Genomic DNA, 67248 nt, shown 5'->3' with positions numbered 1-67248 from the left:
ATGAAAGTACCCCAGTAAGCATTTACTGTATCATAAACAAAAGTTAAATAGATAAAATTTTCGGAAGGGATCTCTACTAGTGATAAGGAAGCCCGCATATCACAGACATTTCAAAAAGACCATTTTCCCGTTATTTAGATTATTAAATGGATGAAGAAATTGTTGGATTATTTTTTTTCCATAAAGGTCGTCCATTGATCTATCATCAACACACATTAAGGGTATATTAAAATACTTGTAGAAAACGATATTTTGCAAGACAGCAGGACAACCTCCACATTTGTAAGATATCACCATCCAGGCAGGATTCAAAATCCATAGCAGTGAAATTGTGTCAGCGTCCTTATGATTTACTCGTACATAAAAGAAGAACCAATGCAATATAGCGTTTGGTTTCATTATCAAATCTTAAGACTTTTTATTTGAACAAATGAAAACTAGGCCGTGTTAATTTTACTTTTAAGCACATTTTTTTCAATTCCCTGGTACAAGCATTTTAAAAGAGTATTTAGCTTTCACCAAAAACTTATTTAAATTGCTTAGGTAATCATCTCCCCTGTGTTCCTGCTCTTATTTAACATTTGTATATCTATGTAACTTGATTGCAAAATAAATCAAATGCTTATTAAAAACTGTGTTCAATTTTAAATAAGATGGTTATAAGGATCGACACATGCATAAATACATTTACAGTAACATTTTCTCTCTACACGCAATTATAACATCAAACATTGAAGGTGGTGTTTAAATGATATATCTTGTCAACATCATTGGATCAAACTTACTGTTATAGACATGTAAAAAATGTACTTATTTGTTATACAGGTTACTTTATATACTCTATATATTCGCATTCGTGACACAATATCTTTGAATAGTCAGCCCTTTCAACTTTAATCGTCTGTTCATAGTTTGCCTATTGTGGTTACTGTCATTGCGTTTGTTGCAAAGATGGTAAAACATGATAAATTGTTTAGGCTCATATTAGAAGTAGATTTTCCATTGAAACATTGACCAATGAAATTTTACAATCTCACCAGGAAGTATGGTATAAACAATATCATCTGTTTGTCTGGGGACACTTAATCATCTTCATGTCAAGTTTTCTTTTCAAACAAAAGGTTTGAAAGAAACCTTATTCAGCAGTTGTACAGTGCAAATAATAGATCTGCACTTATATACCTTTTTATAGGCACAGTTTAAAAACTAGATCACTCAAATGTATAACATTATGAAGAAAGAAGAATTGTTAAAGAGTTAATTTTAAAATTATTGTAATACATCTGAAAAGAATGTTAATCACAAATCAATTTATCTAAACATATATAGAATATTTATCATGTTGAAATGTTGTAGCTAATTCTTTAAATGCATCAGTATGATAAAAAAAGATAATCAGTTTAAACTTTCAAATTGGTAAGAAGAGAAGTTCGTATTTTCATCAAATGCATACAAAAACAACAACAGTTTTTTGTTATACATTTTTTGACGTTCATGTATCTGTCAAAACGTGTTAGAAAGCAATCAAGCAAAAGTGATCATTCTGATGGAATTTTTAAACATATATACAGTATAACATGTATAATTATAAGAATCAGTTGAGGATGGCCTGTATATAAAATATAAAAACGAACTTGCAAAATATAGAAATTAAAAACAAAACGTCTAACACCGGATAAAATTGATTGAACCAAATTAAATGATCTACCGATTTCAATGATATTATCATTTCTTCTGGATAAAAAGATGATATAGAAATTTGGCCCTTACAGTATAAAAGAAATGGATTTCTTTTTACAAGAAATGTAACTAAAATATATAAAAAAAATGGCATATTTCTGATTATATGTAGTCTGGATTACGAGTTTGCTATTTGTGTTTTTCCTTTTTCTGAGATAATTGTATACACCATAAATATTTTTGATATTGATTATGAGGTCATTATCATTGCAATACATGGCACATTCGTCTTTGAAAAAAGTTTTTGTGCTAGCTATTAATTTTTGGTGATGTTTCCATTCCATTCTGGGTGAAGTGCTGGGTAGGGTGAAATAGGTCTCGGCAAGTTAAAATGTATTTCTATGAGTTGTTTTGTCTTCCTTTTTGTCTTTCTTTGGTGTCATATTGATATATGAAAATATATCAACGGATATACTTCACTTACTATCTATATCTGATATTGACACCTTCTTTTAATGCTCCCTAGCGAATTATCACGTATATAGATGAGAAACTTGATACAAAAATGTTTCATGGATTGATTTGATATCTATCGGAACAATTGTTTCATGTTTTGTAGATTATAATTTTCTAAAATACGTAAAATTTAGTTATTTTTGCCTCATGAGTAATATTGTTTGCATTGTTAGTTTTTTAAAAGGCTCCAATCACGGTTTTACCTTTAACCCCATGAGCTTATTGTGAAAATGGCCGTTTTCATTGAAAAGTCTCCTGTTTCAAGTTCAAACTGCTATGAAACTATGAAAAATGCTTTAATACTGATGAAACTTGGAACGAATATTGATTGGGCCTGGGTCTCTATAACATCCTGCTCAAGCGTAAATTTCCTGTTACCATGGCAAGGAGAGACGTCTCAAAATTGCGAAAAATCACTGTTTTGCATTGTTTTTATCCCCAATCAAAACTGATTTCAAAGTGATGCAACGTCTCATGAAATGAGATAGAGTAAAAGGCTTCTCAGCGTTGGTTATTAGTTACCTTAAGATCGACCTGATACATGTACCATCTTCAGAATGTCAGATGTCCAAAATTTTCTTGGCGATGGGGAGGGGATTAATAACTCCACCCTTCAAACACCCCATACCCCGAGTTGTACCTTTTTGATGGGGGGCGGCGCCGAAAAAGTGGTCACTTTTTTTGGTCTAAATAGGGCATTTTTTCACTGTTTGAGGCCTAAAAAGGGGGGGGGGGGTCAACAAAAAGCCGTCAAAACACGTCTACATGAGGTAAAAGGTTAAGCATACGCATTACAAATGATATTTCAAATATTCTTTAATTGATATGTTGAGTAAAAAAAAATCTGTTATGCGTTTTAAAACAATTTAAATTGTACATTTTGTATGAAACCTTTCTGTAGATACTTTTATTGGTGATGTTCTTTTGAAATCTTTAAAAATAAAAAAACTTAAATGTATCAATAGCCTTCGTCAGTCTTGAGCGGTGGTGATGAAAAAATAAAATCTATATTAAATAATACTATTGCTCGGAGTTATTTGTGTTCGTTATTTATTTTGTCCATGGGCCCGGATTTTATCAAATACTCCCTTCGATTTACAGCTAAAAATAAATTCTGTTTCAATTACTCCTTTCGATTATTATATTTGTTCCCCCTTCGGTGATTCGCAGCATGTCATATTAATGAATATGAACCGGAAAGCAGTTCTGCTGTACATAAATAGCAATAAATGTTCTGATTTTGACACTTAGGTTATAAATTTGTTATTTCCCTTTTTAGTAGTACATGAAATTATAATTTGTAATATTTTGACACAGCATATCAAGTATACTATTAGTGATTGAATGTGTCAATATAAAGAAGCAAAAAAGTGTATTGATCTCTCAATAAATCAATTAACAATTGTTTTTTATATATTACCAATGTCAAGTAGCTTTTATGTATTTGACTCGCACGAACATGATGTTAGTGAATTTCCTCATACCTGCCTAAAATTCAAGTAAGAGTTCTATCAGTATTTAAAGAAACCATTTTTTTTAATTTGACATGAAAAAATGCATGTAATATTACTATATTATAATATAAGTCCCTTTTGTTACTATTTAATTTGTATATTTGTTACAATTATAATAATAAAAAACAGACTTTGATATGTTTATCGTCTTATGTCAAATAACATTTACAAGTCTGGTAAGTCTTGTTTTATTCTCAATCCTTACCAGGTAAGCATTAGTGAAATCATTTTTTCAAATTGTATATCTGGCCCCTCTTTTTAATTATGGGCAGTGCATAAGATAAGTATAATTATGCAAAAAAAAGGTTTACAAAACATTCGGAAAAAATTTACAATAGTACTTAATCTGAATATAACATGACCTGTGCGTATGAAAAATTTGGAAAGGTATCTATTATGAGCGCATTTTTTTTTGCGCGGAGCTTCTCAATTGCTGCATTGCAGCAACATTTGTACTTGCCTGTCTTTAGTGACAAGAAGTGAAGCTTTCAACACCTAAATCGTACATATATAAGTCACTGGATGTCACAACAACAGCAATGGACACATGCACTAATTGATTGAGAAAAAGATAATCTGACATAATCGGTGATCACTAATATGAAACACACGTTTTTTTTTAGATAAAAGAGCTACATTTTACGCTTTTAACTTATCGTCTTAAAATTTCGGATGAAAAGAAAAAGGAAGTTCTGCAAATCAAATCATTAGGATTGCAATTGCTATTACGAGTAATTTTGAAAATGTAGATATTGAATAATCGATTTATGTCTGTATTGTACACCTGGAACACATTTAATTGTTTTTATATACCGTTGATCTTAACGATCAAAATATTTGCAACTCTATTCTATTCAGCCAGTTTGAGTGAACAATTAGCTTCGCCAGGTACATATACTAAAAATACAGCAACCTCCGGGTGTTTGATGTTATCAATATGAATATATATAGTCAAGGTTCATTACCTTTAATTTCCCCTAGAGTATAATGTACACGTGAACTATTGCACGTTTGAGTAAACTAAAAGCACAGCGTTATACCTTAGACGAATGTTAATCTAGATCACTTGTAACAATTCATATTTTCATTTCATATCGAAATAAGGCTAATTATACTTTAAGAAGAGTAAAATTTAATTACAAATTTGACAACAAAATAAGTATGCAGCATAAGTGATTTAAACTTAAATTGTCGTAACATTGGCTGATTTTTTCAAAAAATAATCAAAGATAAATAAAAAAAAAAACAACTGATCCTATTTAAAATGAAAATTTTTGTTTTATTAAAATTCTTAAGAATATATAAGAATTAAATACTTAACTTCATATACAGTAAGAGTGTTTTTAAAAATGTACACTTTTCTTGTTATAAAAGTTTAAGCCCAAATTTGATGTTAAGAAAAGAAACAGGGGAAATCAATCAGATGATTTTCTGAGGTTACAAAAGAATGAGACAAATACTTTTTCCACTGGTTATTTATCTACTGTATTCATAACAATCAGTAAAGCTGTAATTTGCAATGTTTCGACAATTTTAAACTTATTATAAATGTATTTACCTTAAAGTTCCGGGTCGCTAGATAAAAACATCCAAATCTTTATGTTAAATCTTCAAATCCTATTTGCTGTCGGATGGTGAAATGTTTTTGTATGCATGGTTAAATACTAAATAACTATCGTAAAAATTTACATCGACATTTCATATATAAATATTAAGAAAACGATTGCACTCCAGCATCATTTTTTTTGTCTAAAATGAATAAGAATGAAAAGAAAAGTAGTTTAACTAAGAAATTTGTTAAGGTTTTTAAAGATGCAAACAAGAAAGGAGTTTCGCAAAAGGAGATTCGAAATATTTTTGGTACAAAATCGGAAAACGGATTTAAAAAAGTGGACTCTGGAACAGGGAAAGCAAAGGAAAATGACAAGGCGACAACTCCTAAAGAACCGGTTAAGGAAAATAAATGGATTTCAAGGAGATTTTCTTTCTTATATTCCAAATATAGCATGTACGCTTTAATTTACACATTTGGAATATTAAGTGCAGTGATTACATTGACAATTAAGGAAACAATTACCGATATGCTGGCAGACAAATGTATAATAGATCACAGTTTATATGCATCGGAAATGGCAAGGCCATTGGTACAGTGTGGCATGTGTAAGAATTTAGACAGCATCCCTGTAGAGCACGCCATCTCAGCTGAGGACTTTAACCGTAAATACGCTTATAGTTATGTTCCTGTGTTAATCAAAGATGCAACCAGCACTTGGTCAGCTATGTCAACCTTCTCTTACCAGTACTTTAAAGATCTGTATCAAGGTACAAGGGACTCTCTGAAAACTGTGGAGGAAGATTGTCTCTTTTTCCCATACAAAACCGACTTTGACACATTAAGCGATGTTTTCAATATGTCAGATAAGCGAGCAAACTTTGAAGAAGGGGAGGACCCATGGTATATTGGATGGTAAAATAATTTCACATAATCATGATTTGATTTGTGAGATAGATTATTTACTTAGTGTTTCAAGTTATTAAGGGTATTTTGATATAACTGCTTGAAATTCACAGACCAAATGTAATGTTAGTTAATATCATCAAGGATTTTCACAACAATTAAAAGCCGGAAACAATAACATAATCATAACGTCTATACGTGATATTTATTAACAACAAAGCCTTATATAGTTGATTGTGCAATATAGTATTCGTGTACGAATAGAAATCAATCCGGACAAAGCAAATGAATATTTATTAATATTACTGTGTTTACTTTAGAAAAAATCGATATTTCTACTTTTAGGAGCAATTGCCACAAGGAAGTCAGGGATAAGTTAAGGAAACATTACGAACGACCCTATTTTCTACCAAACAACTCAGAATCCAGCACCCTTGATTGGATCTTCATGGGAGGTTCTGGAAATGGAGCACCTGTTCATGTTTGTATTTTTGTCTTCATACGTGGATTTTTAATATTTATTTTCTTGGGTTTCAATATTTAATCATGGTTTAGCCGGTGTTGTTTGTATGTATTGATATCATAAAGAGTTTGTAACTTTGGTATTGACCATTATAAACAGAAAATAAATATAATGTTCACCTATCAATTGAGTTTTTGTTGTTTTCGTGGTGCCTAACTCTTTCTTATTTTACAAAATTTATGCACTCATTTTTGCTCACCATCTTTTAACTATGCTTCTTTTAAATCACTTAAAGAAGATCACATTCGTTTTACCTTGTTGTTTTCAATATGTTCATTTTTTTCAGAGACAAGTATATTTAAAATATAATTTATGTGTTTATGTATACTTTTCAGTTAGACTACGTAATGCGACCTTCCTGGCAAGCACAGATATCCGGCAAGAAGACGTGGTCACTGGTACCCACCCCTGAATGTGAAGCCGAGTGCAAGAGTTTCAATGTGACTGTCCATAAAGGAGACATATGTAAGATGTATAGTAATTAAAAAACAATTTTGCACAAGTATTACCAAACCTCAAGTATTTCTCTTAATGATGAGTGTGAAAGCAGAATATTACGATGCTTGTCTTAGATTTAATATAGCACAGGATCGAACTCAGGATCTCCCACGTATATATAAAATCATAAAATACTCGTATGTAGACTAAAGTTGTGTTCCATTTCCATTTTCCAGTATTATGCATATTAAGAGTTTTGTTTGGTCTAGCTAACAGAGACTGCATTGTAAACTACTTAAAAAGTCAAGTTGTTTTCTAGAATTGATTTGAAAGTATATAATATGAGCCGTGTCACAACAAAACCAACATAATGGGTTTGCGACCAGCATGGATCCAGACCAGCCTGCGCCTCCGCGCAGTCTGATCAGGATCCATGCTGTTCGCTTACCGACCCTATAACAAGTAAAGAAACTAATAGCGAACAGCATGGATCCTGATCAGACTGCGCGGATGCGCAGGCTGGTCTGGATCCATGCTGGTCGCAAACCCATTATGTTGGTTTTGTCATGACGCGGCTCATATGTCATAGAAATTTCAAAAAAGTACATTTGTGTTTCATTTCAGTTGTGGTAGACACTAACGTATGGTACCACTCTACTTTCATCCATCCTGGAGAAATAAGTATTACTATTGGATCGGAATATGACTAATTCAACAAACATGTATGCCAGATGGATCAGAACTAACAAACAGTGGTAAACAGTTTGATAAACTGAAAAATGTCAAAGGAAGAGAAAACTTATCTTTGTTGTTGATACATTTCATAATTGGTGGTAAAGTTATTTATCAAAAAAGGCTGTGTTTGAAATTTTTGTTTGTTGAAATGGAATTCTTCTTCACACCAATTAAATTTCTGTGTAATTTTCATCACGCTTTTCTTTTGTATTTTACATTTATTGTGTGTACATGTATTTCTTAAATATGCAGAAATACGAGGAGTGAGAAGATACGTGGACTTTGTATATAAAATAGAAACCGGTTTTCATTGAAGATTCACAATACAGTACAAATAATCATCTGTTACATATTCTCGGAAAAAAATATAAAAATAATAGTGCAAATATCAAATCTATGACATATTAATAATATCTGCATATTCTATCATATTTTAAAATGGTTTACCTCAATAAATGAATTTTTCATGAAAAATTAATTTCATTTCAACCATTAATAATTTCTTTTAATACGTCATGTATGTTTACACTCCTCAAACAAATCCCCATGAGCATGCGCACAAAGCTTTAGTTGATGTACACATGTTCTAAACAGTTCCATATTTGATTCTTGTAGCTTCTACGATATCACGGATATTCATTTGGCGACGGTCTTTTTACCAATGTCACTAACTTTGGCGTAACTATTGTTTGCCACCCAAAACGTTTTGCTTCACCAAACATTTGAACAACTTGATGACTTAAATTTCATCATTAGCCATGTTTACAATGTGTTGCAAAATTTCATAAGTTTGTGTTGTATAATGTTTTTAAACTTCGCCGTTTTCTTTTTCTTTTCTTCTGTTCCGGCAGACCATTCGTAACGATAAAAAGTCGAAGTCAGTAACGCATTTGGCTTGCTGAAAGTGCGTTGTAAATGTTTAATGGCATCATACAAAACACACAAGTGTATGTCAAACTATTTACCAACATATATGAAATCATTAAGCTGCTCCGGATGTACTTACAAGCTTCTTTTGCATAGTAACATATTTGGCAGGCAGCAATTTTGAGAAAACTTACTTGATTTAACAGCTTTAGTTTGAGAGGCAAGTGACTTCAAAACAAAAATTAACATACTTTTTGGATCGCCCCTCAAGTCAAGTATATGTACAAGTCAAAAATCATTTTATGTAATCAACTTAAGCCATTTTAAGCAGGTTAAGAGTTTAACGTTAATAAGAAATTGTTTTGAAACGTAGCAGTGTAAAATTTAGATATACAGAGAAAAAAGATATTCATGTCATGTTAGAACAGATTAATGAGCAATAAACAAGATGAAAAGTACAATCATGGCACAAATATCTTCAGAAATGCTCTCTTTCAGTTTTTTTATATCAACTGAGTTACTATTTACTCGTAATTGTTCACCGTAACCGGTACCGTTTGTCTAGTGGTTAAGGCGTCCGCCTTCGAATCGGGAGGTCGAAGGTTCGAGTCTCACGGGGAGCGTTAATTGAAGGATGAATGTTTCTCGTGGAACTCGTTCCGAAATGGCCACTTCGTGAGCCACGAGGTAGTTAAAATGGTAAGCGATTTCTATCCGCCTGGTGCCTGCATGGCATAGTAGTAGCAGTTGGGAGGTACATGGTATTCAAGCAAAAGGTGTCACATAAGTCAGAAATGGCTGGCCCTTTCAGTAGCGGTGACACTATAATAAACAAGACCATTACCTTTTGTTCAATAACCGGTAGATTAACAATAATATAGTTGTTATATGCATGCCCAAATAATAACGGTTCACATTGTTTATTCGAATAAATTCATACATAAAAGTCAGTATAATAACGCGTGGACTCATAAATTGGGCTTGAGGTAAAACGCGACACTTTGCGAACTTTCGAGTAGCGTCTTGAAAATTGGCATGCACAAAATTGACCATATTTCAGGAAATTTTTAATAAGCCGCTTTAAAATTTTACACAAAATTGACAACTTTCTTTCCATTACTCAAACAATATTCGGCGTAAAACAATAAATTTTATATCAGCTTAAAGGAAAAAGTAATTTCAGTCGAATGCTGTAGGATTTAAGATATTTTGTCCGCCAATGGCGTTGAAATGCCCGTAACAGTTGCCAAGGATACGCAACGACGTCATGTTAAAAACGGGCTTTGATGGTCAACTTTGACGTCCTGTGTACAAAAATTGGCTGAAACTATTGAAATAAAATCAACGAAATCCAATCAGAAATATGGTCAATTTTGTGCATGCCCATTTTCAAGACATTTTCAAGACGCTACTCGAAAGTTCGCAAAGTGTCGCGTTCTACCTTAACAGTGAAAATTAGTCATCTCGTGTATTTTCACTCAAATGTGAAAACGTTAAAAGTGGGATAATAATTTTCAGATCATTCGTTTGATAAACAGGTTGCTCGTAATTCGTAAAGTGTAACCTCAGGCAAAAATCGTGATTATACAGGTTTGATACACGAATAGCCGGGTAGATCTTTATTGTAGATAAACTCATCAATAGAAAATATGTTTAATAACACGTACATATGTTTACATGCAATCCAGGTAATTTACTTTATTTTTGATCATCATATATTCAGTATGTAGACATATTAATCACATGCCCATATATTATATTGCTTCATTATCATTTTCATCGTTCGGAATGGTAAAAATAATTCACTGGCGTTTAAAATATTTGTGTTGGTTTTTTTCCCACAATACAAGTAATATTTTCAAAAGAATACCGATAACCGTTAAACCGATCTTTTTTATAATTCACAATACGAGTATGTCATTATTTATGTTATATAACTGGCGACTATTTATGCAAAATTAGAAGGAAATAAATTATTAATATAAATTTTCCCTGTTTCAAACATATATACATTTGAAATTAAACGAGAGAAAGTTCATACAATTAAAAGCTCATTTTACCTTAAATTGGTTTTTAAAATTGAGGAAATAGATATTGTAATACATGTAATTGTTATCTTAAAGCTGTTAATAGGGTTGAAAAATGGTTTGTTAGTAGATATCAAAATATATCAAAGGAACTTAAATATCATGTAAACGAATAGTAATTTTGATTTTGATAAAAATGAATAACTGCATGATTGTTGGAGGGACGCCATTTTAAAGTCAAGGAAATAACCGGAAGTAACATTATTCCAAACCTATTTCATTATATGAGCCGCGTCACGACAAAACCAACATAATGGGTTTGCGACCAGCATGAATCCAGACAAGCCTGCGCATCCGCGCAGTCTGATCAGGATCCATGCTGTTCGCTTACCAACTCTATTACAAGTAGAGAAACTGATAGCGAACAATATGTATCCTGATCAGACTGCGCGGATGCGCAGGTTGGTCTATATCTATGCTGGTCGCAAACCCATTATGTTGGTTTTGTCATGGCGCGGCTCAATTATCTGTTCTTACTATTCAGCATACATGTACGTTTACAAGTTTTGTGGTGTGTGTTCGAAAAAAAGAATAGTATTAATACTTGATGGCATATATGATTAAAATTATTCGCAGCCCATTTTCAGCTGTACAGTCGTGTACATGAGAATCACACTAATATCTTTAAGCTTTTCAAGATCGTAGAATGAAATAACAGAACATTTTATGCAAAAAGCAAATTGAGGTCGATTTAGAGTTATATATCCTCGATTTATATTTTTTTGTGTAATTTTAAGGACAAATAATTTATACATTAGTCTGGCAACACTAACTTATTTAAACTATTTTTTGTTTCCATTTTATCCTTAGTCGCAATGTAAATTTTCATAAAAAAACTTTTAACTTCTAAATTAGCATAGATTAGGAAAAAAAGAACAGTAAACAAACTACTCTTTATTTATTTTTGAAAACATGGAAAGAAGAAAAAAACAAGGATTCGCTGATATTAATTGACAAATGTGAAAGTTTGATCCCTGAAATAAGCAAACTTTCAAATTCGTGGGCAGTCAATTCAACTCGTTAACAAGCTCTGTGATCACAATCATATTGTAAGATCATGCAGAGTTTAATAAATTTTATAATAAAGTTTTCATTCTTCATGATTACATTTAATTGTATAGCATACGCCTTTAACTATCGCCAGTTACGTAACACGTTAATCATAAACAGAATTATTCCGCCATATGTAAAAGCAACAAAATGTTGAATGTTATAAACAACAAAAATGTTTAAGTTAATAAGAAATGTAAATTACATTCGCGTGAGCAAAAAAAGCAATCCTGATAATAACAATAAAATGCTAATGCAAAATAAGTAAGGTGCTATACAAATTGCCTGAGCAACTAACCACGTTAAATAACGAGGGTCACTGTAGGTAACATTTTTATGTGCTACATCATGGGCAAAGGTATTCTACGACTTTATTTATATTTCAAGAACAACACATGAAGTTTTTTTCAAGCAAACTTAATGTGTTCGTTTAATTATATGAAAAAGTGCCCATACGCAACCAAGGGACATAACTATAACTCAACAGTTCACTGTTATATGTACTATTTATTTTTCCTTAAATTGACAACAAATAAAGAAATTGATTAACAATAATGATGCAACAATGACCCGTCTGAACAAACAAATGTTATGAAATACATAAAGTTAAGTACTGTTTCGTCAACTGAACAGCAATGTTGTTGTAACTTTATATTTCAAGTCAATTAATGATATATACATATATTTTAATTATTTGACATAGATATAGATCTATTTCTAATTATTTTCATATAATTGTTTATACGAAAATTTGCATTTATTCACATAAATCATATAATGTACAAGAATTTGCAATATGAAATTCATTGTTATGACAACAAAACATCGTATGAGTCAATCACGCTTTAACCGCCATTTGAATGAATCACGATTTTACCGACATTTGTATAAATCACGCTTTTACCTGCGTTTGTATCAATCACAATTTTACCGCCATTTGCATCAATCACGGTTTTACCGGCATTTGTATCAATCACGCTTTACTGGCATTTCTGTCAATCACGATTTTAACGGCATTTGTATCAATCACGTTTTACCGGCATTTTTATCAATCACAATTTTACCGATATTTGTATCAATCACACTTTACTGGCATTTCTATCGATCACGATTTTACCGGCATTTGTATCAATCACGATTTACCGGCATTTGTATCAATCACGCTTTACTGGCATTTGTATCAATCACGCTTTTATCGGCATTTGTATCAATGTTAACGTAAAATCATATTCGACATCGGCGATGTTAACTAGAGCTTTGCTTACCTGTGTGTCCAAGCCGTTTTGACCATGAATAGTTAAATTGGGACGTTTCTGTATTTATTACCAATGTCTATGAGCAGTCTAACATTTACGTACCTCTATATTATTATCAAAGCAGTAACCAGACAAATTACCACGCATTTCAAAAGCGTTTTCAAAAATTGGCATGTTGAAATGCTCCGATTGTTACGATATTATAAATTTAAAGGAATGGTCAAACGTTCACACACATTCTGGAATTCTCAATATTCTCAATAGACCAGCCATAAAATATATTGACATTCACAAAATGATTTAAACATGTTTCCATTGAAATAATAAAAAAGATATTGACATCCACAAAATGATTTAAACATGATTCCATTGAACTAAAAAAAATCTTACACAAGAGAGCTTGGACTGTCTCTGGTTTGTGCTTGTCACTTGCTATTTTATCTAAAAATGTCGTTATTGCATTAAAAAGATATTCTGTTGAAGTATTTCGTCAAATGTGAATGCAATAAAGTTGACTACAAAGCAATATTTAACTGGGAAATTTGTGGTTGAAATAAACCGTTTTCTATGTATTGCACACACCCGTTCAATGCTATAAATGAAAGACTCTACATTGTAAAATACTTTCCACTACTTATACCGAATAGGCATTAGTGGTGTATATGGTTTCTTTTAAACGTGGAAATAGCGCATACAGCGTTCAGATTGATTTTGAATGCTTGTTTCCATGAATCGTCATTGCAAATATTGATGCCAAGAAAGCAACATCTCTTAATCTTGATACCTATTATTTCATATACTTCTCAAGTATTCAAGCGATCGTAACGATCGCCATTACTCTATCCCTGATTTCAATCTTAGATCAGAATTATTATATCAGTTTATTCAAATAATCTAGACCAAATACTCAATATAATCATGTAAACAATGTACCCCATAAATGAAATTGCGTCAAGAGCACTTAGGAAATAAATATTTGTTTTAGATCTAGGGATATATCAAAGTTGTGCTTCATCATAGCCTACGCCGCTACCATCATTATCCTCAACATTCGAAGTTTTTGGCCTAGCTCCAACAGACTCATATGGTGGAACTTCGGGTGACAACTCTAGACCTTGATTAACCACACCTTCAATGTTTTCGTTGTTTAAGTTTGAAAATGTTGTCAAGTATTTTGCAAGTTCAGGTATTGTATTACTGTCAAGAACGAAAATGCCATCAGACGGTTCTTTGGAATCAGACGACTTGCCTTTTAAAATACTACTAGGGAGATACACAGGTTGTACTGGATGACTCGTTTTTTCCCGTGATGTTGCCTCAACTAATGCATGTGCAAGATCCTGAATTATTTTTCCCGCTGGAATGTCATCTGCTTGTTCAACAGCCTGATTTTTGTTCGCCTTCTTTTTCGAAACCGTCTTTGGATCTCTCTTCGCTGCCTGTTCTTCTTCGAGTTTACGAAGACGAAATTCCATGTCAGCGTACATGGAGTCACTGACATTGCTCATCTCGCTACTAACGCTGGCACCTGTGACACTGGTTACACTCCTTTTACTGGCATTCCTGTCCTTAAAAGAAGTACCTGTAGACATTGCGGGCTTTGCTTCAGGTTTGCAGCAACAAGTCAGCCAGGGCGCATGCGTTTGCAAAGCTGCTCTAAATTTAGGATGACTGAGTGCGTAAACTAGAGGATTATGCATCGCGGATGCTTTTGCAAACAGTACCGGTATTTCTGCCCAAAATGGTGTGACGAATGATGCATCGCCAAACATTCCAATCAAGGCGACTGTAGCATATGGCAGCCATGACAAAAGATACAATACAAGAATCGACATTGCTATTTTTGCTACCCTAATCTCCATATTTTTCTTGTCTTGATTTGAACGCATTTCAGCATTTAATTTCTTAGCTGTTTTCTTCATTTCATTCTCGTGTACCTTGACAGCCCGTATGATCATTGCATAACAGAGGATAATAACACCAAGTGGCACCGCAAATCCGAAAATGTACATGAAAAATATGAAGGTTATGTTATTGTTTGTGCGTGTGAGATAGTCGTACGTGCAAGATGTACCAAATCCTTCCGGAATATACCGGCCCCAACCAAAGATAGGTGGAGTTGCGCTAGCAAATGACCATATCCAAACAGTAACGATCATAAGAAACGCTCGTTTCCGTGTCATGAATTTAGCTACGTGTAGAGGACGAGCTATGGCGTAGTAACGGTCAATTGCTATAGCCACCATGGTGTTTATTGACATCAGCCCAAAGATTCCACCAATCAAACCATAGAATTCGCATGCTGAAATCAAATAATCAAAGATGTGTGCACATCTGGTAAGCTTCTTTCTTTACAACAAAAAGAATATAGCAAAACCCATAAAGAATGAATAAAATTGTACGTGTTATTTAAAAATCATTTTAGATTGTTATTTCCTTAGGTGCTGCTTTAATGAAAATGTACCGATTAAATAATAGTTCACCATTGAAATATTGAAATAATGTGCTGCATATAATAATTATTATATATATAAAAAGTGTTATGCCATACCAGCTGTCCCAAATATCCATCTTTTGTTAAAAGATGAGATGCTGAATAGAGGAAAACCATTTACAACTGAGAACGTTAGGTCACTGATGGCAAGGTTTACAATGAACATATTCGAAGATGTTCGCAACGACTTTTCCCTAAAATAACACAACCAATAACAATAAGAAAATCCGACGAAAATAAAAAGAAAAGGAAATACGAAATCATGTAAAAAAATTAAAATTGTTACAGGAAACATATTCTGATGCACACGAAATATCAAGATAAAAAAAACCTGTACAACATAAGCTTTATAGGTACTTGAATAAATTTAAATAATTTCCAAATAATAGAGTATGAAGATACGCAGCATACCTTGAAAACATCCAAATAACGAGGGAGTTTCCAATGATCCCTGTTATTCCAACACAAGTTATAATTATTCCAATCAGGTAATGCCATTCGTCTGAAACTATAGGGAAATTTTTCCAGTGCGGATGTATGAAAATACCATACGTATCAAATAAATGGGTTGTAGTCTCCGCAATATTAGTTGTTAGATCCGTTGCAGTTGACATGACCGCCGTAGCCACACTTCCAGTCATCGTAGTATTTGCAGACCAGGTCGTGTCCGGCGCTTCGGTCGTGACATCTAATGGTGATGTTACATCAAAAACCTGTAATTGGTTTGCATCAAAATTATTATTTTGCCAGAAAAGTTAAATAAAATGCGACAAAGGAATGCGATAAACATTCTCTGGAATAGTTTAGTTTAAACGCAAATTTCTTAATTCTTTCTGAATCTTCTGAATGACAGTTAAAATTTTCAACATGCATTGTAAATGATAATTTAAATCTAATTATTTCAATCATTGCATTAATTTGTACAAGGAACTTTTGAAAAACTTACCGTAGTTTCAGAAGACACGTTCATTCTTCTTTATTCAAAATGAAATAAGAGACACTGAAATGTAACAAAGCATGCTTTAAACATCCTGCAAATTTTACTTGTTTTCTTTTATTTTAGAATTAGATATTTAATCAATTTGTTAATTACATAAACAAATAAATATCTGCATTTTAAGCTTATATACAAATTGCTTAATATCTAAAAGCGATTAAAAATGTTTTATGTATTATAAACTAAAAAATAATTGTAAGCATTTTATTGATGCATTTTCATATGCAAATACCTATTTTATGAGACAAAAAAACAAGGTCTAATAACATATTCTTATATTGTAATAAAACAAAACTTACAATTATTCCTTTCCTCATTAAGTGTCCAACTTGGAAACCAGTGTTGAATATAGAGCCCCATGCCTGAAGAAAGATCTTTTATTACGATGCGTAAAATAATCTTTTTGGTCTCCACCTTTAATTAATTATTTTTACCCTTGCGCGTTCCGTGTATTGAGAGCGTCTTTTCTCGACATTACGTGAAATGAGTTAATTAAAATGATGCTTTTCGCCACGAGAGTGGCTTTTCATTAAGAATTGGTGAGAAAATAAGAGGATTGCTTTTGTTTTTTGTTACCCAAGAATAATTACAGTTGGCTTACTTCGGATTTATTGCATGATTTATATGTTAACATGTGTTTTGTAGGCCATGCGCTTTTTGAGTTTCGTAACTATTCTGTTGTTCTTTCATCTTTAAATTTGGTTTTTTTTTCTGTTTGTGAGAGATTTTTCCAAATCAACGAATAAAAGATCGGCCAATAAGTAATTTTAATGTTGAAAACTTTACGATAAAATAAAGTGCATTATGGGGGGCAGAAGCCGGAAGATTTACCGAATGACTGCACAAGTCATGATGGTCTGATTGATCAATCTTACATTAATGGTGATTTAATTCAATAGTTATACTTAAATGATATATATAATTCGGTTACAAATTGTGATATTTTTCAAGCCATGTTTTAAACAAATGTTATGAAGGCCAAGTATTATTTGCGATATCATTTATACTCTCCAAATTCTCAAGATCAACATTATTGTCTGTGCTGCTCAGTTCGGTTTTGATGTGATCTGGTCCATGATACGGGTTTGGATGAAACGGGAATATATCAAGTTAGGTTACTATCACATTCAATATCTATACCCTGGTTTTTAAACCAAAGTACTTACATCTCTTTAAGTAAGACATGAAGTGTCATATGAAAGAGTTTCGTGTGACGTGAAAAAGACAGCATGCTAATTTAAATCACGTGATTTGACCCAACTAAGCTAGCAACGCTGTAATTTCAAATCGGATTGGCAGTGACATAAAACAAAATTCAGAAATTTAATTAACTTAATAGGTTATTTTTACAACGCCTTTATAATCATCTTTGATGGGTTAGAAAGAAATATCGTTAATTACTTCACTGTCTACTATAGTCTTTTGTATGGTTTAAAAAGGTATATATGTATGTACATAAAAGTACAAGTTATTTTGATAAAATTGTCTTACAAACAACTTTGAAGATCGGAAGTTTAGTGCATTTTTTTTAATATTTAAGTTGATAATAAATGTATTTCAACAGAAAGTACGATTTGAACGAAATTCAAGAATACACTAAATGTGATATTTATTCAGTAAACATTGTCGTATAAAATTTACTCACGTATAAAACTATTATTATATTATATTATAGTCGATTTATATTATAAAAATCGTTCATACCTGAAACTTATTTTATTTCTTGGTACTGGTAAACAACACAATGTTGTTAGGTGCATTTTCTGTTATTTCTTATATTAGGCACAACTTAGTTTGACATTGAAAAGCAATCATTTAGGGTTAAGAATAAGCTGATGTAAGCCGAACTCTATTGTTACACCCTGATTGCAATCTTTTCTTTGACAATAAAATCGCATTACAGTTGCTTGCCTATGTCTGTACTCTTCTCGTGAAAGGAATCATTGAAGTAAAGTATCGACTGTAGCTATAAATACATGTTCATAAATGAATGTCATCACTCAATTGTAAACAGGCATTAAGAATATGCGTATAATACTAAACTATTTAAATTTCATGTTTTGAAGGTAAAAAAATCAGGATAGTAAGTAGAGATGCTGAAAATTCATTGTATGCACTTAAAGTATAACTTAAGTAACTTGCGTATCATACAAAACAAAATGATTTGACAATTTCCTTTGGCAATATAAACAATTGTATTTCCGGTTTTTAAAAACCATGAACAAGATTAAAGTGCAATGTTTAATATTGATTATTAAGTAAAAACTCTGAAAACCGGACCCTCTGAAAACCGGAATCTTCTGAAAACCGGGCCATTTTAAAAGTCCCGTATTTTCTCCTTATATGTTCATTGAAAAAATCCTCTGAATACTGGAACCTCTGAATTCCGCAAACCGGACGATTTTCTATGTTTTCTAATGCTGAACATGCATAAAAAAAAAATCCTCTGAAAACCGGACAGCAATTTAAGTGTTAACGTTCTGTGTATTTTAATGTATCGTAAAACATATATAATCTCAACTGTTGACATGTTCAATTACCAATTAACGATCACCTTTTTATCTATGCAGGTGTGAAAACACTTGTCAATGTGTGTTAATTTCTTAATGGCAATTAAATTAAAGCTCTTTCATCATAATTGTGTCTTTCACTGCATAGGAATAATTTTTCAAAATGTTTTAATTTTTTTTTAATATAAAATGTCTTAAACTAAAAAGAATTGGGAAACTTTTGTTAAATGCTTCCTGTTTTGCTGAAAATTTTGACCTTGAAGTTATGTTTGTTTGGATATTAATTATATGCAAAAATAGTAATACTAAATTCCATCGATTACGTATTTTAAAAGCCAATTAAAAAGATTTATTTCAGACAATGTGTTGTTTATTTTTTCTTTTTCAGAATTATATTCATGTATTTGCATAATAAAAATACTTAAGACATGTAAGACATTTATTGCAAAAAGAGATTAAAATATGACTTAGACAAAAGGGTTGAAAAGTAAATACAAAATGATTGAACAAAGTCATTGTTCGTCATTGTTCAAACACATCATAATTATCAATAAATGTATTAAACCTCTGAAAACCGGAATCCTCTGAAAACCGGACTTTTGGTCAAGTCCGGACAGGGTCCGGTTTTCAGAGTTTTTAGTTTGTATAGTTGTGAAGTTGTGTTGTTTTCTTTTCTTTAAAAACATAAGGAATGAATAGGAATCATTTTGATATTTATATATTATTACATTATATTAAAGAATTATAATATATTCATTGACTATAATATACTTATAAAAGAATAAAGCATAAAAATATTGTTTAAATTTTTCCTAGTGGAAATCAAAACTGCGTCGCACTAAAGTATATCGAGCTAAGCACACATTGACTATTGATATATTTAGGAAATATCTTGTAAATGTGTCAGGTAAAGTAAGGGTAGAGGTTACCGTCACATTGGACTCAGATGACTTAATGTTACATCATTGGTTTAAAGCGAACGCAATATCTTATTTTGATATCATGTGATGACAGTTTGCAAAAAAAGAATACGGTCCTAACCACTTAATCACAAGGTTACAACCTTGTTTATGTTGATTACGATAAAACTGGGTGCGAGCGGAAGGAAAAGGGCGATAGAATGCCCGAAGTATGTCCGAATTACTCCATTCTGCATCACGAATGTTGTGAAGTCGTGTTTGTTTTGGCGTGAAAGAAAAACTTCCCAATAGGGTCTAAGGGTGTACAAACAGATGTTTTCAAGGATGAAGAAGAAAATATTCGTTTACTGTCCCTTAACATTTCAGGAATATTTTGCTACATGTATGATAAGAGAATTTAACTTATAGTCTCAACATTTAGATTAAGGTTATATTGTTTTATTAAAGATATTTTACTATAGTTTTCCCCGCCTTTTCCATACTTTTAAATTGCAACCTCGTTGAAAAATTAATGTAAAAATAATACCCATCGTCAAATATACTCTAAATCTTTCTAAACAATATCAATGTTATTCAAATGTGAATGACGTTGACGAATGAACACTTGCAGACCTTTTGTCTTTTCTCATTTAAGATATTGTTTTCTAACACAGCGATGTGGCCAAAAGCCGATGGCTTCATCTATAATTACATTCCGAAATATTGTTGGTTAGTTAATTGTTAGATCTACTTATAGAAATTTTGAATCTGACCAATGCTAGAACCTCGATTCGACAAATGTTTCCTCAAAACTCGTCAAACGGCATATGGAAAATGCTTCGATATTGTACCTAATTCGCAAGTCAAATAAAATAAATCAAATATTTACCAAAACGTAAAAGCTTACTAATTCTTCAATCAAAAGAGAACCATTTAGTTCAGAAATAAATAAACAAATAACGTGACGTTATTCGTGTCAAATCATATCAAACTTTCTGAAAGCATTTTGATTTCATTCAAAAGATAATTTTTGACAAATTTGTTTGATTATTTATAATTGATATGACTTTCACAAATATTGGCCGTAATAGTTCATTGGCTATCTTGAAATGTGTTTACGTTTACGTATATAGAAAAACTGTCTGATAAGCTGTGTCTTAATATTCAAAACTTTTAGGACTCCCTCGTTGAGTAATAAAGAAGGCTTGACAAAAATGTGTAACATCCAAAAACATGCGAGTGATTGAGTGCAAGTGCTGATTTTTTTTGTTTGTAATCGGTATATATAAAAGAAAAAATGAAGAAACGGGCATTAACCCTATCACCTTTTAAACAAACTCAGGCACTGGATTGCAACTAGGAGTAACATATATTGAATGATATAAGATGGTACAACTATATGGAATTAATCTATATGTAACAATTATCTTAGTGTTAGAAATTTTTCAGACATCTGGAACGGACTTGCCTCACGAAGGTGAGTCTTTGTCAGTTAATGAGAAAACAAAAAACAATGAAAGTTGTTTAGTAAAAAAATCCAGAGAAATATAATAATTAAGACTCCTGGTAAATATAAAGAACTTGATAAAGAAACATTTTAGACAACTGGCGGTAAGTGCCACCTACTTTTCTATCAATTTTGGTATTCTGTGACAAGCAGACTATAAATATTTAAGAAATTAAAAATTGAACTGTATTTTTATGTGACTATTATTCGCGAAGAAAATATATTGTAACTGCAATATTTTAGCTGAGATATCCAACAACTGTCTTAATTTATGATTCTGATTTTGGCCGGACAAAGACATAAGTGTAATGTCTATTATTTTATATGAATTTGGTAGTATGGATCATGATGATATTTTCATAACACAAGTTTGATTGAAAAACAACAACATAATCTATATCGGCATTAAACAGCAATTAATTATGTACCACCGAAATCAGAACAACGTTGTATATTTCATTTTGTAAAAAACATCCGCCATCTCGGAAAGGAGAAAGGTATATTTTTCAATTAAAAACGCAAATGGCTTTAATTTCAATATTATGTGCATATTTTATCACTCTTGTTTTCTCGGTTTCGATCTTTAAAAAATAATTAAGACAGGTGTATTAAATGTACATGCATCATTTACAAGATGTTTTATTATTATATTGAACTTGCACGAGGGTTGTCCAAAAAATTCGTGCACTGTAGTTATTATCGTAAGAGTTATTAATAAAAAGTTATGAATTATATATCACATGAAGCGGAAATCTGTCTCAAATAAGAAAACAAAAGAAAAATCATTGTAACCGGCGTGTCGTGAAAAAGAATCATCATACAGCTACCTTAGTAAACGAATAATACACATAATACATCATATGTCAATTGTTTTATTTTAACTCAACAAGCAGAACATTTAACACAACTATATCTTGCTTGCCGCCTTGCCAGCTCCATGATTCTAAAGCCTAAACAGAACATAATATGCATAGTTTGGTAACAACAACATATTTTAATAGTAAAACATTCAGACTTTTTTTTTCTCTGAAACAGAAATCAAAGCGCATAGGCATTTTGCGTGAACGAATTCCTTATAGACTTCTATCAAGGTTATTTAAATCGCGACATTGGCTTCAGATTTGGTCACGCCTATTATTTATATAGATACATGTGGGAAATACCTGGAATTATTTTTCATCAGATACCTTAAGATCAGGAGTAAGATTCCAGTGGCTTCTTCAACACCAAGTCTATTCAAGTGATTTCCTTGAGTGAAAAATTCTTAAAAGGACATGTTGCCTAAAATCATGTCTTTCTTCTTAGTAATAAATATAAAACTTTTATTTATAGACTAATGTGTCAGATCATGGCGGTATTTATGTTGCATGTACCATCACCCTGTCAGGACATTTCATTTTAAGTTGGTCAAGGTCAACAAGCTGGAAAAAACTTCAAGCATTGATTTTACAACTGTATCTTTTGCGTTGAAATCATTTCTTTTGTTTGTTCACATAAATATTCTTATTTTAGAACTCTTGATCTAATGTATTTCAAACAAAGCAAATGCAGAGCAAATAAAATAGTTTATACAAGGACGATACAGGTTTTATTGTTCAGCCACATGCACAAGCAAAAATGAAACACGCTGTAAGCCAATTTCTCAAGGTGCATGTTACGTTACTTACATATAGAAATATCAAACTAAGATGTATGTGTTTCCAAAGTTTATATTGTTGCTTTGAATCCATTTATTTCTAAAATCTATTTATTTCTAAGTCAGCTTTAAAGAAAGTATGTGATGGATAAATGTTTATTCTTCAGAAGAATATTTTATTCTCTACTATCTAGGGGGAACGAGAATATTTTAACAATTTTTTAGTTGAAAACGCTGAATGAAGCAAAATCAAGTGCGTTGTGTCTGTCAAACTTTCGCTTATTTTCTTTCCAAATTGCAACTATGTTTTACAAAAAATATTTTCAAGCTGCATACACCAAATGAAGCGGGAATATTAGGAGCTTCCAAATTAGCGTAGTTTGTTTACAAATGAAGGATACGACGCAGTTCTGTATCCCATCTCATTCAAATTATTTTGAATTTAAACTTACATTTTTTTTGTTTCACTTTCACACGATTGCAAAAAGAATGATTATTTGGAATGCTATGTTTATTTGAATCTACGCAGTTGAATTAATTTAATTTTAGCTAATATAATTTATTTTCAACAATAGCATTCATTTTATTCAAAGCAATGAAATTGTTGTGAAAGTGAAAAAAAGAAAGAAAAAACCCAACAACAAATAATATACTATAATGAAGGAATGAGGAAAGGTAATTAAATCGCCTGGTCAATAAATTGGCGTTGTTTTCATTTTATAATGCAACATAAAACTATAAACGAAAAGTCAGGTGATGTGTAGTTATAGAGTCATTTTAGAGACAACTTTATGATATATTTTGTACTTTAATTATTGTTAGTTCTCACTTGTTAACCTCTTATGCCTTAAACATAAAATTATGAAAATGCAATATACAAGTTTAAGATTTTTCTGTATGCTTCAGCTTGGAATGATGTGCGCCTTGCAAATGGCCGAACACCATTTGAAGGACGAGTGGAGGTCTATGTAAATGGTACATGGGGGACAGTGTGTGATGACCACTGGTCATCATTTGATGGTTATGTCGTTTGCAGACAATTAGGTTTCAACCGTGAATTAGAAGTATTTTCTCAGGTAACATAAAGATCAAGTTGGCATACCGGCCAATTAGGCGGAAAGAAAAAGCATCGGTTGTTTTCAGATTGTGTTCTTCAAGGAAGCAATGAACGATTTCAATTATATTTGTCGTGGACATGTATATCAAAAACCATTCATAATCATCTGCAACTATTTCATTCAAAATCTGATATTTCTATTGTGACATTTAACTGAAAAGAATAGAAAGAAAATGTAGATAATTATTTTCCAACGAAATCAAGAAATTAATAACTGAAGCCAACAAACGAATCTTATGTATATATTTAATTCTTTAATGAAATCTGTAATTCAGTTCTTTACAAATAACATAATTGATTATTTATGATACAGGCACAATTTGGTGGAGGTAGTGGACCGATATTTCACTCTGATTTACAATGTACAAGTAGAGAAAATAGTCTTGGAGAATGTCCAGGACTTCACGGTAGGTTGGTTTTAACATATTTATTAAAGCTCGATTGCGAAACAAATTCTTTCAGCTTATATTGATCACTTTCGAGTCCGCTTTCTGGAACCAACCAGTACTGGTGCCACATGAAGAAACATGGTCGTGATCAAATTAGGGCTCGAACCCATGATCCTTGAGTCGAGAGGCAGAGACCCTAACCACTAGGGCACCGTTCCCCTCACGTAAGGTTACACTCGTTAGTTTAGTTTACACAGTTTTCTCTTGCTTCCCAGTACATGTTTACAAATATATTGAAAGTATAAGATAAAAGCTAATTGTTCGGTGAAGCCTTTTTAAGAAATGAAAATTAGAAAAAAATCTACAAGGGCATTAAACAATTATTTCAATTTTTTATCTAAATATAAGAATGGATTATTTGCATCATTTGTTACTATTTCAGTCATACAATTATGCATTGTATTTCAACATGTTCAGAAGTTAGATAAATATTTGTTTTGTGACCAATATTGACTGCACGTCTAAGACCTCAAGTGTACTGCTCTTTATAAGTAGCAAATAAAGCCTAGCATTTCATAATCTAAATTTTGTGTAAAATTGTGCAGATTATGAACTTCGTCTTATGATTTACTAGAAATAACTGACCGACATTCGTAAGCAAAACTTAATTTGTACATATTGTAATATGCGAATTGTTGAAAACGAATTCCATTTGCAGAACAGACTGAGAAATAAGTACATTCAGCAATTACTGTTAACGCGCGTTCTTTAATCAAATTCAAAATTTTATTTTAAAAAATCACCAAAATAATTATTAAGCACATTTATTTCATTGCATTTCTTAATATAAATGAAACTTATTCACATTTAAATTTATCTTGTACTGTACACAGACACTTGGTATGTGGAGCTCAAAATGCATTTAAATCCCAAATAAAATGTATATTAAATTTTGTCAATTCCAGCAGTTTTAACGTTGTCCTAATAAACTGTTTTTGTAAGAAAATGAGAATTTAAATTTAGTCTACTTGAATTGTAAATGTGACAATAAACATATTTTCTCTGGATTATTCAGAGAACAACTGACTTAATCACAGTTGATCAGGCCAATTCATTTACTCATTACAATTTATTTTAGATCCCACAAAAATCAATTGTTTACATAGCGAGGATGCAGGAGTAAAATGTATGCCTCCTTTTGAAAACCACGCATTAAGTGAGTAAACTTTTATTTGATACTATTAGCAACGGTCTTTGAATTAGTTAATTTTAATTTTATGGTTTCGTTAGAAATATAAATAAAGGAGCATACTAAAGTTTTAAATACTTATTATTAATGAAGTGGAACAAGAAAATAATAACTTTTCTCCATAATTTCATATCGGTAACCATTTTCAAGATACTGTATTCCTAGAAACTTTCGCGTAAACAATATTTCGCGTTTTTCATAATGATGGCGTTCGCTGCGGAGAAAAACTTTCGCGCCATCATAGAAGAATATTTGCACCTTTCCATAATTCATTTTGCTTAACTTATTCAAAAGCAATATTAGAATAAAATATTTATGTATTCATTTTTTTTTCTATTTCAGTACCAATACGGTGCAGGGACAGCCAGTTCAAATGCCCAAACCATTCAAAATGTATACCCAGAAAATGGCTGTGTGACGGCAGACACGATTGTGCGAACGGGGCAGATGAATTGCCATTATTCTGTAACAGTAAATAGAATTAAGAACGTTTGCCCTTTTTGGAAATAATGACATTTTTTAAGAACGTACATAACTGCGGAGTGGGATTAAAAATCCAGTAGGTTTTAAGCTGGGGCCTCACCTCCTTTACTTTTTATAAGAAAATAAAATATCATTTCAAGAAAACTATTGGATTAAAGTGACACAGCAACGAGTTTCTAAATTTTAAATTTTTTCGTCATGCATGTCTTTCATATTTTCTTTCTTCAGGAGAGTGCGGTATTCAATTGGTTCCACCAATAGCACATAGAATTGTGGGCGGGAGCGATGCACAGCCTGGTTCATGGCCTTGGATGACATCATTAAAAATAGAATTTCTAGGTGGGGTATCAGACAGCCATTTATGTGGAGCAACTTTGATTGATAAAAATTGGGTTTTGACAGCTGCGCATTGTTTTGATTCGTATGTGTTTACAATTGCAGTTTTATTTTTATTCCAATAATGATAAAGTAATATAACACCCCTTTAGTTTTAAATCAGAATTCATTGCAACAGGTCTTTTCAGTAGTAGCAAAAGACGCGCCAATCATAATGCACAGATTCGATTATACTAAGTTCAAATTCCCTCGCAGGAATTCTTTGGTCTATATTTTTTATTTGTTTACTAAAAAAATAGTAAATCTAAAACTCACTTGTTGGTTGTTGTTGTTGCTCTTGTTTATTTTAGGATACACGAGTAACATTTGCAGCATAGATATAATACTACTGTTAAACGTAAAATTCACGTTTTAACACCGTAATAATTTTAATTGCTTTTTCTATTTAAGATACTCGCTAAAATCATTGTCCTTACGGGTAATCGTTGGTGACCAAAACAACATTCATCCGGATCCAACAGAAAAAGCTAATACTGTTCAAAAAGTTTTTATTCACAGCAAATATGTTAGAGAGACACACGAAAATGACATAGCATTGATTAAACTTACACATCCTGTAGACACAAGTTCGTCCTATATTAAGACAGCGTGCCTTCCAACATTTGGAGATGACGAATTCAATTCGTCCTCAAATTGTTACGTAACAGGATGGGGCGAAACTTTGAAAGGTACGTGACATATATATAAACCAATTTCTCGACTACTTAATTGACATTCATGCTGCAATGTTCTTCATATCTACAATCTAAAGTACAGAATGTAAATATTTTACTGAGATGATATTTTCATGCTATTGACTTTTTATATAGGAACAAGATTGACTGGAACGCTACAACAAGCGATGGTACCCATTTTGAACAAAACGTTATGTAATAGTTGGTATAATCAGTCTGTATATGACAACATGTTATGCGCCGGGTACCAATTTGGAGGCATTGATGCTTGCAAGGTAACAATATTATAAGCTAATATTGAAACGGTTAGAATAAGTAGTTACTGAGGACATGCGGGTTAATAAATGTTACAGCATTCTCCCTATTATGTCCCAGATTATGTTAACTAGGCCAATGCAATCACATGGCGTTGAACAACAGACACGTTGCTGAATAACTTGGCTTACTTTTTTCTACCAAACAAATAACGCTAAATCCAACCAAATTAAGAAACAAATTCACTTGATTATTCAATTCTATGAAGCTTTTGTTTTCTATTTTTTTAAATTTTATTTCTGGTTACAGGGTGACTCAGGAGGTCCTTTATCTTGTGAAAGAAATGGTCGATGGTACGTTGCAGGAATAATCTCATGGGGAGAAGGGTGTGCGCAGGCGCAACATCCGGGTGTTTACACAAATGTTGCTCGGTTTACATCATGGATTGCAAATGTTTTACAAAGAAACAATTATACTATAAATGTATCCGAAATGGTAGGGTGAAATAAAACAAAGTGAAAAATATTTGTTAATCTAAACGATATTGTTCCAACTAATTTTACTCTGAATATTTGAAATGTGAGACATAGTTCCATTAAAGCAATATTGTAACCCCAATTAAGTATGCTCAAGTCGTCAAATGGTATTGACTAGTGTGAGACAGGTTAAGAAAGTCGTTCCGTATTTCAGAACAGTGTTGTTTTGGTTTGAATATACTTTTTTGGTCCATCTTAACAGTATGGTGGCTGATTTACACCAAGTCGTGTTTTCGCTTCTCTGCCTCCAAAATGCGAAATTACGAATGGGCGAAGTTTCTTCGTGTTTTCGCTTTTTCGGATTTTCGAGGCGAAAAAGCGAATATGCGACAGAAGAAGGGCGACAACACGACAAGTAAAACCTGTCGTCTATTTGCATTTCATCGGTCGTATTTTCGCTTTTTCGCATTGTTGTGATTTCACTTTTTCGCATTGTTGTATTTTGACTTTTTCACATTGTTGTGTTTTCGATTTTTCGCATTGGTGTATTTTTACATTTTCGTATTTTTGCCTTTTCGCATTTTGAGGCGAAGAAGCGAAAACACGACATGGCGTAAATCAGCCACCATAAAAATTAATCGGAACGTCCTCGGCTATTATATGTAATAAACTCGGAGTTAATACGGATTGAAAATAGTTCTACCACGTGGTTTCAGAAACAGAGAGTGTAATATTCGATAATGGAAAACGAAGATAAAGTCTGTTTCGGATGATTGAAAATATGTCTGATTTAAATATGCCCACTGATGTAGAATTTTAAACAAATCCGACTTAATGTCAACAGGTTGGCATTTTGTACTTTCTATTCCTACAGACATAATAATAAACATATAAATAATGTATCGTTTGCTTTTGTATCCATGAATTCACTTATTTTAGGTGTACTTTTACTTGGTATATGCATCAAATTACTATCTGTTTACATGTTTAGTTTCATAGCTCGAGGTCCTTATCCGAAAAATCGATAACGCGAAGAGATGTCGTTCCTCTGTGTTTTCGCATTTTCGCATTTTGAGGCAAAGAAGCGAAAATACGACATGGCATAAATCAGCCACCATAGTGACGTCGCAAACCATCTTCGGCACTTTCCGTCATTATTCGATCATGTCCGAGTGGTATCAACGATTGTAGTAAAGTGTATGGTATTTACAGTCTTTCGCCTTTAAATAATACACATAAGAATTCGCAATATACGGACAAAACAGGTTAGTATTTTTCCTTATATAGCAGCAAAATGAATGAGATGAAATATTAGAAATTATTTGATTTTTTTATATATATATTTGTTTAACTACAGTATCTTCAGTTTATAAACTGTAATTAAGGAAATATTTGCCGGTAAATAAAGACAAATACCATTGTATTATTAGTAATCGAAAAGAAACAGGGACTTGTATATTGAAAACAGAGCTAAAAATAATTAAATGTAATATTTCCGTTAGATTCCGATAATCTTCGCGCAGTATTCGAACCCATGGTGATGGGACGCAAATAATTCGAAGTAACTCAACAATAAGTTATAGTATACAATAATTAAAAAAAATACATGATGATCAAATGTTATCGTACTAAGACAATTACTGTATCTATTATATACAGTATGACAGACATTTACAAAACAAATGTACACGTTTATACACTTTAAATAACCTTTGTCAATGCAGTATATGTTTAGTAAAATTATAAATAGCTTAAAATCCACACTAAATAAGATTAAAAACAAACAAAACGTTGACCTGTATTAAAAAGACCAATAAAGTCAAGAGCAAAAGCATGTACTTATTTTTGTTCTAATCGCGGCGCGTACTGGAAATCGGCTTTACAGCAAATTAATGTTTTTTCAACTTTACTTTGCTAAGTGCGTAAGGATTTTAAGATAATATTTTTAAAAACTAATACTGTTTATATTTACTAATGGATTAAAACAGTCATATTATAGAAGTAACTTTATGTACAGCGTTTTGTTTATAGAATGGAAAATATTACTTTAAAGTGAAAACTTTAGTGTTAATTATTAAATGGGGTGGATTTTTAATTACTGGTCATGTAAGATGACTTATCTAAAAGAAAAATTTCAGTTTGAGATACCTGCGGCAAAAGAAGTTTACAATACATTATGATAAAATCTTCAATTTATAAAGACAGAGCTAATAACTTCGTTTACAATTGCATTATTACAAATATCCATTTATTTTGAAGTACTGTAACCACTGCCATTTTCAGACCTAATTTTGTATTTTCAATATTAAAAAATTACATTTTATATTTTATAGAAGAGGAAGTTGACAGCGCAAACCGAGACACTATGGAACGCAAGTATCGTCAGAAATATTTGGATAACCTGGCGAAGGGTGTAGAGGGAATGTGGTTAAAGCAGCAAAACACGGACGTGACGGTGAAGGCGGGAAACAAAACGTACAGGTGTCATCGCGTGATACTGGGCTCCCTGTCCAACTATTTCAAAGAATTATTCTTACATAAGCAAGAGGAAACAGTAGATGTTTTGAATATTGAAAGTCAAACATTTGAAACGGTGTTACTGTACATATACACGGGTAAAACAGAAGATGTGGAAATAAATACTGAAAAGGTACTCTCTGCCGCTGTTCAGCTCCAAATTCCATGTTTACAAGATATCTGTGAAGATTTCCTAGTGCTGAGACTTACCTCTGAAACTTGCGTGGGCATATATAAACTAGCATCGGACCTTGGGTGTGCGTCTCTTGTTAAACAAAGTTTGGTATATATTTTAGAACACTTTGAAAGCGTTACGAAGTGCAAAACCTTCATGAATCTGAGCGTTGACGAATTGATCGCAATTATAAATGTTGATGATCTTAATGCATCCTCGGAAGAAGTCGTGTGTGATGCTGTACTGGGATGGATTGCTGAAGATCCTAAACAAAGAAGTATACACTTAGAAAAACTCTTCAATTTTGTACGATATCCTCTCCTTAGCGAAGAGTACCTAGAAAAACTGAAAAGGCATGTACTGTTATCTAATTCTGAATCAGGTCTGAAAATATTAAACAAAATCACAAACTTTAGGAACACAGGACATTTGGAAATAACAGTGAATCCGAGGCAGTTCCAATATCGTACTGAGGAGCTAATTTGTGTCGTTGGAACAAGAAGTAGACAACCAAACCCAGAAAGTACTGAGATAAAGTGTTTCAGTTTCAACAAGGAAAAGGAGTATAGCCTTGCTTCAATACCGGAAGAGCCCGGCGCGCGCTTTGCCGTCTGCTCAAGTGACAACGATGTTTATCTCTCTGGAGGGTATTTAGGACAGAAACGTATGCTACGCTATTCGGCGACTGATAATGAGTGGGAAATATGTGCCGATATGAGTGAAGGACGTTGGGGGCATTGCATGACAGCCATTGACGGTCACATCTACATTGTTGGCGGTAGTAAGAAAGTCCCAGCACCAATTTCCGAGATCGAAATGTACAACACAAGAACAAACGTAACGACTGTTGTTGGCTCACTTGCAATACCCGTGTCTTTTGCGGCCGTTGCAACCTTGGGGAAAAATGTGTACATATTTGGAGGAAAATCGGAAAAGAAAAGTAGTTGTGGAAAAGTACAGTGCTTCGACACGGATACAAATTCTTGCAAAGTCGTGTGTGACATGCCAGAATTTGAGACAACAGTGAGCAGAACAGCTGTTGTTGACAACACCATCTATATCTTCTACGGCCACGGCGAGGTCGTTACATTTAAAGACGACGCACTGGAAGTTTCGCCAACCGGCATTGCGTTCGATCATTTTGGAGTGGTTGTACATGGCGGGCGTATCTTAATCGATGGTTGCTATGGTAACCAATATTCTACCATGATGTTTGACCCGGCTACAAAAACGATTGAACAGTACTCTCGACCAGTCAAAGCTGCTTTGTGTAATTTCTACTGCATGCCTATTGTAATTAACAGAAATATACTACAACATACAATGATTTAAAACATGACTTTTTTCCCTGTAACTTTCATACTATGATTTAATGATGTCATTTTCCGGAAACTTTATGAGCATGTAATAATGACAATTGTGATGCTTCACTGAATAAACTGATACAAAAAGTACAAGACCTAGTATTTATATTTTTTATTTAACCTTTTTCATTTATCAACAACAACTATAACAAGATTGGACTCAATAAGTCAATAATATATTACATAATAAGTATACTTTCTCAGTAGACATACACTTTTAAATAACAGTACACCAGAACAATACCATTTTTCATGATCATTTCATTTACAAACTTAATCTTTTTAAACAAGATATGTTTGTAAAACATGTATGCCCCCTATCAGCAGCCAATTAGTCATGTGATAAGGTTATTATGCATGACTTCTGACCCAGTGATCAAACAATTAATAAGGGTTATCAAGTATCTACTGGTCATGACCTTAACCTTTGACCCTTGACCCAAAAACTCAATAGGGGTCATCTACTGGTCACGACCAATCATCATACAAAAGTTTTGAAGTTCCTAGGGCCTAAGCGTTTTTAGTTAATTGATCAGAAACCGTTTTTACCTACAAGGTCAATGTGACCTTTGACCCCTTGACCCCAAATCAATAGGTCATCTGCTGGTCATGACCAATCACCATACCAAGTTTGAAGTTCCTAGGCCTAAGGGTTCTTTAGTTATTGATCGGAAACCGTTTTAACATACAAGGTCAATGTGACCTTGACATTTGACCCCAAAATCAATAGGGGTCATCTGCTGCTCATGACCAATCACCATGCCAAGTTTGAAATTCCTAGGCCAAAGCGTTCTTTAGTTATTGATCAGAAACCGTTTTTACTTACAAGGTCAATGTGACCTTGACCTTTGAACCCTTGACCCAAAACTCAATAGGGGTCATCTGCTGGTCACGACCAATCACCATACAAAGTTTGAAGTTCCTAGGCCTAAGCGTTTTTAGTTAATTGATCGGAAACCGTTTTTACCTACAAGGTCAATGTGACCTTGACCTTTGACCCCTTGACCCCAAAATCAATAGGTCATCTGCTGGTCATGACCAATCACCATACCAAGTTTGAAGTTCCTAGGCCTAAGGGTTCTTTAGTTATTGATCGGAAAATCCTTTTTACCTAAGAGGTCAATGTGACCTTGACCTTTGACCCCTTGACCCAAAATCAATAGGGGTCATCTACTGATCATGACCAATCACCATATCAAGTTTGAAGTCCTAGGCTTAAGGTTCTTTCGTTATTGATCGGAAACCCGTTTTTTACCTACAAGGTCAATGTGACCTTGACCTTTGACCCCTTAACCCCAAAATCAATAGGGTCATCTGCTGGTCATAACCAATCACCATACCAAGTTTGAAGTTCCTAGGCCTAAGGGTTCTTTTGTTATTGATCAGAAACCGTTTTTACCCAGAGAGTCAATGTGACCTTGACCTTTGACCCTTGACCCCAAAATCTATAGGGGTTATCTACTGATCATGACCAATCACCATACCAAGTTTGAAGTTCCTAGGCCTTAAAGTTCTTTAGTTATTGATCGGAAACCGTTTTTGCTTACAAAGGTCAATGTGACCTTGACCTTTGACCCCTTGACCCCAAAATCAATAGGGGTCATCTACTGATCATGACCAATCACCATACCAACTTTGAAGTTCCTAGGCCTTAAAGTTCTTTAGTTATTGATCGGAAACCGTTTTTGCTTACAAGGTCAATGTGACCTTGACCTTTGACCCCTTGACCCCAAAATCAATAGGGGTCATCTTCTGATCATGACGAATCACCATACCAAGTTTGAAGTTCATAGGCCTTAAGGTTCTTTAGTTATTGATCGGAAACCGTTTTTGCTTACAAGGTCAATGTGACCTTGACCTTTGACCCCTTGACCCCAAAATCAATAGGGGTCATCTACTGATCATGACCAATCACCATACCAAGTTTGAAGTTCCTAGGCCTAAGGGTTTCTTTAGTTATCACTTCGGAAACCATTTGGTCTACGGACCGACGGACCGACAGACCGACGGACCGACGGACCGACAAGTGCAAAGCAATATACCCCCTTTTCTTCGAAATGGGGGCATAATAAAGACATAATTCAACATGTACTTCAAAGATTGCATTGTAATAATAATCTCCCATAAAAAAACGTATATATACATACATGTATATGTGTTTAAAAATAGTAGGAACACAAGGAGAGGTTTGTGCTCTACATCATTTAACCATCTCTCACACAAATTTTAATTGAAGTTGCCCTGCTTTAAATTTGTAACTGTCCATTGTTAAAATAAGAGAGATTAAAAAAGAAAACCATTTGAATTGAGAATCCATTAATTTATCTAAAAAGGCAGCAAAATATATAGGCTGCCATATATCTTTACTAATGAAGAACTCTGAGTATAGTGATGTATTCATAAAGTTTAAGAGTATCTTTTTCAGCTTTTATATGGAGGATTCAGTGAGTAACAATAACATTAATATGAGCCGCACCATGACAAAACCAACATAATGGGTTTGCGATCAGCATGGATCCAGACCAGCCTGCGCTTCCGCGCAGTCTGATCAGGATCCATGCTGTTCGCTATCAGTTTCTCTACTTGTTATAGAGTATGTTAGCGAACAGCATGGATCCTGATCAGACTGCGCGGATGAGCAGGCTGGTCTGGATCCATGCTGGTCGCAAACCCATTATGTTGGTTTTATCATGGCGCGACTCATATATTGATTTTCCAGCTATTCAGGTGGTGGAAGACGTCAGGTGCTCCTTCATGTATAATTTCAGGCATTAGAGGGCACCTGAGAGTACTAGAACCACTAAACTTTTGTTTTTATGATAATGAAAAAGATCTACTGAAGATATATCATGGCCTCTTTATAATAAAATATTCTAAATTACCTATATCTACTTATAATGTCAAAGTCACCTCACCCTAGAAGCATCTAGCAAAGGAAACATAATTGAGCCACGCCATGACAAAACCAACGTAATGCGTTTGCGACTAGCATGGATCAAGACCAGCCTGCGCATTCGCAGAGTCTGATCAGGATCCATGCTGTTCGCTATCAGTTTCTCTACTTGTTATAGGGTTTGTAAGCGAACAGCATGGATCCTGTTCAGACTGCACGGATGTGCAGGCTGGTCTGGATCCATGCTTGTCGCAAACGCATTTTGTTTGGAGCTCAATTATTTTCTATAGGGTAAGAAGACACATCTAAATATTGCAATTCTGTAAAGAACAAGTCCCTTACAGCAATAAACAGAAGGAAACATAAACAAATAGTTTCAACTTGCAGTTATGGTTTATATTCAGACTGTGTTCACAAGAGATAAAGGAAACTTAGACATCTCTCATGACACCTAAACAGACTTAAACTGCGTATTATCCTCAGGATTTAACTCATTACAGGATTGGAGCAGTACCTCACAATATGATCACAAAATAGACAAATATCGTTTTTTTCGCTGATTATTACATTTTTCATGCATTTACATACAAAAATCCGTGTGAAAAGATGAATAAGACCTTTTAAAGTTCATTCTGTTTGGTAAAAAGGCAAGATTTTAGCATTTTATCATTTCCTGTGGTGCTCCAATCCTTTTTTTTAGTCTCATGCTTATCCTCAACACTGAAAGTATTGGAATCAATGACCCTGAAGGACCAGAAAAATAAAGCAATATTATTACAATTTAGGTGGCAACACACAGCAAAAGATACCAGCTCTTGCGAATATAAAAATAATAATGGAGGATACATGTATCCCTAAAGAGTCACGAAAACTCTTAAATCGCAGAATCACGGTCATCCTGAAATGATAACTTTATCTGCTGCACTAGAGAAAAAGATCAAAAAGTGGTACCCAAATTGATTATCAGAATCAATGATAGCTTGTTTTGGTAAAATTGTTTAATGGCCCACAATAAAGCTACAAAAATCTGAAGCTACAAAAATCTGAAGCTACAAAAATCTGAAAGAATTATTTCAATTCAATAATCATGACATAAATTCAGAATAATTCAAAAATTAAGATAATTTTGATCTTGAAAGCGCTGTGTTATGCACATTGCCTCATTATAAGTAATGTTTCCGCCAAAAAGTTTAATTTTCCTTCTATCTGTTCACAAGATACAAAGATGACACAAAATTTTGAAATTCATAAGTGTGACCTTGACCTAAGAAAGGTCAAACCTGAGCTCTGCACATCACCTCATTATGGTTAACATTTCTGCCTAGAAGTTTCAATTTCCTTCCACCATTTCAAAAGATTCAGACTGATCATGAAACTGCTAACAGACAGACAAACGGACAACAAGGTGCATAACAATATACATGTATGCTGAAATATTTTTGGGTGTATAAAAATGAGATGAAACTGGCATAAAATCAGCAAACCAACATAAAGCATAACAAACAAGAGCTGTCACAGGAGACAGCGAAGCTCGACTGATTAAATACAGGACGCAGTAAGACAAAACTATTAAAGAAAAATCAATTATGATATAAATATATTTCTTCTAATAACAAAAAGCTATTGTCGTTAAATTCCAAGTTCAAGGGGGAAAATTTTTGGAAATAGTCACACTAGAGTTATGGCCCTTGTCACACAACATATGTGTAATGAGATGAAATATGTATTTGAAGTTTGAAGTAGATACCATAAAAAGTAAAGAAGTTATAATATTTCTTTAAGAAATTTGTATATTCAAAGGGAGATAAATCTGAAAAATATTGCTTCAAGAGTTATGAACCTTGTCACATAAGATCTGGTTGATGATAAGGAATATGTATTTGAAGTTTGAGGTAGATATCTTCAAAACTAAAGAAGTTATAGTTAAAAATAACATTTTTCAAGTAAAATCATCTAAGTTAACGGGAAGGTTAATCCTTGCAACATTAGAACTAGAGTTATGAACCTTGTCACATAAGATGTGGATGATGATAAGGAACATATATTTGAAGTATGAAGCTGACTTTTTAAGTAATAAAGAAGTTAGGTAAAAAATAATATTTTTTAAGGAAAATTCTAAGTTCAAGGGGAGATAAATCTGAAAATATTGGAGCTAGAGTTATGAACTTTGTCACATAAGATGTGGTTGATGATTAAGGAACATATATTTGAATTAAGAAATGAAAAAGTGTAAAATATTTTACTTAAAACTTTAATCTGAAATCTGGATGCGGAGGCCGGAGGAGTAGGACAGCTCTCCATATACTTTGTATAGTTAAGCTAAAAATGGTAGCTGTATATATATGAACAAAAGCATTATGTAAACAAAAGCATATGTTTATGATTTAACAATGACTAAATAATAGAAAATGTTCCTGAGATATTCAAGTTCTTTTTATAAACAATCCAAAAATGATTCCATTAATTCCCCAAATAATTACATTTACAATACCAGGTTAGACCAGAAATTTAGAAAACTGTGTTAAATTATTATTTTCAATAAATAATCAGCTTAATAATCAGCTATAGATACACTGACAACATTATCTCCCCTTATAAATAATTGGTTCACATGCCTTGTAACAATTTCATACTCGCTATAGCAACGATTTTCTGTCCATTTTTTATATAACGGCCAAAATGGCTGAAAATGTTTTTTTAAATCCCCACCAGTTTTCTTTCGTCTGTCACTGGAAACTGGTTTACTCTCCCCATCTGATTTTGAACCATTGTCTTTTAGTTTCTCCTGCTGTCTCTTTACAAAAACATTACTATCTGACATATAGTTTCTATAATGATCCTTAAAATCTCTTGACCTTTTGACCTCTGACCTTTCTAATGTTTTATTAGATGACCTTTGATCAGAAGAATCATCTGAACTTAAATTTTCTTGCACTCCTTTAGTTCTTGAACACATTCCTTCTTTATTAAAACCTGACCCTGAACTTTTTAACTCTTTTGACCTTGACCTCTTGTCTGAAGTTTCTTTTACATCTTTTCTTCCCTCTTTTGACCTTGACCTCTCTAGAATGTCTTTAGAATCAAAACTTCTATTAAAAGTTTCTTTGTAACTTGATCTACCACTAGAAGTCTCTGTTGACACTGACGTTTTAGTACTAGAATATTTTCCGCCACTGGCTTTAGACAATTTCAATTTTTCTCGTAAATCAATCTTTTTTTCACCTTCTCTAAGATCAGCCTGTCTAATTTCTGAGTTTCTATCTCCATGACAACCTCTAGAGACATCTGAGTTGACTGATAACTTGTCTGTTTCTTCTGCAAGCAAACTCTCTTGGGAGCTGGTAGCCTTCTTAGATTTCATGTTCTATATACATATAACAAGAATTTAGATTAATCTTGGCAAAATTTAACACCAATCTAAACCATCATGACAATACATATGATTCTTATACATCAATTTATTTTCCATCTTTTTTAACAAAAAAATTTTTGTTATAAACAGAAAATATACTTAATTAAATATGTGACATTTAATGACAAGGAGTTTTTATATATGGACATTTATAAGAGGCAATATTTAAAAATAAACATTTAACATATGTAAATTATAAGAGAATGTATGATCATTCATAGATAACCACATTTAATATAAATTATAAAATTCATACATAGATGTTTAACTTCCTTGTAAAATAATTTACTTCTTGAAATGTATATATTAAAACATTACATGGAAAAATTTTCATCAGGTCTTGAGCAATTTTATTACGCAATGTTAAAAAATTGCTGAGCTCATAAAATATTGATAAGAACACACTTTTCTATCATTATACATGTACAAATAGAAGTCGAATTTGTTATTTGATATAAAGTGTATTTACCATTTTCTGAGGAACTGGTCGGATAAATTTTTCATCTACATCCATCAATGCCTGAAATTATAATGATTTGTATTTGGTTTATACAGAATTTATTTTAGTTGAGCTGGAAGCTTTTAGTCACACTTTTGAATCCATTCCTGGAACCAACCAACACTGAGCAACAAGTGTAGAGTTTCTTGCTCAAGGAAACAATGACAGGCCCATGACATTGTTCGAACCCATTCGGATAGCGATCCTTAGATAACTAGTCTGATGCTTTAAACCATCTGGCCATGCCACCACTGAATGATTTGTATACAAAACATAAATTAGAAAATATTAGAAATTAATTCATTAGACACCAACTGACCCCTTAGTGATTTATTTTAATTGAATTCTATCATACCAAATATTCTAACACTTTATGAAATCAATTTTGTAAAGTTTGTTTACAGTCTGGTATCTTTTTTTCAAACATTTGTGAACATCATCTGTTTTTTATCAAACAAGTATACAAAAGTGTTTGAAAATTCTTTGATAAAAATTCACACTGTCTTTTCAATTCCACGTGTAATAAAATTATCGGAAGTGTGTTTGTTTTTCATAATTACATAAAAACCTATCACTGACAATAAAGCAGGTCAAAATCACATGTACCAGACTGAAAGTAATTGGAAAAATAGATAAAAACTCCAAATGAAGGAATACATGTATCTTTCAGCCTTGTAAAATGATTTACAATGTATATAACTATTGTAATGCTCAATAAGCAGCCTGACTTACTACTACCACATACCTTAGCTCTTGGTCAAAACAGTTTCGGCAAATAGAAAATCAATTTCTTTCAACCTACAACTTTATTTTATGTAACAGTGACTACCGTGATGGGTCTGTTTACGACCCCAGAACTTTGATTTATATTTTTTTTGTAGCTACCAATAAAACAAAGCTTCTTAACAAAAATCTAAGGTCTAGGCACTTTCAAAATATTTATGAAGGTCATCTGATTTTAAAAACTTCATCCCATACATATCTATGTAACGAAAGTGATGCAGACAAGCTAGTTTCTTTATTTTTTTATAATAAATATAACTCTAGGTGCATAAACTTAACGCTTGTTTGTAGAGGATCGTCAAGTTATGCAAAAATTAGATATCTAAGCTCTTGTCTTTTGGTTTCAGAGACAATTTTTTCTGTTACTATATTTTTATATAACAAATGACCCTTAGGAATGGCCATTTTGGACCCATTGGAATATAATCACTAGGCAAAGCTAAATAGATTAAATTCTTAACAAAAACTTCTAAATAAGTTTAATCTTACTGTTATTCTACAAAAATTAAGTGAAACCCAAGGCAGAAGAGTATGATTAATAACTTCCATAATGGACCACTAGGCTAAGCTGTTGAAAGCATACTGCTACCTTTATTGCGGCCAGTAATTAGCATAAAAAACAAGCATAAGTTACCATATTAAAATGTTTATCAAATCCAATCACATATCCTCTACATCGGCTTCTTACAGCAACAGCGGCTCGAATCACTACAATCACACGCAGACGTTCTTCAACACACTTCCTCAGCACACTGAGCGGTCCCTTCTTGTAATCTGAATCATGATATAACATTTTTTAAATATGAAAATCAAAGTTTAAATACATTGTCAACTTTCATATATATGCAGTTTTCTGTACTATTTATTTGACACAACGTAATATTTAATAGAAATTTATATGTATTTTACAAGTACAAGTAATCTAAATTGAAAACTGAATGAAAAAGGGTAAATTTATAACTGCATCTTCAGAAGACGGAGGATAGTGTGTGCCAGTTATCTTGTTTAACTAGCAACAGGTTTAAGTTCTGTGGCACTTAACAGGATGTGGTTAAACTCTAAATTGCCACTCTATATGAGCATTGTAATATATTGCTTAGCCTTTAATTTTCAGATCATCCAATTCCACACGCTTTACCAACTTTCATATATTAAAACCTGAACAAAAATTTAGGGATGTGCTTTGCCAAATCTGTCACAATATGTATCAAAATTCGCAATAAGTAATTTATTGCAGAAGCAAATGAAAAGTGATGCATATTTTACTACTAAAAGCGGTTATAAAATACAAAAATCTGATTTTGACTAACAGTAAAACTGAACATTCCATTCTTATCTTAAGCATTCTTAATTTGTCCATATGATATTTATATAGTAATTCTTGAAATTTTCCATTTGTCTCTGTGCAGGCTGCGGGACATTGAACCTGAGCAATATGGACTATTGAATTTGCCTCCCCTGAAATACATGTTACATCTTGTTATTGCTTGGACATTTTCGATTTGATAACTTTTTGATCTGACAAACATGAGGGTCCTGTATAATTATGAGTATATTGTACCAATTGCATCTTCTCTGCCCTTTCCGTTGAACTATGGATAGACCTAAAACAATAGCAAGAATATATTTGAAACCCAAAAGTTCCTGGTTCAAGTCCCAGTCAGGCTTCATATTTTTCTCACCCTGTGACATTTGGCGCCGAACATGGGCTGTGACTGTAACACCTAGAAATTTGAAGACTGATTTCAATATAGCTGGAGAGTATGACATGATTTAGATCTGTTTATTATTTACCGGATAAATATGTGCATTCACTGCAGAATCGCTCAATCGGTAGAGCCACAGTATTAAATTCCAAGGGTCCTGGTTCTAGTCCTGGTCAGGCTACACATTTTTTTACACTGATGTTTGACGCCCAATGTGAGCTGTGACTGCATATGTCAGACTTGAATTCTAAGACAAATTTCAATATAGCAGGGAGTATGTCTCGGTTCTGGGCTGTTCACTATTTGGGGAAGATGTGTTAGCTGCCAGATAGCTAAGCCTGTAGAGCTGCGGAATAATATTCCCGAGGTCTCTGGTTTGAGTCCCGGTCAGGTTGCACATATATCTCACCTAGTGACACCAATATAACAGAAATATGTTAAAACCTCAAAATTTTCTATGTCAATTCCTTGATTATCAGGTTTACATTTTTATCTGACTACCCTGTTCGTCTTTGGCTTTGCTTTCTTGTAATTTATCTGTACTTAAAATGCACATTTTCACTGATACGGGGCTTTGGCTTGCCCGGCTATAGACTACACGTGTATATTTAAAAGAAAATCAAATAAAAAAACAATTAAAAATATATAGAATTCTATACCTATCAATGAAATTTTCAGTGTCAGTTCTAGTCGGGCGTTCAGTGTCAGTTCTAGTCGGGCGCCGCCATTTACAATGTAACTCAATGATAATAGGCGGGATATTCCGATAACGGAACAAATCTCAACTTTTCAGATTGATAATAATCGTCGAGTGTTCCGAGTGAAAACGGAAGCGGTGCATGTAATACCGAATGACAGTCACACCTTTAAAACGGAAAGAATGAAAGGACTTTTTTAACGACTTCCCCGTTCATAGGCTTTGCCTAATTTCATATTATTTATACATACTTAAAAAGTAACATACTTTCCATCCTAGTAAAAACAGTGGTGCTTCTGTTTCTTCTTTCTTGGGTTTGAGATCGTTCACTTGGACCAGCATTCTTTGCCATAATTGCAGCCTTTCTTATTGCTTCTTTGGCCTGGGCAGCTGCTCTGACAGCAACAATACCTGGTAATTCCTCTTTGGGCTTAGCTTTTTTCTTCTGATAAGTTTTAGCATCTTTTCCTTCTAGATAATTTTCAAATTCAGCCAAATTATTGAATTGTTTTGCGTCTGGTACAGGTATTGGTGTTTGACTGTCGTATAACGCACGTCTAGGATCAAATTTTGGCGACAACGGGTCGAGGAAGTCCGGAATTTTACCAGAAGTCGGTGTTTTCGGTTCTTGTTCTATGGGGGCTGCCATGTTGGAATATTGCGGGAAATAAATATGATCAGGGTAGTTGAGGCGTAATTTAAATATTGAACAACTTTCAAGCGTTCATTGATTTAAGATTTTTGGCTTTAGTTTCGTATGCTTCCTCAATACATTTTCATTCTAAATAACAATCAAATAATTTGATTTAGAGAAAATATCTCATATACAATATTGATAATATATATATTGAACCATATCAATTTATTTTGACAATAAATGATAAATTCTTTACTGCGGCTCATTTGTTTCTCTTGACAACAAGGACGCCATTAACAGGTGCGAGAACATAAGATGCCACCAAAGAAAAAGGGTAAGGGAAAGAAAGGAAAGAAGGGTAAAAAGGGAAAGAAGGGTGGAAAGGGAGGCGAAGAAGGTGGTGCTGATGGAGATGCAGGTGCTGAACCATCTCAAAAAGAAACACTTCTACAACAAGAGTAAGAAAATGTTGATGAACATTGATACAGTCAATCATGTCAATTCTCAAATCAATGATTCTGTGTTTTTAATTGTTGTTAAAATTCATTTTGTTTGAAAATGTCAGTGTTTGTTCATTTATTTTTAATGATCAAAATGTTTTTGAAAAATCAAATATTTTTCATATGCCATATCAGACAATATGTAAAGGGTCACATTCAGTAAACACTTGTTAGAATTCAATCAATGCAAATTTTTCACTTTTAATGTTTCCCACCTACCTAAAGAGATGTACTGGTAAGAAATCCAGGTAATACTTGCATGTATCAGTGCTTTTCACGGGGCATGTAAAGAACCAAGGGGTCTATTCAATAAGTGCTTGGGACTGGTTCCTGGATTCCCTTGTATCTCATCGCTGTCTCTGAAGTCTAGAGTCATGTCTACGTCCCCGCGAGGGGTTTGACATTAATGGAAGATAGATAGATAGATAGATAGTCATTTTCACGAAGGCATTTAGGAGATTTGACAGGACTGACAATGAGTATTATTGCTTCTATATATGAAGGGAACCTTAGAAAAAGGTCACATATGACAGGGATTCTCTTAAAATTAAAATTTAAGTACTATCTTATACCATTGTGACTTAACATACGTAACTGTGTGAAGGAATAATATCTAATCAATTGCAAATAAACATAGGTACTTCAAATGAAAATAAAATATAAATCCCTGTAAAAAAAAATATAATGGCGTGTATATTATATAAAATTTCATTTCATTTTTTGTATTAGATTTATATTGAATTATTATGGTATAAAATAAACTTTAATTTGATACATTCTTAGATCCTTAAAATAAATATCATACTTAAAAAACATATCCATATCCAAAGTTTTTTCTCTTTAAATGAAAGGTCTGGTATCAACATTTTTCCGTAGTATTCATGCAGCCATAGAAAGGTAAATTAAAAAAAAACATGATGCCTATTAAAAAACTCTTTCGTTGGCACTTCATAAACATTTTTAAGAAATCTAACGCAAATCTTAATTCAGTTTGCTCAGGTCATTTTGCACATTACACCTCAATTTGTTAACACACATCAATTGCAACATGCATTTGGCAGTAGTGAGTAGACGCTATGTCACCTGATACCTGTTGACATGTAAACCGTGTCATTGAGGCAGAGTTGTGTAGAGTTAGTTTGAAATGTACTGACTACTGGATAGTAATTGGACTTAATTGTTTTGGCCCTCTGGGTGTTGAAACAGGTATTATTTATCTGATTAATGGACAATTTAAACTTGTGAAAGTCGTTAAAATCAGACAAAGCAATGCATTAGGATCAGGCAATTAAGGTTGCTTGTCACATATAACAGGGAGTTGTATAATTCAAACCATTTATATTGGAAAATATATTGAGAAGACTGAAACAAGGTCGGATAAGACAGGGAGTCGTTGAAATCAGGGGGTCGCTATAAGGTAGTCTTAAATGTACATGCAGTAATATATATTGATGAAAAGTGTTATATGATGAATAAAATATGTAAATAACATATATCTTAATATTAAAGGTTATAAATGTTTTGGCTCAAATTTAAATAATCTGAATCTTTTGTTCTTACAAAAATTTCCAGCCTGTCCGACTGTATGCCAGGTAGATTTTTTTATCTTTCGTAAAGTTTGATGTTTTTAAAGTGGTTGGAGCAATTCTCAGCACAAAATAGTAACAAATGTTGTATTGAAACAAACAATAAGTGATATTGATGTAAGTAAGTAAAGCTAATTCATTTAAAGTACGAAATATTTCCAATTAACTTCTTTTTCAGCTTAAGTTATGTAATAACTGATTTATAACATTGTTGTCAATGATGATACTTATATAGGAATGTTTATTTTAAATTTTCTTTTATCATTTTTAGGTTGGAAAAGGTGACCAAAGAGCTTGAGAATGCAAAGAGCAATGTCGAAGATCTGTATCCTTTCAGTATATACTATATTTAAATCATCAAAATTATAACATTTAAAATTCTACTGAAAAAAATAAGGGAGATAAACTTAGGTCACTGTAAACATCACTTGATCCCTTTGATATTAAGATCAGTGACAGATTTTATAGATATGATTTATTCAACTTTTCCAAGAAAAGGGGGAGGTATTATATTGAGAGTACCTGGTGATGGCAACTTTAAAGTTAAGTTTTTGTGTGCAAGTTAATATTGTCAAAACTACTAAAGAGAATAGGTTGAAACTTCACACACTTGTTCTCTGGGATTACCTAACATGATGGACACTGGTCTCACAACACTGAGTTACCTTCTACAGGGTATGCCTTTTTTTCTTACTATCAAGCGCTGAGAATAGTCAAGCATGCTGTCAGCTCTTGTAAGGTTTGCATTTGCTGTTAATAAATGATTTCTTATAGTGTTTGTCTTGCTCTGAGTTTAGAAAATAAGTATATTGTTTATACCATCAAATTGTTTAAAGCCTTGCAAGACTTCATGGAAGTATATGTTGGCCTAGTTATTTCGGTATACTCATTGCTGATGTCATTATAAGGTTTTCCTTATTCTAGTCTATCTAATCCATCTAATTAGACTTGTCAAAGAGACATCAAGATAATTATTGATGGGCGATGTTTTTTGACAGTTACTAAGGAAAAAAACAGTCTGTAAAATGGGTCAAACCATTCATGCCAAATTAATATGGCTATTCTTATTCATACTTAAGAGCTCTGCTTTTTAAACATTTTATTTACATTGTACATATGTTACTTAACAAATCAATAGACGAAAGGAGAATGAGTGGCTGCAACAAGAAGCTCAAAAAGTGAGGGTGGAAAGTGTAAGTAAACTTGTATTTTAAAACTTTTTATTACATAGAATACATGAAAAATTAAAATGAATGACGAAAGCTTAGATGAAATAAAGTATTGTCAACCAATAAAAAATTGTAAAAAATAGAGGGGCAACTTTAACTTTAGAGGTCCTCCTTCACAAGTAAAGCCCCCCCCCCCCCCAAGAAGAAAAAAAATCCTGCCAAATTGGTTGATGTTACAACATAAACAGTGAAAACAACAAAGTTGCAAAGGCAACTCATATGACGACCTTTACAGTATGGCCGCCTTTCCTGTTTATGTTTGGTGTCCTTCTGGACTTAAGACCTAACAAAGCAAAAGACAGTATTATTTTGTCTTTCATTATTTGGTGCTGGAAGAATTTCCTTGACTGTAAATTTATTGTGCACCTTTAATGATTTAATTGCAGCATGAGTACATGAGTTACATGGAAAAGAAGACGACAAAACGTCAGACTACCATCATTACCCTTAGTGACCATAATAAACAAGAGATTAGAAATATTCAACTACAGAGAGAAATCATGGATGAAGAGTACAATGATAAAGAAAAAGGTATTTATATTTTTGTTATCTTTTATTCTTGAACTAACTTAAATGTTGATTACACTTCATTGCTTTTTAACTGTTACATTTTGAATTTTCCGTTCATGCCTGAAATAATGCACAGAAGAGCACCTAAGGTCACTATACAACCTTTACAGTATTAGTACGATTTTAAACCAAAAAACAAAAAAAAGTTTTTGTCCTTGACTGAGCATATGGTTTATGTGACAGTTTTGTCGAAGATTAATTTGGTCACTTAGTTTATTCCATTATTTAATGAGAAGAAGAGTGTACAGCAATGTAGAGTAGTAGATATGTATTAAAAAATTGAAGACTTTCCCAACCAATTGTGAGCCAGGGTTTTTATTATATGTATGACAGTCACCCTTCGTGTAATGACAGACATCTAGTCTTTCAGGCAAAATACTTAACCTGAGACACTTGTCATTCAAGTATCTTTTGTCAAATATATGAAGTTATTGTAATATCCTAGTGACAAACCTTGTCAGACGAACACAAATAAATCTTAGGTTCCTTTAGTAGTGAATAAGAAATTGCATTGTCTAAGACCATCTAGCTGAAATAGATTTATTCAGCTTTCTTTTTTTCACCTTCCATTAATAAATTTTGAGGATATTAAAAGGGTTATAAATTTGAAATGTATAAAGCCTGATCAGAGACTGTATGGATTTGCAGAATTACCTTGTTCTATACTTGTGGCAAAGGTATGTTCAGTATTCTAAAGGTTAAAGGGAAAACAAATAAATTTGTAAGCAGTAAATGAGTATCTTTAGGTTAATATTATTTAAATAGGTACAAATTTTGAAAATTGATTGTGTGTGAAACTGCAGTATGAACCATATTGGTAGAAGTTTCTGTCAATGTTTTTTGAAACCTTTACTGGGCTGAATATCCTGTTGGTAGCAACTTCTTCACCCATGAGATCAGTACAGACCAAGATCTGCTGGCACCCCACATTAGTGCCATCTGATCATGGTCTGAATTATTTGCTATTCAGTCAGTACATATATTTCAGTACATATATTGACATTTTCCCTAAAAAATATATATTTTGACATTTTCCCTAAAAAATGATAAATGGTTTTATCCAGATTGAAAGATGGGCAAATCTATTAAAGACGTCTATTGTTTAAAGGGTTAAGTTAAAGCATTTTAAAATGATTCATCTAAAGAATTGATCTTAAGACAGTGACTGTGTAAATGTTATGGAAGTAAGACAGAAATATAATTGTTTATGCTGAAGCTACTTAAGCACTTTGGTTCCCCGCACTGTTCGAAGAAAAAAGGGATAATAGTATAGCTCTGCACGTACTCTTCGTCCGTCCATCACACTTATGTTCCTGTCCATTAACTTTGTCATTATTAAAAGAATTGAAAACTTGGCACAAATGTTTCTTATATAATAAGACGACGTTCATGTGCATAAAACCAGACCCCTAATCTCCAAGGTCAAGGTCACACTTCTCATTCAAGTTCAACATTGTCTATTTATGTATATTCGTTCGCCATATCTTTCTTATGTTTGAAGGGAATTTTGTAAAATACTTGCAAATTGTATCACCAATTAATGAGACATGTGTCAAATGCGCAACAACGGTCAACTTACCCTCCAAAAGGTTCAGTCACACTTGGAGGTCAAAGATTAACATAGTCTATTACAGAGGTATATTTAGCTGTCCGGTTCATAACTTTTATCATTTATCAAAGGAAATCTGAATAACTTGGACACAAAATGTTTTTATAATAGTCGATGTGTCATGCCTACAACCATACCCTACCTCCAGGTGCAAGGGTCCACTTGCGCTCTTCAAAGGTCAACATGTCTATTTGATGTATACTCAATGTGTCGTCCATAACTTTCTTATCTTGAAGGACTTTTAGTAAATAATTGCCACAATTGTTCCTTATAATGAACATGTTTCATGTGCAAACAAACGGTCATCCTACTAAAGGTAGTCAACTTTGGAGTCAAGATTAACATAGTCTATTTACAGGGCTATATTTTCGTCCAGTCATAACTTTTTTATAATTCAAAGATTTTGTTAAATAGCTTAGCCACCAAAAGTCATTATAATAAGACAATGTGTAATGGCAACACTGATCCCTAGCCTCCCAAGTTTCAAGTCAACTTAGAAGGGTCAAAAGATAACGCTATATGTTAGGTATGATTTAAATGTACTTCTTCAGAGATATTTGCAAATAAACTAGGCACAAATTAGTCAACAATAATAAGACAAACTATGTCATGGAGTACCACACCTAGCACACCCTACCTCACAAGTCAAGTCACATTAGATGTCAAAGGTTAAACAGATCTAGTGTATGATGGTTTATTTGTGCCCTCTTTATAACTTCTTCATATTATCAAGGATGTTGAAATACTTGCACAAATAGTCACAATGATAAAGGTGATTGTCTGCATAACAACATGTGTCACCCTACTCCAAGTCAAGGTTCACATAGAGGTCAAACATTTACCATACTCAGAATAGGGTATATTTTTGTCAGATCCATAACCTGGAATTTTAAAATACTTTGCACAATATCACAAATAATAAGATGAATCATGTCAGCGCAAAAAATGGGCACCTACTTACCAAATGTCACACTTAAGGTTCAAAGATTGATAATAGCTGTCCTTGTGTTAGGGGTATATTTTGTGTGCCGATTCTATACACTTCTACTAGACTTCAAGGTGATTTTGAAAATACTGAACACATGAATAGTAATATTTAATTAGATTATTAGTCATGCACAACATCTGCACGCGCGTACCTCAAGGTCAAAGTCACCATTGCGGTCATAAGGGGTAACATGATAGAAGTTTTTCGATTCCGGTTTTCATGTTTACAGTATCGTATAAATCCATGTGGGCATTTGTAGATGCTAGCTATTGAGTACATTAATTTTTTGAGTGAAGTCTGACTCTTATTACTTGCAATCTTTTTAATAGACAATTATGCTTATAATAAAACTTTCCCTGAGACGGGGACGTTTAAACTCGGACAATTCTTGTAATATTTTTTTTTCAGCTTAAAAATATTATTATGAAGCAATTATTGACAAAACAACTCAAAACTAACTTACTTCGGTTCATTATAGCGTATAGTAAGATCGTTTAAATATGATGATTAATATATAAAAAATCTTGACAAGGGTAGGGGGAGGTAGGAGATCTTCCAACAATGAACAAAGTTAAAAGTTGAATGTTACTAAGCAGACTCTGTTATATTCTATATAATGAGAAATACTTGGAAATCACCATAGGGTACAGATAAATTTATGACTTAAAAAATGTGTTATGGTAATTATTGAAAACTGAAATGAATAATCTTTTGAACAGACTATATTCTTTCTCTCTGTCCCACTTCCCTTCCCACAACTCTAATTCATCATTTAATGTTAGATGCCCATAATCATAAACAAAGTTAAAGGTTTTTGCTATACAAAGTGTCATGTGGTATAAGAAATTCGTTGCACATCACACAAGGGAATATCATATGTCTCAACAAATGAATCACATAGTCTTTTAAGTATTTTTATCATACCAGTTGCCTCCCTTTACTTATATATGCTATTATATTTAGTTTCAGATCAGAGTCACAAGTTAAAATAATTGATGATTAATGGTCTACATGCCCCTAAAATTCAAAAAATGATTTAAATAACACATCAAAATAAATAAGCTGAAAGTGCACAATGAGTTTAACATAATGAGCCGTGTCATGACAAAACCAACATAGTGTGTTTGCGACCAGCATGGATCCAGACCAGCCTGCATATCCGCGCAGTCTGATCAGGATCCATGCTGTTCGCATATCAGTTTCTCTTATTTGTTATAGTGTGTAATCTCGAACAGCATGCGATCCTGACAGCCGCCGCAATGTGCAGGTGGTCTGTACATCCATCTGGACTGCAAAGCCATTATTTGTTTGTCATGCGATGGCTCAATTACCATGCACAGACTTAGATATTGACTTTTTGCATGCTTTTTATCCAAAACAAAATTTAAAAGCCTGCTGCTCAAACCATGCTCTGTCTATAACGCCATTTTGCATACTTACATCTGTATTATACAGAGGAAATAAATTTACAATTCATTTCTAATTGATTTACGCAGAATTAGATATTTTTCAACTTTTTCCCCCCTATATAAAGTTACTTTAAACAAATTTTTTATTTTAGCAAATTTATAAGCATATATTATTTACATCACAATATATATATATATGGATTGGAAAACAAGCATAATATAATTATATATTTACTTTACTTATTACTACAGAATTTACAAACAGAGCAGTTGAACAGGATAAAAGATCTCGAGAAAGAGGTGATGAAATTACGTTCCAAACATTCAGAGACAATACAGCAACTTAAAGCCCAATTTTTACGAGACAAGAGAGAATATCAGCATGATTCCGAGAGTAAAATATCCACTTTACAGAGGAAAGCCAACAAGGTAGCTAACTCTTGGTGCCACTATTGTTTTCAGCATAATTGTCTCCCTTACATGTTAAATTTTCTTTTGTCAATTCTAAAAGTACCTATTATATTTACCAGTATATCTTGTAAATAATAATGTAATAATATGAAAATTTTAATAAGAATTTAGGAATAAAAAATTATTGTTTAACCTACTTTAAGTTATCAGATTTTTATACCAGAGTAAAAAGAAAATCATAAATTATGCTTTTCTCTCATTGATTCGTAACTCTTATTTTGAAATATTGTACATTGCAACAAATATCACACATACATACAATGCGATTTGTGCATTTGTTTAATAAATTCAATATCTAGAAGTTCAAAAACTTTAAATTACTTATTAAAAGAACAAATAACAGAGCAACTGAATATGTCAACCATGACTGTCTTGCTCAGCTTGACGCTTACCCATCCATTTGTGAAATCTGGTTCATCCTGTGACGTCATCAAAATAAAGGTGTTCACACCACTAAATGTTAGCTTGGTTATTTTCAGTTCGATCTGATCAATATATGTTTCAAAATCTTCAGTAAATTTTTACAACATATGAATATTTTTTTTTATTGATTGTGTGTTTGATAAATTTATAACATCAATATTCAATATTATAAAGTAGTTAAGTTATTAAATGGACTGTAGGGTAAGCACATTTACACCTGTTCAATTATGCATTTAGATTGAATAAAATTGCCAAATGGAGTGTCGGCTAAAACTTTTCGGATGGTGTATGTCCTTGCAGGAGTGTTAATACCAGACATTTATTTAGGTCACATATGGACGGGAAGTCACGAATTGATAGTATATGTATATTAGGCATATGCTTCTTTGAAATTACTTTAGGATGAATCATGTTGACAAGTCAGGACAAAAATATCTTGAGAGATTACACCTTATTACCTAAAAGTTAACAAAAAGACTAAAAATTAGCACTCATATACGATGGCATGCCTGTTCCTGTAATATTTCACTAGTACCATAAACACTCTGGTGTAACATACACACTTGATTCATCTACATATTACATGCAGATACATATTTTGTTTATTTCATATTTATCTTATTGCTTTACCTTCCTGTCTAAAATAATGCACAGAAGAGCACCTGAGGTTTTCGTCCATCAGTAAAGCTGGAACATCACTATATGACCTATACTGTATTGATGTGACATAAAACCCAATCAAACGAACAAACTTATAAAATGCTTCAAATTTGAATAGGGGAGATTACTCTAAGATATCAATTTAATTGTCTGAGCAGTGGGACTTGACTGCACTTATATAATTTACTGCCAAGTTTTAGTGATTTGATCTTAATGACATTAATTTGCTTAGAAAATTAATTCTGATGAAAGTTTTCACAGGCCTTTTTGTTTTCCCCATTTTCATTTTTTTTTTAAATTTTCTTTTAGAAAGGATGGTAACATGTATATAAGTTCTACATTTGTTAACAGATATTTTTTATCACATGTATGTTGACAGTTAACGGCATTTATTCAAACTGTTGATGAAATATTGCATAAACAGTATGTAACATGTGCGTATGTGTAACATGCGTGTATGTACATGTATATGTCATAGGAGATTCATTACTCATAAATTGTTATTCTAAAAGTGATGGGTCAGCAGCAGACTTCCTGTTTTGTAATCATTTTAGACATTGCATTTGGAAAATCTTAATTACTTTATGCATCTTTTTTTTATATTTTTGTTTTTGTAAATTGTTTTCAAACGTCAGGTAACCAAGGATATCTTGCTTTTCTTTGATATTATGTAAAAGTATTTTTTGATATTATGTAAAAATAATTGTCTGAAGATGTACATCAATCACAGTCAACAAATTTTGTGTGGTTTTTAAAAGCCCCCAATATAAATGAATATATTTAAAAAAATCATGTAAAAATATAAAGTTTTATTTTTAACGAAAAATGGTTTTTAAAAAATTTTTTAACTTAATAACTTTTAAAACTTTTCCCTTTTTTAATTTTTTTTTGTGTTTCATAACTCTGGCTACAAAGAAAAAGGTTTTTGCATTTGTGTCTGAAAAAGCAGGGAGGAGCACTTGAGGGCTTCCTCAAAAAACTAAAACTGGAAAATAACAAAAGACCTTTACGTGTTGAAAAATCAAAGGAAAAAAAAAATTAAAAAAACTTACCGTTTTTTTAGTTAAACCCCACAAAAATGGGACAAGTGGTAAAAAAACAACCTTTTTTAAAAACAAAATTTTTTTATATGTATAAAGTCCTATATACAAGTATGTGTTATGCAGTGAAAAATAATGCTATAAATGTTTAAATTTATACATATTTTCAATCAATTCTATTTTCAGGAAGCAATAATGTGCCTTACCGACCATACAAATAAAATAAAGCTTGAAAATAGACAATTAAGAAAAGAGCTTTTAGAGCTTATAAGAAAAACTCGAGCTTTGCAGGAGCATAAACTTGAGCTTGAGGATCAGAGACGTCAGTTGATACGCGAGCAACAATATACCGGAGACTTAAAAAAGCTGAGAACAACACGGCAACATAAAGTTTTTAAATCGTTCGGACTCCTTGGCGAGGGGGAGGGTGACCAAGAAGACGGGGATGACATTAAATCAACTGTTAGTTCAAATAACTGATATACTCGGTGGCGTTGTGTTTTTTTCACCATCTTTAATTTAAGAATGCTATTAATGATATTATTTAAGATTGTTAAACAATAAAATGTAATGCAAGTCCTTTGTTTTTTGAGCAGTTTTTAACACAATCAAAACAATAGTGAGTATCCAATAAGCATTGATTGAGGGATTCAAGTAATTATTTTAAAACATTATTTCTAGTCACATTGAAATATTTAAGAAACTAGAAAATCTTTTATTATGTAGTCAAAAACGAATTCTGGTATATATGATATGTGAAAGGTTCAGAGTTTTGTTTTTAGTAAGCTCAGATAAGGTTCTTCTTTGTACATAACATAACCCTTAAATGATCATTACAAATGCTCAAATATCAATTTTCTTTAATTCTTGAAATGTTGTATTTTTCAAGTTGTCAAAAAAAAATGATGCAATAGTTCCACCTTTATAGCCTTAAGATAGCCAGGGAAATAAATTTTCATTTTTTGTATAAATCACAAATTAAAAAAACAAAAAACAAAAAAAACACTTGAATTGCTCAGTTCGACTGCAGCATTGAGATTTAATGCTCGACAGGAATAAAATTGTTTTGAAATAGGTGAATAATAGTGTGACATTATGAAATTGATCATAACCATTTCATTTTAATATTCTTTCCATTACTATACTTTTTTTAAAGCTCTAATTGTCTGCTAATAAAAGAGAGTTTTTTTAATAAATTTTTCTATATGTTGGCTTTTACCAAAGTTAGCGAAAACATTTTTCAGTCAGTGTCAATTTAGAGATATAGCCTAATGGACAGAAATTATTATATATACATGTATAAAGAAAAACATAGCTTTTTTTTTCAACATTATAATGTTTTTATTCCATGTCAGATGACTATATTAAATTAAAATAGAATATGAAAGTTGCATTTAATTTTACTTTCTGTACACTGACGCTGTGATTCACATATTTTGTATTGTATTGTTACTGTGATTGAATCATATTTGTCTTGAAAATAAAAAAAAAATATTTTATCAATCATTGTTTTGTTTTGTAATTATTTTACTTCCTTTCAGGGCATACTTCATGTTTGTAACCTTAGTCAAGTTTTTGAATAGAGATTTATGACAAAAGAACACAAAAAGTTTATGCCTGGGTGTTTCCTTTTTGATTAACATGCCATAACTTTCTAGACATTCTGATTGGATATCATATCAAATATTTAACAGTTTTCCAAAGTTGTTTGGTCACAGACGTCCAATAAGGACAATAGGAAGAGCGTTGGACTGTGAATCTGATACCCAGGTTTGATTCCCGCATGTTGCAGGCCACTTATATTTTAATTGATCATGAAATCCTTTCATTTGCACTGTATCACTGCTGTACAGAAGTTATCAGTTCCTTGGGAAAGTGAAGGCAACTTGTTCTGGTAAACTGCTTGACAGCCTGTCCAGGAACGATGTGGTGGCTGAACTGTGCTCTGGTAAATTCAATGTAGTTTACTGCCGTGATCTGGAGTGAAAACTACCAACACCTTCATTGGTTGGTGACCATTAAAACTTAAATTTTATAGAGGTGACTGTTAGTCTCCAGTTGTTATTGTATAATAATATAATATAAAAGTTTTTGTGAGCCGAGGTTTTTCAAAGCAGCATGCCTGCAAATGAGCCAAAATATTTCATGGAAATCAAACTACTAAGATTTTAAGAAAAGTAAAAAGATTTAAGTAATAATTTACGTGCGGTAAATGACTAATTAAATAGCAGACTTTATCACCATATTTCTCAGTCGACCAGTAAGAGCTTTTTGTGTGTGCATATTTTGACCTTTTTGGTAATTTACATGGATTGTAAGTGCTATTTGCAATGTGTAAATTACTTTCTTTGTTCACTTCACAATATTTATCAATACATTTTCAAAATTTTCATGAAAATTGGCATTAATATGGAGGCATGCTGCTTTGATCTAACCCTTATACTTCTGAAATTTTTAATGGACTTTTTATTTGTTGAAACTAGCCAGGGCAGTCAACATTATAATATATGGTCAAACTGAAATGACACGAAGGATGTATAGTGGTTCATCAAACAAGTTTTTTTTGCGGTACTATACACTCCCTTCGTAGCTCAGTGAAGATTTAGTATAAAATTATTAATAATTTTTATTTTTAGCTCTATTTTGATGACAGCTTATAAGTTATTTGAAACACTAGTCACTTCCTAGAACTAACCAGTACTAAAATGTCGGATTAGCCTCAGTAATCCAGACATACTCCTTAAATATTCACTTCATTCATGAATTTAGTTAGCTGGGTTCCCATGATGATGTCATACTTGCAATGATTTTCTTGTAATGATTTTAATGCAGTAGCCTTTGAACCTACAATTCCTCAAGTAAGATACACACTTTAATCACTAGGCCTATGCTCTGTACTGAGACAATGAGATATGGTGAACATTATGATATTGAAATCTGTACCGTGAACATATCATTCTGTGAAAATATCATTCTGTGAACATATCATTCCGTGAACATATCATTCTGTGAACATATCATTCCGTGAACATATCATTCCGTGAACATATCATTCTGTGAACATATCATTCTGTGAACATATCAATCCATGAACATATCATTCTGTGAATATATCATTCTGTGAACATATCCAATGAGTCACTTCCATTAGATTGCTTGTTTAAATAAATGGATGTCAAATGCACAAAGAAACACTGTTATAGCTGTCTTTTATATTTATTTAACTATGAAAAAAATATAACATTTGAGAAGAAAAGTCTGTTCAGTTTCTAATACCTATTACAAGCTAAAACATAAAATGCCTACCCATTATACAAATAGTAAAAGATTTTCTTAAAATTATGGACGGACATACAAATGCCATACTGTAGTACTAATACATGATTTTTCCTGAATATTTCAAAAGAAAGGTAGCAAATATTGTGAGAAGGAAAACAATTGTTATAATTTCTCTTCACATTATAATTATCTAAAAGGATAATTTCTGTCCCAAAATATCTTTTAACACATCTATACAAAGTCTGGAATAAATAAATCTACCATAACTTTTAAACAGTGGAATTGCAAAGAATTAGGTTATCATGAAAAAAAGGATGAAACAGAATGCCTCTATAATGAAACAGCCGATTTGAGTCGTCTCTTAACATTCTGTTGTATTGAAGGTTCAATTAACCATGTTATATGGCTTGATACTATATAGCACATAGCTTAAATAAATGCTTTAAGGAGCTTATTTATAGCTTTAGGAGTATTATATTTTCTTAAAATGCCTTCAGTTTGTATATACTGTACACCTCACTGTGATAAAGACCACAAAAAGCGGATTATTAAGTGCATTTAAGTGTAAAAACTTATGTAACAGATAACACTAGAAATGTGTCCAAACCACAGGGATGTTCCCACATTTCACTGTTTTGTCAGTTTATAGATGTACAGCATGACAGCAAGACAATGCTGCAAACTGACGCGGGCAAATATATATGCCATCCCTCTCTTTTCAAAACCTACAATGTTTACCTTATAAACAGTCTTTCCTTTTCGAATTTCTTTCCTGACATACCAGAATATATCAGGTAGATTTACATGCATTATTAAACTATTTTCATTCTCCATTAAACTGTGGAAAAACAACTCCTAAATAATATATTCCTATAAGCACTTTGACAGAAACTTTTTGAAATGACAATTTGGCCAATGTTATCATGATGAGCAGAGTTACTAACAAAAATAACAAAAAACAATAAATAAATACAGCAGATCTACTTAGTTCAATACCTATCATACATTATATACAAAGTACAAATTATGTGCCAGAGTTTGGATTTTGAGCAACCATATAAAAAATGACAATAGTCTAAACATAATTACATTGAGTTATAACACTTCTCAAAAAGGCACAAAATAACATAAACGTTGTAAGAATAATAGTGTTATGGCATTACTAATGAGAAAATACAATTGCAAATACGAGAAAATACAATTGCAAATACGAGAAAATACAATTGCATATACGAGAAAATACAATTATTGTAAGTACATTTTTCCCATGTTTCCCCTCAAACTTCTTACTTAAAGAAAGAATATTATAAATATTATGAGGGGATTTTGTTAAAAGTTATTTTAAATTCAAATGCATGAAATCTCCTTACATGCAGTGTATGTTAATGGCTTTTAACATTAAAAATTTAGTAATCATAATAAATTTTGCAGCATGAATGTTCAAACAGCACATTTACAACTAGAAATGTGTCATCATGCCACGGATGCCCCCGCATGCAGCCAAAATTTCAGATGGTGCATTAATTTTTTTTTTTCATTTTAAGTTCAAAGCCCTTAAAACTTTTCAATGTTAACACAAACCATTTCCATAAAACGTTCAAGGCACTGAAATTATTCAGTCTTAACCTTTAGAAAAAGCATATTGCATATTTGTAGCCAAAATAATGGCTAAAAGAATGAGTGCTGAAACTGAAAGTTCAAAATTTTTCCAACATTCAGGAAAGATAAGTTTGTCTAAAATCATTGAACCATGACCAAATTCAAACTTAAACTGCTTATTCTTAAGATGTATCTATATTATTTTCAAAGTGAAAGGGACATAACTCTGCCAAAAAAACATCAAACCCTGACCAAATTCCAACTTGACCTGCCCATTCCTTTGACATATCCATATGTCAAATTAAAATTTAAAATGTAACACTGTTAGGTAGATAATGAACAGAAACTGTAAATTTCATACTATTTTCAAAGTGAAAGGGGCATTACTCTGCCAAAAATCATTGAACCATGACCAAACTCGAACTTGGCCTGCGCATTCCAAAAACATATCCATATGTCAAATTTGAGTTGAATGTGTTGTACCATTGGGGAGATAATAAACGGAAACTGAAAATTTCATATTACTTTCAAAGTGAAAGGGGCATAACTCTGCCAAAAATCATTGAACCATGACTAAATTTGAACTTGAGCTGCGCATTCCATTGACGCATCCATATGTCACGTTTGAGTTGAATGTGTTGTACCTTGAGGGAGATAATGAACGGAAACTGAAAATTTCATATTATTTTCAAAGTAAAAGGGGCATAACTCTGCCAAAAATCATCGAACCACGACCAAATTTGAACTTGACCTGCGCATTCCTTTGACGCATCAATATGTCAAGTTTGAGTTGATTGTGTTGTACCGTTGGGGAGATAATGAACGGAAACTGAAAATTTCATATTATTTTCAAAGTAAAAGGGGCATAACTCTGCCAAAAATCATCGAACCATGACCAAATTCGAACTTGACCTGTATTTTCTCATAACATATCCATATGTCAAGTTTGAGTTGAATGTGTCCAACCGTTCTTGAGATAATGAACAGAAACTGAAATTTCATATTATTTTCAAAGTAAAAGGGGCACAACTCTGCCAAAAATCATCGAACCATGACCAAATTCGAACTTGACCTGTATTTTCTCATGACATATCCATATGTCAAATTTGAGTTGAATGTGCCCAACCGTTCTTAAGATAATGAACGGAAACTGATGATGACGGAATGACAGAATGACGGAAGGACGGAAGGACGGAAGGATGGAAGGACGGAAGGACGGAAGGACGGAAGGACGGAATGACGGAACAGGGTAACACTATATGCCCCGGCCATTACATGGCGGGGGCATAATAAATTTCAACAAAATAAGAGAGTTTAAAAATCAAAGAATTCCTCAAAACCTGTGACAGAGTTTTGATTGTTTTTTTAAAATTCTTAAGTTACTATCACTTCTGAATTTCTGTAACAACAGATAGGTGTTAGTTATTAAATATATGGAACTTTCCATCCAGTAGTATAAAAGGTTTTAATGAATCAAGATGGACCAACTATTTCAAGAAAAGTAATCTTGAGAAAAATTTATTAAGATTTTTAGAAAAGTAAAAATGTTAACAATTATAAAATAGTTTATATGTTACATGCAATTAATGACTTATTTTGCAGTATTTATATTTCTACTGCGTGACTAACACAGTAGGGGTTATTTTTACCTATTCTGACCTATTTTTGATATATTTTTTTAGATTTTAAGTGCCATTTGCAATGTGTAAGTTACTTTTTTATTTTACTTACTTTCTTTATTTCACTTGACAATATTTTACTTGATAATAGCTTTTAAAAAATTAGCATAAATCTGGAGGCATACTACTTTTAACAGCTAAAACTACAGAATCTTATCAGGCTGTACGAATGTTAAGATGGTCTTCCTTAGTATACTGGTTACATAGTCAAAACATTTTTGCTATTAGCATTCTGTAAATCATGACCTCTATATAGCGACCATTTATATTAGAGAGTTAATGTCTTTTAAATTCAGGTACAGTTTGGGTAAATAATTATAGTCTATATTCACATCCCAAAAGACCAATCCTTTCGTAACAATTGTTTTTCCGCTGGCTGTTTACTGGTTAGGATTGTGCTTAGGATTGTCCCTGCACATGTCTTTCCCAAAACATCAAAACAAGAACAATATGTACACAGAGGATGGTTCAAGGTCATTGAAGAATTCTTTGATTCTCATATCTCTAAAATATCACAGACATTGTGAGTGTAACTATATACAATACATGTTATAACATACGTCTTAGCAACAAAACATTGTGATCATTTCCCTAACTCTTCTAAGCATGAAGCATTGGTCCTGTTATTTTATATACAGTTGTGTACAAAAAAAAGAGCATTTTTGTCAAGTTCTCGTTATTAATTCTGGTATATCCCTGAACTGCCTCAATATGTTTATAAAAACATTTACATTCTGGTAAATTCTCATACTCAAGAATATTAAATATGTACACTTTTCAGGAACATAGAGAACATCTTGAATAAAAATAAACAAATAAGTTTATTACATTCCTGATACTTTGTGTATTTTTTTCCCCTTAATTTCTCTCCCTTTAGTTAGATAACAATATCCCATATTCTCCTCAATAATTACAAATATCATTCGTGCTGTTATTGTATGACCACAAATTGTCCTTTTTGAGACATTGAGTCCGAATACTCCTGGGCTGCGTTTCATAGAAAGTCCCAAGTGTATCTTAAGTCTTAGGACATTAAACCAACTTTAAGACAAACTTTAAGACCGTTTCAATAAACATTTTTATCTTCAGTCAAATACTGTAGACCATAAATAAATTCATTCTACTGAGAAAAGTTATGAAAATACAACGAGAGACCCTTATATTCACAATGTGCAATCAGCATTGCTATTTAGAAATTAAAAGAGTCTTCACATAGGAGACAAAAGTTAGAACATTTTCTTTGAAACTCAAAGTTTTGGTCTTAAGACTGATTTCAGACTTAGGACTTTCTATGAAACGAAGCCCAGTTAAATATATCTGTAAATATATACATGTATACACTAACAGAATTCCAAATACAATATACCTAGAAATATTTACCTAAAAAAATTCATTCTATCATCAAAATTTGTTTTAATCAGTTATATAACCATAACTTTATAAACTCTAAAACTAACCTTGATCTATTAACCTGGTTATAAAGAGCACACTAGAATTTTACCCTTACAAAAAATGACTGCTTGAACTTTCTTAAACAATTCTCTATGTCATTGCACAATTATATCATTATCACATACATGTTTCTTATACTAGAAATATTTTTCTTTCCAGTACATAGCAATCATGATTGGTTTTTTAACTATAAAATATTCTAAATTATCACAATTATCTTAAATCTAGATACTGCAGGTCAGTCAATAAAAGTGAAATAAAAGTGATATAAATATCATATCATAATGAAGTAGTGACTGTTAGTTTCATATCACAACAGCCAATAGAGCACTGTTCTGACAAAAGTATCATATTACAACCACAAAGCCTAAAAATTCAACACCGGTTGTGAAACTTAAAAACTGTGAAATTAAGTGAGCAATACATTTACCAACCTGCAATACTCTATATTGATGATAATGTCAGCTTCTAAAGACATAAAATGAAAATTTTAAAAAATATTTCAACAAAACTTTTTTGTTAGAGGTCTAGCACAAACAAAATGCATTACAAAACAAAAGCACCATGCGTGGTGTTAACGCTTGTCTGTTATAAATTCTGAGATAAAAAGGGGCATAACTCCAAAAATATTGCTTTCAGAAATATTCCCCTTGTCAACTGCACCTTGTCATGATAAGCAAATAGTCAAGGTTTATTTTGATAATTTTTAAACTGTTTGAATAACAGAGAACATTAAGTTTTTGCATGACAACAACACAAGTGTTGCAGCGATCAAAATGGCTCCACTTTTTCTTTGAAATAGACGAGCTTAAAATGGAAAACCAGTAATTCATTAATTTGCTTCTATTTATAGAATTATGGTATTCCATCATTCAAAACCAATGGTGTTATTTAACATGTCTTATAACTTATATATAAATCGGTGAGTGGAAACATAATTTGTTGCTTCTATGTATAACCACCACGAGACATAGTAAGTAAGTGGTGAAATATTTTGAATTCCAAAAACCTTTTGGGAGATGTATAATATTTTAAATATATTCATAAAGATTGGCAGGTGTATAACCTATGATAAAATTTGATAAAAATATGTTTTACAAGCTTACAATGTGATTGAAAAAATGGTCTATATTGCATATAGCAAGTCATGTATATTTGAGAAATATTTAAACACAACACATGTCTATAAGATGAGTCTTGAACATGCCTTTTGTGATCTTCGGTGTCCTTCTGACAGTTGAAAATATTCATGGCAGATTTCAGCTTATCTTAAAACCAATGATCACTAACATATCTTAATCCATACACAATATTCATATTTTCTTTCCACATGTTTTCTTCCCCATGGGACCCAGAATTAAAGATATTAGTTTATCTATCAATAACAATCTACTAAGAAATATTTTATATAAATCAAGTGTATCTCTAATAATCTATGTGAACTGCTTGATTATAATTAAAAGTCATCATCATCATCTAAATGTGTAGAATATGTTCCTCTTCCCTTATATGATGAGCTATATGCTGATGAACCCTGAAATTGAAAGAAATATGAACATGTAAGTCTATATAATCACTATACAACAAATAAATAGTAAAATGCAAACATTTGTTACAAATAAGTTTGAGAAAAGCCATGTTTTTGTTTTCTCAACATGAAATAGGATGGAGGTTCATGAAAATATCAAAAGAAAAAAAATTTGGAATACGGCAATCAATAATGCGTAATTCAAAAAATATAATAATGAAAAAAAAAATAAAAATAAATAATAATGATAATAAAAAAGAAAAAAAATAGAGGACATATACTTTATGGAACTCTTTCATAATATATAATACCATCCAATAAATAGCTGAAGTTGTTGCCTGGCAACTGTTTCTACAAGCAACATTGACATGTGCTAAGCAAAATGATTCTTCCCTAATCTTTTTTCAGATCTACATGGAGAAGATGTTTTTTTTAAAAAGAACATTTATCATATATAATAAGAAGTACCGGTACTATTGCCTACTGGTAATTCAAGAATTTTTCCAAAAGAAAAGTAAATAAAATCTTCAGGATTTTCAAGTTTAAACACTTTATGCAGTCAATTCTTGTAAAAAGATAACATATAATCCTTACCTTGCCTGAAGCTGAACTGATAGATGCCCTTGATTTACCTACAAATATAGAAATAGTGTAAATATCTAGTATGTACATATAAAGCAGCATGCCTCAAGATTCATCTTAATTTTCATGATAATTTTGAAAATTTTATAAAAAGTAAAATATTGTGAAGTGAACAAAGAATGTAACTTATGCATTTGCAAATAACACTTAAAATCCACATAAATTTTTGGAAAAGAGGTCAAAATATGCCAAAATAAACCCTTAATGTATTAGTAATTCAGTAGAAATATAATGATTAATACTGCAAAACCAGTCATGAATAGCACATAAAATGTAAATCATTACTTGAATCTTGATTCTATTTTACTTTCCTAAAAATCTTAGAACATTTTTCTCAAGTTTGATTTTCTTGATGCATGTTCATTCATCTTGAGGCATGCAGCTTTAAATTCAAAATAAACAACAAACCTGTAGGATTAATTTTTCCCCAAATATTTCAGTATAACAAGTTCAACAAAATATATCATATATTTTTTAAACAGTATACAGTTATGTGAACCAGAAAAAAAAAACTTTTTCAACACAAAAAAGTTATATGATACATACAATTAAATTTCAAACTAATTTTCTGTAGAGTTTTTAAAGCTAAAGGCAAGTTTCAATATATTTGTAATTGATACAACTGATCTGTCTGTTTGTTAAAAATACTCTACATGTGTGTATATATATGTAACTACTGTTAAGTTTTAAGCACCTGTATAAAGCTATCAAGTGACATCAAAATACAATATGCCAATGTCGTAGCCATGCTCCCCCATAATTTTTTCTTACCTAGAATGTCTCTGTTGCGTTTTTGAGCAATCTTGGACAAGCTATTATGTCATTCTGAATCTAATTATCTTTATACCATTTTAATATATTTTACATTTTGGAAAAAAAAAGTTCTTTACAAGATTTAAAATACAGTCATTTTATTTAATTTATCTGTTAGCCCATGTTCACAGTATGACAATTATTCTGTTTCCAGGAGAATCCCATAACTTTAAAATCTTATTACAGGCAAGTGAAATTTTGTTTACGAATATGTATCAAAGCTAAACCATTTAATCTAGCATATCCTTCATAGTCGATTAAGTCCAATCTGCTTCAACTTATATTGGAGGCTTTTTTTCCCCCAAGAACTATTCTCTACCTATTATATATTTATTAACTTCTCAAATTTTAACCAAGGCTTCTGTCTGGGTTTGCTGCAGTGTGAGTGTGGCTACAGCACTGATGCTGAGTCACTGGCTAATTAATGGCTACTGATATCACATAATTGTCAAGAATTTTTTTTCATCTTCAATCATAAATTATTAGTTTTCCAGTTGGACTGTTTAAAATTATCATTATATTAAGTATAGACCTATTAAATAACACATTTTAGCAGTAACATAAGAAAATTAGTAGAGTAACATTACAGAATAAGTGGCATTGCATGTTGAAATCTATTCTAACATTTAAAGTTTTTAATGTTGATTGATTACATTATTTTCCTATGGAACATATTCTGCAAGATTTGCTTGATTTTTTTTAATGATAAATAAGTTATTATCTTAAAGCAGTGAAATACAGTAGACCTAAAACAGTGCATGCTAAGTCTGATATATTGAATTTATACAGCTGTCAGTGTTATATCAATAGACCTACTCTGGAACTATGAATGACTTGGGTTTTTTCCCCCAGCTAATCCAGGAATATAAACAAACTTTTAGAGTCAAAACTTCAAAAATTAACAAAACACATTGACTAATCTACTGTAAGTGGTAGTGCATTGAGAAGTTATAACAGTAAAAGTTTGTTGGCACTGGGGGATTAGCTTGGAAAAACCCTCCCCAATATACATCCATTCTCACCTCATTCAAAAAAGTTTCCTAAAATGAAGTTACATTGAATATCAAATCTCTAAATGTTACCATACTTGAGCTTAATACAGATTTAAACAAACTTAAACATAAATACTTCTGTAAGCCTCAAAATAAAGGGGACTCAAATAAAGCATCCTTTGAATACACACTAAGCATTTCTAGTGTAGAAAACACAAAGATGCTAAGTGGGTAAGATTCCTGACATAAAATTACAGGCAATCAGCCAGGCATGTAAGTATTTTTTTTATTTGGTTGGGTTAAAAGTAGCACCTTTATATAGATCAAAATATTATGGCAACTTTCTAGTTTAAGCAATGGAGGAAGACATCATGGTCCCTTTTATGCATAATTTCAGGCATAAACTGACACCTGAATAAAACCACTGACATTCTGTAAGTTAGCTGGATGGCTTCCTCACATGAAAGAAGACAAGTGGCTTGAAGTCAACAACCTTATGCCCCTACGTAATTGGATAAGAATCCGGCTGGGGTACATAGTAATTTCCAATGTGTGAGTATGCAGCTAGTTCAGGTAAATAAATCTTTCCAGATGTATGTACCAATATAACACATGCAATTGCATGGGCAATCCTTTTCTACTTAAATATCATTTTTTCACAAGTAAATTTTGAAATGACCCATTTGACTTTAAAAGTATTTGAAAATACCACAATGGAAACAAATATGTCTATAGTTGTACTGCAGGCAAAATGATTTTAAGAGCCATTAAACTGAAAACAAACATTTTGATTTTAAAGGATTTAGGTGCAACGCCAAAGGCTGAAAACAGAGACTTCACTTAATTTTAAATTTATAGTACAACAAAACAAAATGAATTTTTTCATTTAGTTATCAACCACAGCTTAACAAAACAGCTCACCTGAAGTTGGTCTTGACCTGTGTATGGACGGAGATGGTGGACGGTTGGACCGGACTGATGATGATAATCTACGCTTTGGACTTTGCACAATATCAATGTCATCATCGTCATCTTCTTCCTCACCGGTTGATGATAAACTGTAATGACAATCAGTGATAAACATTCAAATCAAGTGATTAACTGGTGTGATAGACAATGATAAACTTTTACGGTAATGCTACTGGCATGTGGGTAGTTCCCGTACAAAAGAAGTACCCATATTTATGCTATCAATCAATTGATAAACTGTGATAAACATTCAAATGCTACTTAATAACCTGGATTTAATCTAAATGATAAATTTTCAAATATAAACCAGAATGAGTACCAAAGAAAACCTGGTTTATAGCCAGGTGTATAAAACACAATGAAGAGACAAGTTGTTAAGTGGTTACAGTATCTTCCATTTAATCCAGGGATCATGGGTATAAGCCCAAATGGGATCACAGTACTGATATCATGTGAGGAAGCCTGGTTGTGATTCACAACCAGGCTTCCTCACATGATATCAGTACTGGTTACTATAATTAATCCATTAAGCAGACTTAAAGGTGGTTAAATTAAGTTCTTAGATTTCTTTACAATCAAGATTAAATGAGAATATTCAAACTGAAAGGAAACATTATCATGTACTGTGAAATGATCAAATGTTAGACAGAGGGATTCATTTATAAATAATCAAAACTAGATCATTACAACGTTGTCTTTTCTGACTGAGGAAATGCAACTTCAATCACATACAAATCAATCTTATTAAAAATCTGGTTACCGTTTTCGCTTCGTTACTCTTCGAACCTACCTGAGCGAAAGGCAGTGGAGCGTCAGTTAGGATAAGATTTTAATGAGATAGCATAATAATTATCATAGAAATTTAATTATTTGACTTACTGGAAATCTTTCATTCTAGATCTACGTTGCTGATGTCCCATT

The 67248-nt window shown here is 32.3% G+C and overlaps 6 protein-coding genes and 1 long non-coding RNA gene across 8 annotated transcripts; 4 read left to right on the top strand and 3 right to left on the bottom strand.

Annotated features, from left to right (window-relative positions):
* Window positions 1–5364: 5364 nt before the first annotated feature.
* On the top strand, window positions 5365–8056 carry LOC132724274 (uncharacterized). The gene is made up of 4 exons (XM_060709108.1): window positions 5365–6177; window positions 6514–6649; window positions 7027–7156; window positions 7754–8056. Exons 1-4 carry the CDS (start codon window positions 5465–5467, stop codon window positions 7837–7839), a joined length of 1065 nt encoding a protein of 354 aa, XP_060565091.1. The 5' UTR covers window positions 5365–5464; the 3' UTR covers window positions 7840–8056.
* A 4323-nt stretch (window positions 8057–12379) lies between these two features.
* LOC132724271 (rhodopsin, GQ-coupled-like) lies at window positions 12380–17021 on the bottom strand. Its single transcript, XM_060709105.1, has 5 exons — window positions 16915–17021; window positions 16565–16618; window positions 16030–16331; window positions 15676–15812; window positions 12380–15426 (listed from the first exon to the last, which is right to left on the bottom strand). The coding sequence occupies exons 2-5, from the start codon at window positions 16586–16588 to the stop codon at window positions 14123–14125; spliced, it is 1767 nt and encodes a 588-aa protein (XP_060565088.1). The 5' UTR covers window positions 16589–16618; window positions 16915–17021; the 3' UTR covers window positions 12380–14122.
* A 4208-nt stretch (window positions 17022–21229) lies between these two features.
* LOC132724273 (neurotrypsin-like) lies at window positions 21230–28902 on the top strand. The gene is made up of 9 exons (XM_060709107.1): window positions 21230–21501; window positions 24074–24243; window positions 24598–24691; window positions 25812–25889; window positions 26265–26393; window positions 26634–26826; window positions 27192–27469; window positions 27611–27750; window positions 28040–28902. Exons 1-9 carry the CDS (start codon window positions 21411–21413, stop codon window positions 28232–28234), a joined length of 1368 nt encoding a protein of 455 aa, XP_060565090.1. The 5' UTR covers window positions 21230–21410; the 3' UTR covers window positions 28235–28902.
* Window positions 28903–29339: 437 nt separating this feature from the next.
* LOC132724269 (kelch-like protein 24a) lies at window positions 29340–32332 on the top strand. The gene is made up of 2 exons (XM_060709103.1): window positions 29340–29471; window positions 30540–32332. Exon 2 carries the CDS (start codon window positions 30572–30574, stop codon window positions 32228–32230), a length of 1659 nt encoding a protein of 552 aa, XP_060565086.1. The 5' UTR covers window positions 29340–29471; window positions 30540–30571; the 3' UTR covers window positions 32231–32332.
* Window positions 32333–32359: 27 nt separating this feature from the next.
* Window positions 32360–33353, bottom strand: LOC132724270 (uncharacterized). The gene is made up of 2 exons (XR_009624883.1): window positions 33117–33353; window positions 32360–32695 (listed from the first exon to the last, which is right to left on the bottom strand). It is a non-coding gene; the product is annotated as an uncharacterized LOC132724270 (long non-coding RNA).
* A 4186-nt stretch (window positions 33354–37539) lies between these two features.
* LOC132724268 (U7 snRNA-associated Sm-like protein LSm11) lies at window positions 37540–43031 on the bottom strand. 2 transcript variants are annotated; one of them, XM_060709102.1, is made up of 5 exons: window positions 42520–43031; window positions 40484–40623; window positions 39037–39087; window positions 38215–38519; window positions 37540–38163 (listed from the first exon to the last, which is right to left on the bottom strand). In XM_060709102.1, exons 1-5 carry the CDS (start codon window positions 42899–42901, stop codon window positions 37707–37709), a joined length of 1335 nt encoding a protein of 444 aa, XP_060565085.1. In that variant the 5' UTR covers window positions 42902–43031; the 3' UTR covers window positions 37540–37706. The 2 variants fall into 2 exon arrangements, with proteins under 2 accessions (XP_060565085.1, XP_060565084.1); XM_060709101.1 differs by having other exon boundaries at window positions 37542–38519.
* Window positions 43032–43158: 127 nt separating this feature from the next.
* Window positions 43159–54882, top strand: LOC132724272 (coiled-coil domain-containing protein 153-like). The gene is made up of 7 exons (XM_060709106.1): window positions 43159–43347; window positions 45247–45300; window positions 46114–46168; window positions 46591–46735; window positions 47423–47451; window positions 51033–51209; window positions 53561–54882. Exons 1-7 carry the CDS (start codon window positions 43205–43207, stop codon window positions 53852–53854), a joined length of 897 nt encoding a protein of 298 aa, XP_060565089.1. The 5' UTR covers window positions 43159–43204; the 3' UTR covers window positions 53855–54882.
* Window positions 54883–67248: the final 12366 nt, after the last annotated feature.

Source organism: Ruditapes philippinarum, unplaced genomic scaffold (assembly GCF_026571515.1).
Source record: "Ruditapes philippinarum isolate M1 unplaced genomic scaffold, ASM2657151v2 ctg11846_1_1_1_1, whole genome shotgun sequence".
In the NCBI taxonomy this organism is placed as follows: domain Eukaryota; kingdom Metazoa; phylum Mollusca; class Bivalvia; order Venerida; family Veneridae; genus Ruditapes; species Ruditapes philippinarum.
The sequence above is the reverse complement of the archived record's forward strand: the minus strand, read 5'-3'. Positions and strand labels throughout refer to the sequence as shown.

Coding starts and splice junctions, on each gene's coding strand:
- LOC132724274 (XM_060709108.1), top strand. CDS start 5,465: ATGAATAAGAATGAAAAGAAAAGTAGTTTAACTAAGAAATTTGTTAAG. Junction 6,178..6,513: donor GACCCATGGTATATTGGATG/GTAAAATAATTT, acceptor TTCTACTTTTAG/GAGCAATTGCCACAAGGAAG. Junction 7,157..7,753: donor TGTCCATAAAGGAGACATAT/GTAAGATGTATA, acceptor GTTTCATTTCAG/TTGTGGTAGACACTAACGTA.
- LOC132724271 (XM_060709105.1), bottom strand. CDS start 16,588: ATGAACGTGTCTTCTGAAACTACG. Junction 16,332..16,564: donor ACGTGTCTTCTGAAACTACG/GTAAGTTTTTCA, acceptor AACCAATTACAG/GTTTTTGATGTAACATCACC. Junction 15,427..15,675: donor ATGGATATTTGGGACAGCTG/GTATGGCATAAC, acceptor ATTTGATTTCAG/CATGCGAATTCTATGGTTTG.
- LOC132724273 (XM_060709107.1), top strand. CDS start 21,411: ATGGTACAACTATATGGAATTAATCTATATGTAACAATTATCTTAGTG. Junction 26,394..26,633: donor ATTGCCATTATTCTGTAACA/GTAAATAGAATT, acceptor TTCTTTCTTCAG/GAGAGTGCGGTATTCAATTG. Junction 27,470..27,610: donor ATGGGGCGAAACTTTGAAAG/GTACGTGACATA, acceptor CTTTTTATATAG/GAACAAGATTGACTGGAACG.
- LOC132724269 (XM_060709103.1), top strand. CDS start 30,572: ATGGAACGCAAGTATCGTCAGAAATATTTGGATAACCTGGCGAAGGGT.
- LOC132724268 (XM_060709101.1), bottom strand. CDS start 42,901: ATGGCAGCCCCCATAGAACAAGAACCGAAAACACCGACTTCTGGTAAA. Junction 40,624..42,519: donor TGTTTTTACTAGGATGGAAA/GTATGTTACTTT, acceptor ATCATGATTCAG/ATTACAAGAAGGGACCGCTC. Junction 39,088..40,483: donor TTGATAAACATTTTAATATG/GTAACTTATGCT, acceptor TTATAATTTCAG/GCATTGATGGATGTAGATGA.
- LOC132724272 (XM_060709106.1), top strand. CDS start 43,205: ATGCCACCAAAGAAAAAGGGTAAGGGAAAGAAAGGAAAGAAGGGTAAA. Junction 43,348..45,246: donor GAAACACTTCTACAACAAGA/GTAAGAAAATGT, acceptor TATCATTTTTAG/GTTGGAAAAGGTGACCAAAG. Junction 45,301..46,113: donor AAGAGCAATGTCGAAGATCT/GTATCCTTTCAG, acceptor ACAAATCAATAG/ACGAAAGGAGAATGAGTGGC.